This window comes from Punica granatum, chromosome 5 (assembly GCF_007655135.1).
Source record: "Punica granatum isolate Tunisia-2019 chromosome 5, ASM765513v2, whole genome shotgun sequence".
In the NCBI taxonomy this organism is placed as follows: Eukaryota; Viridiplantae; Streptophyta; class Magnoliopsida; order Myrtales; family Lythraceae; genus Punica; species Punica granatum.
In genome coordinates, this window is record NC_045131.1 from 21,399,249 (window position 1) to 21,471,337 (window position 72,089).

General features: G+C 37.7%; 4 protein-coding genes and 2 long non-coding RNA genes across 9 annotated transcripts in view; 3 read left to right on the forward strand and 3 right to left on the reverse strand.

The window, feature by feature from the left end:
- The window catches only part of LOC116207674, a 10,659-nt gene extending 84 nt beyond the window's left edge, over positions 1-10,575 (forward strand). Inside the window, exons 1-15 of one of the 3 annotated variants that reach the window (XM_031540728.1) lie at positions 1-310; positions 1,415-1,564; positions 1,707-1,823; positions 1,907-1,991; positions 3,215-3,323; positions 3,397-3,464; positions 3,542-3,667; positions 3,737-4,677; positions 4,889-5,092; positions 5,207-5,267; positions 6,339-6,452; positions 7,748-7,861; positions 7,967-8,053; positions 9,065-9,140; positions 10,058-10,575. The exon at positions 1-310 is cut by the window's left edge and continues 84 nt beyond it. In XM_031540728.1, the coding sequence (XP_031396588.1) occupies positions 198-310; positions 1,415-1,564; positions 1,707-1,823; positions 1,907-1,991; positions 3,215-3,323; positions 3,397-3,464; positions 3,542-3,667; positions 3,737-4,677; positions 4,889-5,092; positions 5,207-5,267; positions 6,339-6,452; positions 7,748-7,861; positions 7,967-8,053; positions 9,065-9,091 (2,316 nt within the window). In that variant the 5' untranslated portion in view covers positions 1-197 and the 3' untranslated portion in view covers positions 9,092-9,140; positions 10,058-10,575. The remainder of the gene's footprint in view (positions 311-1,414; positions 1,565-1,706; positions 1,824-1,906; positions 1,992-3,214; positions 3,324-3,396; positions 3,465-3,541; positions 3,668-3,736; positions 4,678-4,888; positions 5,093-5,206; positions 5,268-6,338; positions 6,453-7,747; positions 7,862-7,966; positions 8,054-9,064; positions 9,141-10,057) is intronic. The other 2 variants (XM_031540727.1, XM_031540729.1) reach the window with 2 other exon arrangements.
- Positions 10,576-13,097: 2,522 nt separating this feature from the next.
- LOC116207412 lies at positions 13,098-13,972 on the forward strand. Its single transcript, XR_004156916.1, has 2 exons — positions 13,098-13,238; positions 13,350-13,972. It is a non-coding gene; the product is annotated as an uncharacterized LOC116207412 (long non-coding RNA).
- A 2,761-nt stretch (positions 13,973-16,733) lies between these two features.
- On the forward strand, positions 16,734-18,991 carry LOC116208754. The gene is made up of 2 exons (XR_004157119.1): positions 16,734-17,830; positions 18,020-18,991. It is a non-coding gene; the product is annotated as an uncharacterized LOC116208754 (long non-coding RNA).
- Positions 18,992-21,945: 2,954 nt separating this feature from the next.
- On the reverse strand, positions 21,946-22,804 carry LOC116206693 (small acidic protein 1). The gene has a single exon (XM_031539492.1). It carries the CDS (start codon positions 22,613-22,615, stop codon positions 22,427-22,429), a length of 189 nt encoding a protein of 62 aa, XP_031395352.1. The 5' UTR covers positions 22,616-22,804; the 3' UTR covers positions 21,946-22,426.
- A 10,614-nt stretch (positions 22,805-33,418) lies between these two features.
- On the reverse strand, positions 33,419-43,127 carry LOC116207750 (cyclin-T1-5-like). Of its 2 annotated transcripts, XM_031540834.1 has the most exons (7): positions 42,895-43,127; positions 42,421-42,698; positions 41,777-41,858; positions 36,357-36,491; positions 35,610-35,785; positions 35,342-35,493; positions 33,419-34,983 (listed from the first exon to the last, which is right to left on the reverse strand). In XM_031540834.1, exons 2-7 carry the CDS (start codon positions 42,624-42,626, stop codon positions 33,959-33,961), a joined length of 1,776 nt encoding a protein of 591 aa, XP_031396694.1. In that variant the 5' UTR covers positions 42,627-42,698; positions 42,895-43,127; the 3' UTR covers positions 33,419-33,958. The 2 variants fall into 2 exon arrangements, with proteins under 2 accessions (XP_031396694.1, XP_031396695.1); XM_031540835.1 differs by lacking the exon at positions 42,421-42,698.
- A 24,753-nt stretch (positions 43,128-67,880) lies between these two features.
- LOC116208544 (cyclin-T1-3-like) overlaps positions 67,881-72,089 on the reverse strand; it is a 4,801-nt gene continuing 592 nt past the window's right edge. The window contains exons 1-6 of the mRNA XM_031542037.1: positions 71,864-72,089; positions 70,629-70,710; positions 69,504-69,638; positions 68,789-68,976; positions 68,516-68,667; positions 67,881-68,204 (exon numbers count right to left, since the gene is read on the reverse strand). The exon at positions 71,864-72,089 is cut by the window's right edge and continues 592 nt beyond it. Coding sequence (XP_031397897.1) covers positions 68,134-68,204; positions 68,516-68,667; positions 68,789-68,976; positions 69,504-69,638; positions 70,629-70,710; positions 71,864-72,066 — 831 coding nt within the window. The 5' untranslated portion in view covers positions 72,067-72,089 and the 3' untranslated portion in view covers positions 67,881-68,133. The remainder of the gene's footprint in view (positions 68,205-68,515; positions 68,668-68,788; positions 68,977-69,503; positions 69,639-70,628; positions 70,711-71,863) is intronic.

A 72,089-nucleotide genomic window follows, 5' to 3' on the forward strand; every position in this document is an offset into this window, starting at 1 on the left:
AATTGCAATCTCCAGAGATCGAATTGCTAATTGTTTCGCCCTAAATTATCAGTTTTTTAACCAGGAAGCTTCGCCGATCGGGTGTCAATGGCTGCCCATCTGTCCAATTGAGCTCTCTGTGGGAGTTTCCTATTTCATCTGAAGCTATGGAAATGACGCCGGCGAATTCTCTAGCATGAGGTTTGGTAGGGGAAAGGATGAGTGGCTCATTCTTGTCGGACTTGGCCAATGCTCCATCGAGCTCGGTTTCGCATCATCAGCAGATGCAAGCCTCTCAGGCTGTTCTTGGGCACTCCACCTTACGTCAGAGGTAAATATGGACCTCGATCGTTTTGTCTATTGGCTGGATTCGGTAGTTCAATCTAATTGTGGGACATGGGTGGACAAATTAGATCGAATTTGGGTTATGTCGTCTTAATCGTGGCTGATTCGTTCCAATTTTCTGCGGTATCCGGGTAGCTCATATCTTTATAGTCGTGATTAGGATTGGATTACTTTGGAAATCATTCAGTTTTCCAATATTAGCTCATTTGGGTTAGGGCAGTGTCGCTTTATCTGGACATTCCTGCATTATCTAGCTCATTTGGGTTTGTAAGATACAGAGTTTGTATTCTGAAAAGAAATTGCATGGTTGGGTTGATAGGAAGCTTGTTTTGTAATACACAGTCCCGTTCTTTTGAGTTTTTCCTGTATTCAAAATGATTAGCCTGAAATTTTCTGATGTCTTAATTAAGGAGATGTGTTGTCTGGTCTCGCAAGTGGAGATTGTGATTGCTCAATCTAAAATGCGGAACTGATTGTGGGGCTCAATTATATCCGAGCTTATATGAATCTGCGATATCCACGGTTTCGTTGAAATTTCTATTAATGGGTGTGCAGTATCGATTGGAAACGCTTGCACATAAAACTATTAGAATAGGAGCTCAGGATTCGGCCTCCCTTCTTACTGGGGTGAAAAAAAAACTACTAGATAGTACAGTTATCTTGCTTATAATATTTTCTGTATTTCAGATGCTACCTATATTGCAAAAGTTGTGTTTTGCTTGGATGCTCCATCAGTGCATGCTCATTATATCCAAATAATGCATGATCTCTTCCGCTTTGAATGGATTACAGTGATGTGCCTCCCTATGTTTTTTGTTCCCATTTCGAAATCTTTTATTTATCATGCTTTTCTAAGCTCTTGTATATATTAAAATTTCTCCCTGCCACTTAATACAGGTAAAATGGTCTTACTGGAAACATATTACCGTTTGATTTTGAAGTTAAGAACGGTCTATGTTCGTTGCTGCCGCCTCCTCTATAGCTGAATTATCATAGAAAAGGCACATTTAGCATTGCCAGTATCTATTACCTCAAAGAGCAATTATAGTGATCCTCTTATATACCTTCTACATTTTTTCTTCCCTGCCAGTGGTGCAAATGTCTTTAAAATTCTAGCGCAGAGAGAGTTGTCTCCTCGGACAAAGCATTCGCCGAAGAACTTGTGGGGAGAATCTTCGCTCTCTCATTTTCACCAGGGTAGTGAAGCACATAGAGATGCTAGACGTGCTCTAATTTCATGGTGATTCCTCATTCTTTAGGCTTTTCTTGTGGATTTTTGGTTTTTCCTTGTGTCAGATGGACGTTTTGAGGGTTGCAAAAGTCATAGAGCTTCTTTGCTAACATTTTTTGATGGTGTATTTGTTGACATGTTCTAATTTTAGGGTGGAAGCGGAGTCATTACAGAATTTATCTGCTAAATATTGCCCATTGTTACCCCCTCCAAGATCAACAATTGCAGCAGCTTTTAGCCCTGATGGAAAAACACTTGCTTCTACTCAGTAAGTTCTAAATGTTGTTTTGTAAGCAGTTTGATGGATGATCAACTAGTGGATCCGTCATTCTTATTTATTGTTTTTGGCAGTGGAGATCATACAGTAAAAATTATTGATTGTCAAACTGGGAGCTGCTTAAAGGTGTTGATTGGTCATCGGAGAACACCATGGGTGGTAAGTTTTGCTATGTTCACTTTTCTTATTGAATGTCCAATCTCTCGTAACATTTCATTTGACAAAGTGCAAGGATGATAATTGTCTGTATATTCTAATCTAGTTTTACGGTTGAACTGCTGGTCAGAATGAGTATTTCAATGATCCATTTGTCTACTCTTCAATTTATAGATGATGACGAAAAATAGAATTTGAATTTTTACTTCGAGCCTTGAATCGTTAAAAAATTACCACTTGTATTGCATAGAAATTCATGGTGGTATTCTGCTGAGGAGAAATTTCATAATCAAACGCATAGCTAAGTTGGGAAGCTTCTGTATTGTAGGATCAGTGGGAGCTTAACTATAAGATTGATATGCTCAAAGTGCTCAATTATGTCAATTTATAAGTGTGAATTTGAATTGGTAGCTTGAAAATGCAAAGATCTGTATGTATCTCATCTTCTTTTCCTTTGTGTGGATAGGTTGAGCTGGTGGTCTAGCTATACCAAGTTGAAGGTGTGAGGGATGGAATAGAGAATTTAAAAGCTTAGATATAGTTTTATGATGTGATATGAAACAAAGGAAAGAACTTACTTTTCTACAGATAAAATAATTTAATGAAACAGAATTTGTCCCCTAATTGATTCAACATTTGTTTGCCAGCTGTTTGATATAGTTTAATCCAAGAGGTTCATCTTGATTAGTTGTTTGGCTTGATCTGATGTTTCTTTCAATCAAAGGTACTTTGTGAGTAACATTTCTAGGAGACTATTTTCATACCATGCTATTTTATGAACAGAAGCATGTATATGCGTTTATGTGACAGTACACTTTTGATAGTAGAACTTCTGTGTGCTGAGGCTTGAGTCATTTATGTAAAAATGTTCTGCTTGAAATAAGAAGGTTGACATTAGATTTGCAGGATGATATTGAATGTTTTTTCTTCTTGGACCTTTTCTTTCTAATATCTTGGTCCGCAATCTGTAGACATGTTTTTGCATTGAATCTGCTCTTTTTCCGCTGCTGCATGCACGGGCTGTCATCCTTTTGCTCACCCTGACATTCGGTGGTACACCATTGTTTCTCATATCCAGTTGATACCTTCTTCACACAACTTCTTGAGAGTATTTAACAATTCTGTTCGCAGAAAGATCATTATAATTTGCAAAAACCCATTTATGCCATCAATCACACTTTTCTACATTGTTTGATTTTTATCTGAAGAGCTAGTGGAATTTTCAGGTGAGGTTCCATCCTTTGTACCCAGAGATCCTTGCAAGTGGCAGTTTGGATCACGAAGTTCGCCTTTGGGATGCAAATACTGCAGAGTGCATAGGATCACGTGACTTCTGTAAGTGCTGTAGGAACTCTTTTTTTGTTTCAACAATGTTGGCTAGTTCTCATTAATCTTCACCTATCTGCAGACCGCCCTATTTCTTCTATTGCTTTTCATGCCCGGGGAGAGCTTCTTGCTGTTGCCTCCGGTCATAAGGTTGAGGCTTTTCCAAATTCTTCGTCGATTACAATCTTTTACTTAATTTCGACTCGTTGACACCAATTTTTTTTCAGTTATACATATGGCACTACAACCGAAGAGGGGAGGCTTCATCACCTGCTATCGTTTTGAGAACACGACGTTCACTTAGAGCTGTCCATTTTCACCCACATGCAGCTCCATTTCTTTTAACTGCAGAGGTTTGTTTTAGTTTGATATCAAATCTCTTCATTTCCCCATACATGCCATTAATATTATTGTACTTGCAGGTCAATGATCTTGACTCTTCTGATTCATCAATGACACTTGCAACTTCTCCTGGTTATTTGCACTATCCCCCTGCCACGGTCTATTTCGCAGATGCTCACTCCAATGACCATTCTGGTTTGGCAGATGAACTGCCGCTTATGCCTTCTCCATCAATGATGTGGCCTTCCATTGGTAGAGATGATGGAAGAATATCTGTGCAGCGCATTGATGGGGATGTTGCCTTAGTCAATGGACAGCAGAGGGTAGATCTTTCTGCCTCAGTGCGCCTTCTCACATACTCAACTCCATCTGGGCAGTATGAACTTCTTTTGTCCCCTATTGAACCCAATAACCCTCCTTCCTTGCATGAAGAGACGGGACCGAACCCTATTCCTAGTGACATGGAAACTGAGATATCTCAAACTGCGGTAGAAAATGTAGAAGCTATGGATGTACAAACGGAGGGAAGAAGCAACCAGCATTTGCCTTTTGCTGATTCAAGATACTGGGAGCTGCCTTTCTTGCAAGGATGGTTGATTGGTCAAAACCAAGCTGGTCCACGTGTTGTTCAACAACAGACAGCTGGAGCACATGAAACTCCATCTGTGTTTGGTGATGTAGGGAGCCTTGGTCCCTCTTCAGCAACACCTAGTGGTATAAACCCATCTCGTCTTGCTGGAAGACCTTCTCCTAGATATCGTTCTTCACGATCTAGGGCAATTCCTTCAGCTGGAACTGGTGAAGGTCCTGTTTATGGCAGTAGTGCTCATGATGAAAGTGAAAATCAAGCTGTTGTCAATAGACTAAGATCTGAGCTGGCTGCATCGCTAGCTGCAGCAGCATCCACTGAGTTACCTTGCACAGTGAAGCTAAGAATATGGCCACATGATGTGAAAGATCCCTGTGCGCCACTTGATTCTGATAAATGTCGCTTGACTATTCCACATGCAGTCCTTTGTAGGTATGTTTATCAGCTCTCACACTTAATTTTCTTAACTATTCAGGGCAACTTTAAGCATCAACAATAACAAGTGATACTAACAGCTTCATTATTTTGACATCTTTGATTTGGACACGAGGTTTGATCTATCAATCTATGCTGAGTTGATGCTTTAAAAACTTGAACAGAATAAATTTGCTCAAATTCTTACTCATCAGAATTGTCTTTTCAGTGAAATGGGGGCTCATTTTTCTCCTTGTGGGAGATTTTTGGCAGCCTGTGTTGCATGCCTGCTACCTCAATTGGAATCAGATCCTGGACTGCATGGCCAGGTCAACCAAGACCCTGCTGGGGCAGCAACTTCACCAACAAGGCATCCTATATCAGCTCATCAAGTTGTCTATGAGCTTCGGATTTATTCTCTGGAGGAGGCAACGTACTGCTTTAACCGTAGCTTATCAGCGTCATTTGATCTTACCTTATTGACCTACTGGTACTTTTCTTAATACTTCCATTTGACTTAATACGCATAACTTTTTTTGTCGTTCAGATTCGGTTTGGTGCTTGCAGCACGGAGGATAAGGGCTGCCCATTGTTTAACTTCAATCCAGGTTGGTTAATAGTGCTCACTGTTAGGCAATCGACCTTGCTGTATACTTTCTGCCTCTTGAGTTTCTTCACTATCTTATGCCTTGAGTAGAAAAGTAGTAGTCACCTATTGCTTCTTTGAAAATTGAGAGGTTGGATCACACCTTTGGGAGATGTTGTATAGTAAAGCCTCTTTAAATTGTTACCCGATGCATACCTTATTTTCGTCCAGAACTGAAGAAACTACCTAAACCTTGGTGAAAGTGGTCCTGAACTTGCAACTGTTGACAGGTTCTATGAGTTAACCACAAATTTATTGAAATGAATTTTTCCTGATTTTTTTTCATTATGAAGACTGCATTTAGCTCCAGGAATTAGTTATTTTATTATTATTATTATTATTTTCCGTTTTACTATTTTTGAGAATCGGGTAGCCAACAGAACTTATTTTATCTAAATAATCATCCACAAACACCCCCATTAATGTGGCCATTGTTAGACTAATTCCGTCTACTTGCAGCAAGACCAGGTTGTCTAAGAACGTAGACCATGTTAGGATCTGGCATGGGTGGGAGGTGGTCGATCGGGCCTCCTCAATCCCTCTCTACACCATTTTATCATAGATCCAGTTTAGGTTAGAGAGGGGTCGAGGTGGCTCGCCATGACCTCATCCCACCCAAGACATGTCACCAGCATGCTGTGCCACCTCAGTTGAACTGCTCTTGGCAGGAGGTGGCTGCTATCAAGCCACTTTGATTCAGATATTTAGGTTGTAAACTCAGAGAGAAGAAGGGGAATCGAAGGATTTTGAACAAAAATGGGAGAGATGAATGGACCTGTACTGACAAAGCAAACATGGCCTGTCCCATTTTTTTCCTTATTCTTTTGATAGGCAATTAAAGCGGTGACTAGTGATAATAATTGTGGGTTGCACTTGTCTGGCAATCAGATTCTTAAAGGAGCTTGACATTGAATGGAAGAGAATTAAAATGCTAGTGATGAAAAAGCAGCCCAAACTACTATGGACGCGACGAATGATTGGTTTGATGCTCTTCGTGGGTTATTATTGAGCTCTTCATTCTTATCTTATGCAGTTCTCTCCGACTTCGGAACATCTATTACTTGCCTATGGTCGTCGTCATAGTACCCTTCTCAAGAGTGTTGTTGTTGATGGAGAGACTGCAGTGCCTATTTACACTATATTGGAGGTAATGTTTAATAGCTCTTCACAGCTATGTAATCTGTTGTTTGGATATAGTGCTATGTCGAGACATTTATTCATCAGATGAAAAGTGGAAATTAATTTTGTTTCCAGTAATTGAAAGAGGCATCAAGAGTAGAAACTTGAATTCAAAATTCGATTAAACTACTTTGACAACTTGAGCCATCTAATAGTTCAAATCTTGATTTAGGTCTGATCTAAACAAAATTGCTGAAATAATGACTTATTCTCTTGAGAAAATAAAGTTTTTTAGAAATATAATGAAATTGTTGCACTTGAACATGGACGGTTGATTGATGCTTGAAATGTAGTATAAATTGAAGCAGCGTCAAGAATCTCTCTAAGGTTACGTGTGGTTCGCTAGGATTTAGTTGGAATTGAATTGAAATTCCGGCGAAATTTTGGTTGTTTAGCTGGTGGGAATAGAATTATTAGGAATTGAGATTTCTTTATTGGGTGAATTGTAATAAAAGCAAATATCAGAATGCCAAAGTCCCCTATTATTAATACTGGCAAATATTAACATAAAAAGTATTTTAAAATTGGGAAAGAAGAAAAACAGAGCCCTGTGAGCAGAGCAGGGCTTGTTGGTGCACAAGCCCCGTCGGGTTTGCGAACCCAGCTACAATGCTTGCGAGCTGCCCAGAGGGCTGGAGATCCCCTGGGCCAGATCTGGGTTGGCGAGGTAAGTTCTAGCTACCATGAGGCTAGATCTGGCTTCACCAGCTCAAGAGCTGCCAAGAAGGGTAGGTCGTTTCGCCGGAGTTGAATGTTTTGTGGCAGCTAGGGTGGAGGGCTCGGGGAATGGGAGTGGCGGGGTTTTGAGAATTCAATGAATAGTTGAGGTTATATTTTTAAGCTGAGCTTCTGTTACACAATACAGGGTTAGTAATACTGCCAAAGAGAAATAACACTCATGGAGGTTGTAAGTTTCTGTCAGTTGGGATGGAATAATGGGAAGGTGCTTCAACTACTGGAAAGTTGTACGGTTACCACTGGGAAAACTTTAGGGGAGTATCACATCCTGATCAAAACTTATAGGAAGACTTTGGCATTGAAGGCCATCACTCGTTCCCTAGACTCTTGATGTGATGTGTTTCATCAGTCTTCCATGTGTTTCAGAGCATGACTGAGCTTTGTTATTGCTCCAGTTCACAATATCTTGTTTTCATTTGAACTGCATTAATAGTTTTTAACTTCGGATGATACTACTGAATGTTAGACAACATTGGTGGTTTGGCAGACCTGTATCTCTATCCTAAAACTTCACTGCATGCTCAGGTGTACAGGGTTTCTGATATGGCACTTGTCAGAGTTCTTCCCAGTGCAGAGGATGAAGTCAATGTTGCATGTTTTCATCCTTCAGTGGGAGGTGGCCTTGTCTATGGGACAAAGGTGAGTAATTGATTGATTGAATAATTGATACCTGGTAAGTGCTTCTGTAATAATTTTTCAATCTAACCTTTTGAAAAATTGGCATTTCTTGTATGTAAAATGCAGGAAGGGAAGCTAAGGATTCTCCAGTATGATAGCTCTCATAGCATGAATTCAATGTTACCTGGTTACCTTGATGAAAACTTTGCGGAGGTGAGAACAGGACATTCTCTATATGGTGTTTTCTGGCTTGCTTCTTTGATAATTTGAAGGTTGCTTCCTGTGCTTCCTTTAAAGTTGGTTTTCTTTTGCCTTTTTTTTAAACATTTTTTAAAATTTTAACGGAAGTTGATTTAATGATATTTAGCTTGCTGGGATGCATTGAGATTTGGATTTTTTTGGCTCATCTGTATTGACTCTAGAGAGTTGCAATTGTTTGATGAGGGATGGGGATGTACAATCTGAGTGACTCATCTATTCTTAGATGAGATAAACTTCTGTTCGGTGGCTCTTAAAAGGAGGATTTTACAGAGGCCAATTAGAGACTGCCATGTTGCAAGTTTTCGGACGACTATCGGCGACGAAATAATAAGAAACTTGTTAAATAGCAAGATACTTGTTATTTAATAAGAAACTTATTGTTTTTGAATATAATAAGATATTTGTAAAATAATAAGAAACTTGTTATTTTGCAAGAAACATATTATTTTGAAAACAACAAGACTCTTGTTACTTGTTAAATAGCAGGTTACGTTGCCAAATAGCTAGAAACTTATTTTTTTTGGAGCCTCTGTAAATGTGCCACTTCCTAGGCACTCCCATTCTTAGATATAGATGCTCAGTGTCAAGGAATGTAAATTCAGTCGTTGACTGATTTTTCATTTTGATGTAGAGTATAATCCTTCAAACCATTTTTCGTAAGTTGAAGTTCATTTTTTTAACTTAAAGTTATTTCTAATAATCATATCATTATGCCATGGCCTTTTTTTGTTATCTTTGTTCATTATCGTTTTTCCTCTTCACTACCATTTGTCTTTTCTAACTTGAATTCATAAGTTTATGTTGCTTGGAACAATTCACGGAACTCTGAGTTTGCATTATGACATTGTGAACTTATTTTTCATTGTTGGTTGGTTTTAGGGGGATTAAGTTGGATGTGTGTACTGAGTGCCTTCTCCATGCATCTTCCTTTGTTTGACTTGGTCTCATGTTTTGATTTTATAGGTACCCACTTATGCCTTAGAATGCTAGTAGCTGGTAGTTGCTGCATATTCATCAGATGTTCTACTCGGCATGGAAGGTCTGTTATCTTCTTGTTCTCATATATGTGAAAATGTGATATTAAGTCACGCTTGAGTACAAATAGATGATCTATATGAAGCTCTTAACTCCACATTAACATGTCACTTTAATCTCTGTCTTCTTTGGGTCTTTCAAAGGGAAAATTCTATCCAATCCTCTTACCACATGTTTGGGAGAAACACAATTTGAATGCAACTGCGTTCAGATATAATTTATATGAAAAATTAAGAAAAAGTAGATCCGATTTTCCGATAACCCCTAATCTCTCATGTACCCCCAACTCTCAAGTGGAATTTCTTCCTTCTTCGCCCTTCTAGGCCTGGAAAGGGCTAGTATTAGCATAGGTAGATGACTCAGAAAGGGTATATAATATGAAGCGAAATTTTTGGTGGCACTGATTCTTCAGAATGCCATCTGCAGTTGGTAGCTTTATTGGGTACTAATTAAGGTCATTGCCGATCAAGGTGGAATGGCTTTGCCAATGAGGGACATAAGTTAAGATGGTCTGATAATGCAGAAAACTACTTATGTACTTGGCTTTATGAAAGGGATTTGTCAGTTGGAAATGTGTACATATATATATATATATATATATATATTGGGATAAATGTGTACAGATATTAATGCAAACTATGATGCTTAAATAAATTTACGAAAGTCATTCTCATTGAACTTTTCTGAGATGGGCCAAAACCTAAATCACAGGCTTCAATTAGGAATATAGAGAGTTGACACCAATAGAGTACACAACCTAGAGATTTGTTTTCCCCCTTTACAAGTCGAAGAAAGATAGAAAGCAAATCCTGTGCTGAGGAGAATATGTTTGTCAGTTGGAGTAAAGTGGAAAATATCAGTCGTGTTTTTATACCATCTTATATTCTATTGAAGTGCATTGCGTATTGATAAAGTTGGTAGTTTTCATATCCTCAGGATGGGATGCAGTGTTCTCGTGCTTTTCACCGACTGCTTCTCACTCCGTTCCAGGGATGTTCATTATCTCGTGATGTTCATTTTCTCATGATGGTGAAACACATGGCAGATTTCGTGTTCCTGGCAAAATGCTCAACATGCCATTGAAAGACAGAGCCCGTACTTCCACTTCCCTTTTTCATTAAGGTACATGCTGTCTAGATCCTTAGGAAGACAAATCTAACTTGGGAGCAGTTGGGTTAGCGGGAATAGAAGGTACCTGAGGTCCTTTGTTGTTGTATAATGGTGTATTCTTCTTTCCTCCTCCTCTTTCTTCTTCTTCTTCTTCTTCTTCTTCTTCTTCTTTTAAATTTTTATATATATTTCATTGAGGATTGTTAACAAATACGCACTGCAGGTGTTTCAACTTTCTTGCGTTGGTATTTACCCGCCAGCCCCTGGTGGGGTCACAATGTAAACAATGTCAGTTTCAAATTCTAATGAAAGCGCTATTTTCCAGAATACCCTCTTTTGCCTGCAGATTAGAAGATGTTTTTGAGATTTGAGACGAAGAAGCCTGCGAGCATTGGGTTCACAGCCTTACTGTTTTCTTATTCAAAGTGTTTTCTGGATTTTTGAGTGAATTGGAAGGATCTCCTTGGTAGGCTACAAAGTCGGTCTTTAGGTTTTTTGGTTCTGGATTTCACATCATAAGTGCTTGATTTTTGTTGAACACGGACATGTAACCCGTGCAAAAGAGAGAGTTCAGTAGAACTCATGGTTAGTCAATGAGCTTAGGGAATAGTTGAATTGGTGCTAAGTCGTAATCACTTTAACCCCTTTGGATAGAGGGAAAGGGCAGAGAGTAAAATGGATAGGCAAAAATCCTATTCCTGGTTAATACAAAATTTAGTGTACCCGTCTCGCCAGATCTCCTTGCTTCTCTTATGATACAATCCTCTTTCTGCTGAGCCTCCTCTCTCCTCGGTCCGCAGCACAGAGACAAAATGTAGGACCAGTGTCGGAGGATTTTCAATGCGAGATCTAAAAACACATCTTTCCGTGGCACTGGTACTAAGTACTCCATGGTTCGGGGCTTTAGCAGGTCTATTCATGGAGATCAATCGATTATTTCTGGATGCGTTGACATTGCCTTTTTTTTCATTCTAGTTATTGACATGGAAAGGGGTGAGGAAGATTAGAGAGAGAATCAAAAGATCTGTGACTAATCCCTCCCCTCTTTTCTTTTAGATAAAATAGAATTAAATACAATTAAGTAAAATAAAGAAGGTAAGTATGGTAAAACAAGGCAAAGACAGAAAAGTTCTCGTTACAAAAGATCCAATCCTTTGATCATTAAGAAACACCGACAAAAGGAGAGATCTTTTACAAGATATGATCTATTTGTATCTAAAAATCTTTTTAAAACCGTCTTAAATTAAATCTTGAAGGTTATTGTCATTCATCCAGTAAATTTTTTTTTTCATTTCATCAGATTATAATTTTTTTGACATTCATTATATAAAAAAGTGAATTATATAAAAACATCACGAACATTCAATCATGTCTTAAATTTATTACGGATTATTTTCAATTATCTCTCAAATTTAACATAAAATCACAAAATATTATTTTAGCTTTTATACATCATACAATTCTTTTTTGTTGAACTTTCAATTGATTTGGAGATGTGGCTAGGGGCGAATCAAGACCTGAGAGCTAATGCGTGCAAACTGTAATATATTTTTGTGTTATGAAATATTATTTTGATAATTTATAATTTCATAGTATTATTAGTAATTATCGCAAATAAAAAGTTACAAAAATCAATCATAAAATTTCGAATATATTAAATTATATTCTAGCTAGTTTTTACTGTTTTGCATGGGTTTAATGCGCATATTGTTTTTACTCATTTTCTTATAATAAGATGTAAAATTAGATCAAGATGAATTTTATTATATAAAAAAATTTATTTATAAAATATTTTTCTTAAACCCTTAGAATATTCATATTCATATAATTATTATATTATTACATAAAGATTTTAAATTAAATTATAGTCACTGGAAATAATTTCAAGATCAGGAATGTAATTCACTATTTCCAGTCGATTATGGTAGATGTTAGCACAATACATTAATCGTAATATCTCTACACTACATCACATGAAAATCGAGCTAACTGGCACAAGATGCAAATTAATGAGAATCTGAAACTCCACTTCACACTGATCTTGCAAGGACGTTCAAACAGATATTTATGTACACAAAAAAAAAAGAAAAAAGAAAAAAGAAAAAAGAAAAAAGAAAAAAGAAAAAAGAAAAAAGAAAAAAGGAAAAAGAAAAAAGAAAAAAGAAAAAAGAAAAAAGAAAAAAGAAGACAAAAAAAAGAAAGAAAAAAGCAAGAATGAAGTAACACAGACGGTGCCGTGATAAACCCGGGACAATGGTCCTGTTTGGGTATAGTAATATGCCGGCCGAGTTGTAGATAAAATATTGGGTTATAGAGGATACTCCCATTGTTGTGGATCGAGAGAGCAGGCGTTTCAATTTTGGTTTCTTGTAATATCCATTGTATCGACGAGTGTGAATAATTTGTTTGATAATAAAGTAAGAGTTGATCTGTTTGAGTTGATAAATTTTAAGAAATTAATATGAAAATTTAGTCCTTTGCCTGTAATCGTGCTTTGGAGGAAATCTGTCCCTTTCTCGCGACCTGGCAGGTACAAACCTCTTCAAGTGGCCGTTATCGTGATCAAGCTTTCAATAGGTTCCTCGAGATCTATGCAGTCTTCGGTATGGTGTCCCATGGCATGGCATGGTGCTATTTACAATACTTGCTTTTATCTCCGCCCATCACTCGCCTGGAAGGATTATCTGGATCTTGATTGTTGGAAATTCGGGCCAACCCAAATTGGATTCGGCCATGTGGGACCCGACCCGATTCAGATATTTACAGGAATATTTGAGATCTAATCAAATCCTTTAGTGGTTATGTTATTCCCATGATATCATGTGGGACCCATTAACTGGATTTGTGTAAGTGGCTCCATTAGAGAGTGAGCGTCGTGAGGTTCTTGTGACAACGGTGCCGATCTTTGCTCGATCTTGTAGCAAAGATCCATTGTCGGGTTATTTCTGCTTGCTTCTCTTTTGTCTAACACGTAATGGGTAATTGATATACGGTAATTCAGATATGTTGCTCTTCTGTGAATTATGCTATTTCTTTCCTTCGTTATTGATTTAAGTATCAGATAGGAAAATCGGGATTCCCTCCCGATTCTCCCTTCATGCAGGTGATCATGGCCGATTAAGGTGTGCTCGACGACGGCTAGATCCAAGGAGATTGGCTCGTGACTCGAGGTTCGGAGCCCATAGCACATGATTGATTCATGTGTGCATCTTGGAGATCATTAACCCTATGAGGTTAGTGATTTAATTTCGCTTCCGCATTTAATTTCAATACCCGAATAAAGACCCGATTTTTATGTGATTTGAGTACATGTATGACTTAATTTTAAAGTAGACTATCAGTGTCACCATCTACTTATTCATTAATAACCGTTTTTTCCCATAACATATTTTTACCACCAATTAGCTCCAAACGTTGACATTCCGTCTACCATTTATACCCTTCCATAACAAAAAAGTGACGGAAAAGGTAACACCGTTCATGAATTTTCCGTCATGGAGGTTAACGAAAGGGTATAAATGGTAGACGGAATGCCAACGTTTGGAACTAATTGGTGGCAAAAATATGTTAGGGGCAAAAATAGTTGCTAATGAATAAGTGGATGGCGACGGTGGTATTCTTACTCTTTAATTTTACCACATTAGTATCAGATTCTGTATTGAAAAAACCTCGGTTTGGCTATTTATTTATCCAAATCTGAGTCAGTAAATTTAGGTTTGACTTCTGCGTTCTTGATGTGTGATTTTGATATGATCAGATTCCTCCTTCGACAAGCTTTCTAATGACAAATCATATGCGCGATTTCAATATCGCATTGCAAAGTTATGGTTGTTTAAAGTTTTGAATCGGATCAAAGTTCCTGGACTTGAGATAATATGAACACAAGATAAGTTTTTTTTTTTTTTAATCTGCCGGCCTAATCTCGGATGCGTGTGGGACGATCACGCCGACCTCTGTTCGAGCAGCCAAAGCTACCAATGGCCTCCACGCGCCCTGAGCAGGCTGCAGCTGCCAAGTACGCGCAGCTCGCAGTTGGCGAAGGTGGCGCGTGGTCAGAATGCGCGGCCGACTGCGGAAGAGACTGCTGGTGAATGGTGCACAAGAGACATACATGCGCGGCCGCGCGAGACGGGACGTGCGTTGTCTCAAAGACGATTTCGGCTACTTTGTTTGCCCCAGTGGAATCCTAAGTTGATTTCGAGTTTTCTGGCAATTTTTTTTGGTTTTCCGAATTCAAGGAAATTATATTTTAAAAATTTCAAAATCTATAACAGAAAATTGAAATCCTTGGATGTGGGGCGCATGCGAGGGCTTGTATGGTACAGTTAGAGGCCGAAACTTTTTCTGTAGATTCACAACATCATGAAAGGTATATGATATTTTTAGGTGATTTTTCCGGAATAATTATCTCGAATTATTTTAGCTTGATTGCTTTTAAATCCCGAACAAATAGCAGGAAATCTTGCAAAATGCTGAAACTATTTCTGTGGGTCCAGAATATCATGAGAACTATTTGGATATTTTTCAACTAGCAGAATAATTATCAGAACTTATACTAGCCTTTATGATTTAATATTCTGAATAAATAGAAGGAGAGCCTCCAAAAGTCAGAGAAAATTAGATTTGGAATTTTTCGAACTTATGAGATATTTATTTGGTTTTATTTACTTGAGCATGCTCAAAAAAATTCGTAATAACTACTGGAAATTCTGAATAAGGTCAGAATAATTTTTGAGGCAGTCAGTAAATAATATCTGCATATATTGCATGGAGTGATGCATGTTGATGTGCAACTTGATTTATGAATGATTGTTTTTGGATTGACAATTATTTTTGAGTTATGTGAAAAATGCATGAATGGAAATAAATACGCATGCCATTTGTTTAATTGATATTTTGCATGCTTGATTAAGTGGGAGAATTTTGTTGAGTGATTTCCTTCGCTACAAAATTAAGTTTTGCGTGAAAATTAAATTAATTTAATGATTGTGATCACTTGGGCGCGCGGGAGATGATTAGGAGCTCCGCAAGTTTTCGATCTTGCGACTTGTGCATTATTTTCATTAAATAATTTAGATTTTAGCTGCAGAATTTGTTTGTGTGCCGATTTATGTAGACGTTTGCGCATAGAAACTTATTAATAAAATGGTAACAATGACAATAGATGAGTTGATTGTTCCCTGACCTTAATTGAGAATTTGGATGGCAGCAAGTAGGTGCCAGGAAATCCAAAATCTCTTGGACAAGTGGGAGCTTAAGAGTCTCCCAACTAGATCTAGTAAAAACTATAATAGATGGATACATCTAAACGACGCTTTGATCCTGCTGCCTTTCAGCACTGTGGCAAGATAAATTCTCCTTTGCGCTATAGAAGGACAAGTGGCAAGGACAACGAATGATTTGACGCGTTAGAGAAGTATCAATGGTTAGTGAGACGTGGGAGGTCCTCGTATATTTGATGAAAGCTCTTTTAGTTGACTTAGTCGCAAGTTGAACATGACTCCTGACAGTTCAACAGCTTCGAGTGTCCTGTTAACTAGGAGTTGCAGACGTAAGTCACATGAAATGTCCTATAACAGTTGGTTCATGTGATGTGATCATGATTAATTCTAGGAGACAATCACATCGTGGAAAATCGAGAACAAGCGCTTCCAAGCAACTGATAGCATTCCCTAGTGTAAAGCTCCCCACCTCTATGTGGCTTGGCGGTCGCACGACTCAAAACTTGTATGAATGTATCTCCTCTAGTGGTTATGAGCACAAATGAGTTTAAGTTGGTCCCCCCAAGTACGAGTGGGAAATGTTGGAAATTCGTGCTCACCTGAATTGGATCACCCATGTGGGACCCGACCAGATTCATATATTTACAAGAATATTTGAGATCTAACCAAATCCTTAGTGGTTATTCCTATGATATCATGTGGGACCCATTAATTGGATCGGTAATCACGTTAGAGTGTGAGTGTTGTGATGTTCTTGTGCCGTGAACTAAGGGGGTAAGTGTTTAAATGAGTCTTGTCTAAATGAGTTCGTATCTGAAAATTCTAAATCCAAATACCACATATTTCATAAACGTGTCAAGATTTTCAAACACGAACACGACACGTTTAATTACGGTTTGACACGGACGAGATACGTCTAACCCATTTAACTAAGCGTGTCTAAATGTGTATGTATACTTACATATAAGATATGACACTATTATCTTTAAGTATATATTATACCTATATGATATGACACTATTAACTTTAATTACATATTACTACACGATTGACATGATAAAAACATTATAAACGAGTGAATTATATATTCAAATTTAGATTATTTTAGTTTATTTTCTTATATAAATTGATATAATGTGTGAAAATAACATATAATATAAACGGGTCTAACCGTGTTTAACTGGGTTACAAGGGTTGAACCCATTTAAACACGATAATTTATTGTGTCTAAACGGGTTTGACCTATTTAAGACACAAAAGGCATTTTAGTCTAACCCAAACCCGCTTTACTCCATATCGTATTCATGTTTTGTTATCGTGTCGTGTCAAATACTACTGGCCCTCTATCGTGAACTGTATTGGTCTTTGCTCGATCATGTAATAAAGATCCACTGCGGGGTTATTTTTTGCTTGCTTCTCTTTTGTTTAACAGGTAACGGGGTAATTTGATATGCGATAATTCATGTATGTTGTTCTTCCGTGAATTACATTATTCATGTCTTCCATTATTGAAATAAGCATCGGAGAGGAAAATCGGGATTCCCTCTCGATTCTCCCTTCGTGCAGGTGATCGTGGTCGATCAAGGAGTGCTCGACGATGGCTAGATCCAAGGAGATTGGTTCTTGACTCGAGGTTCGGAGCCCATAGCATGTGCTTCATTCACATGGGCATCTTGGAGATCATCAACCCCGTGAGGTTAGTGATCTAATTTCGCTTCTGCATTTAATTTCAATATCCGACTAAAGACCCGATCTTTATGTGACTCGAGTATGGGCATGAATTGATTTTACCGCATTGACCAAGTTGAGCCTTTCAATTTCCATCAAGACTATTGTACATGGCGCATTCAGAGGAGCGAGTTCATCCAGGTGGAAAGCTTTTCGCTCGTCACGTCTTCCTTCACCCTTCGCTCCCACTGTGGGATTATCCTTGTTTCTTCCTCGCAAAGATTCCTCTGTTTGTCATGAATCTACGAGCCTTGTTTGGCAGATCATTGAACCTAGTAGGCTGCGTCACCAACAGGCTTTTTACTAAATCTTCGTTCTTCAGTCCTCGTGGAAAAGCCACCATCTTCTTTCGCTCAACAGATCGTCGACTTCTACTATCATTTTGAAGAAACGATCGTAATAGTCTCGGAGAGTTTCCCTCTCCCCCTGCTCTCTGGTGAAGAGCTCAATGACATCTTTCTTGATTTTGCATATTCTGGCAAAAGCTCTCTACAAACCGATCTCTAAGCTGTTGAAAATTGGAGATTGATCCAGGGGGAGAAAGTGGAACCAGTCTGCTGCAATTACTGTCAAAAAGTCCTTCGGAAAAGTAGACACTGCAACTCCTCATTGGCTCCTCTCCCTAGCAGCGAGTGTAAGTGTCGCCTCACGTGGTCCCGCGGATCTAACTTTGCATCGTATTGTGTAATGTGCGGGAACATGAATATTGGTAGCAGCGTTGCTTGTAGAATTTAAGGCATAAAGGGCGATCCTTCGTTTTCCAAGGAGGTCAACACTAACTTCTTCCGCTCATTGTTTTGCATGGTTGTCGCCACTGAATCAGCCACCATCTTATGTACTACTTCTATGGAGATTGAAGCCGGCGCTGACGCCACATGCGGCATAACACGCCTAATCTACTGATACAGGCCTTGAGTTTGCAGCTTCGTATCCCTAGTTCAGAGCAGGGTTTACCTGTGACTGGCCTCCCCCGATTCCCTAACCAGGAAGGGAAGGCGCTTGTCGAAGAGTCATAACTTCCACCATAGCACATTCCTCGAGGCTAGGATTACATTTGGATCTCGCGGCCTCCATTCGCCTCAGGCCTTCCATCGTTGTGACGTCACTGCAGGGGTATCTTCTTGCTGCTGTTCCTACTTTGGCTGCTGCTACACTGATGATGCATTTCGGCTACGAGTTTTCCTACTTTGGGTGCCTCTGGTGCTAACCATGGCTTTTCGCTTGATTGGAAAAACCGAAATTTCCTACAGACTGCTTTCCATAATAGGGGCTACATATATTTGTGTAAAAATTCCCTTGGCTTTCATACAAATGTGGGCATGTTTCCTGCCCTATCCGTTAAGGGCAGTTATTTATTTTTTGAATAAAATAACCGTTCCCGCATTCTATCTCTGAGTAGGGCTTATCGTTTGAGTTTTTAGGCCACCCGAGCTGAGTTTTAGTGGCCAAATCCTCGAGCCCATCATTACTGAACAATTTTTATTATATTATTGAACGTGTTTAATCCATTTAAACATTTGCTAGGATGTGATAAGAGCAGGACACCGTGTGATTGCATTATTTGTCAATCTTAAATCTGTTCAGTTTATGTAGTGGTTTAGGGATAAAAAATCAAAAGTAGTATGATATAGTTTGTTCAACGTATTAATAGCCTTTTAAAAAATGTAATATAGTGGGGCACTCTTCACTTTCGTTTGAGGAGCAAGAGATCTTAAATTTGATATTCATTGTAGACTACCTGTACTTTTTTATTAGAATATTAGAATTTTTGAGGAGCAAGAGATCTTAGATTTGATATTCATTGTAGACTACCTGTACTTTTTTATTAGAATATTAGAATTTCTGTGTATTGTACTTAAATCTAAGATTCTCTCTTGTAATAATAAAAAAAACAAAGTCTTTTTGATCATATTGAATATTTTAATTAATTGTCTCTTATCATGAAGACAAATTACGCATACATCTAGACAGACTATATTAAAAGAAAGATTATATTAAGGAGCTGTTTGTTTTGTTATGATAATCTCGGGTTAATTACTCCGGGGTACAAAATGTCTTAAAATGTACGGCACTTTAGTAAAAAAGAAAATACTGTAACAATCGACTACATGACATTAAAAAAAATGTAACAATCAAATACAATCCGTTAATTTCAGATTGACACAATCAACAAAGATGACGTGGCAGAACAAAATAAAATAAAAACAAAATAATATGAATAATACATAAATAAATAAATATATTTTTATTTCTTTCACCTTTCTATCTCTTCCATATCTCTCACTCTAGTCGTATCACTCTCTCAATCTCCAGAATATTGCTTATTATCCTTCTTCTGCTTCTTTCTTCTTCCATAGACAACCTAAGGAAGCTTTTTCACTTCTCACTGTTGCAGAAAGCTGCCAGCTTGGCTTCATTGCTGCAGTATTTTTTTGTACCAAAGTGTTGCACCTTTAAACTTTTTGTACCCTTGGAGTAATTAACACGAAAATCTCCTAGAATCGGAAATGGAATCATTGATTTCCATTTGTAAAATGTTCATTAACTAAAAATCTGATTCCAATTGCCTCGTATGGAGCAATCCATCTCCCCGAAAAACGGAATTAAAAACTCCCCACATAGTCAGAGAATCAGAGGTAGGAATCAAATTTATAAAATTCAAAATAATTTTGTGAAGATCTCAACTATTGCTTCATCTCCCCCGAAACCGGAAATAAAAAACCTCCCACATAGTCAGGGAATCAAAAGTAGGAATCAAAATTTTAAAATTCAAAATAATTTTGTGAAAATCTCAACTTATCACCTTTGCAACTCATAACTACCACAAATATATTATTTTAACCGAGTAGTTATAGAAGGAATAGAATTCCGATTCCGAGCTAAACCAAACAGATATTAAAATTTATTATTCCATTTCCAATTCCATCCTATTCCATTTCCATTTCTATTTCCAATTCCAATGTGTCAACCAAACAGCCCCTAAATAGATTAGCCATATTGCGTCCATTTGAAAACTGCTACATATTAACAGTATTCATGTTTGGAAAACTGATAAGATTAAGAACTGTATCGTGAGTCAATTTTATTTTTTTTAATACAAGCCCATTTTACCTATGATCCAATTAGACACCACAAAACATTGCTAACCTATGATCCAATTAAACACCACAAAACATTGCTACAGCATGCGTGGCTGGAACATCTATGACATCACAGACCTATTATTACTTCAAACTTCCCTGACCTAAGCTGCCACAGAGGTTTTTGGTAAGGATTTTGATTTCTTGTTAAGTAAGAATAAGAATTGGTACAAGGACAAATATAATCATTAAAGCCTTGTTTGGATTCACAATAAAAAAAAAACTTTAACTCAACACACTACGCAACAAAAAAATACATTTTCCAAGTAAAAAATTTGAACTTTTAACTTTTCAACATACTACACAACAAAAATACACGTTCCCCAAGTCAAATTTATAATCCCATCTCATTTGTCATTTTCCAAAATCAAAATCAAAATCAAAATCAAAATTACTTTAGTTCTGAAACCAAACACACCTTAAGAAACTAATCCAATTCAAGAGGGGATTCAGAGGAATATTTTATGTAGAAGTGCCCCTCATCTAATATTGAATTTGCAAGTCTAGCCATTGCAGAATTTGAGGATGGAAAGGGGTAGTGATGGTTGGCGTTGAGAGCCCCTCGCCCTTCTCCTCATCTGTATATAGTTTTTTTTTAACCATATATTTTGTTTTTTATATTCTTTTCAAAATTCACTGTTAAAAAAATATATAATTTCAAGGAAATTTTGATCATTTCATCTTCATATTTTTTTATTCTAGATCTTAACATGCACCAAATAATGAATGGGGATATTTGGATACCCAGGGATTTCAAGTCTCATCCCCTCCACCTCTCATTTTGCCAAAGAAAGTTACTAAAGGAGGAACAGAAGCCCCCAAAGTCTTCTCGAAATCCAGGCATAGTCCTGGCTCAAAGGGGGTTGCCCATACCTCCTTGTGGTTTGCTTCAAAGTTTCCCAAAGAGTCTCAAGCTTATCGGGTTTCATGAGCTTCTGTGGCACTCACGGATCTGAGGGCCGAGGCAGCTCCAAGAGTGCCTGCCCCAATTATCAGCAAGAACATGCCGAGGATTGTGGATCGCCAAGCTACTGGGGAGAGTCTTCAGCTGCAAAGGAAGTTGGGGAAAGGAGAGGGACAGGTGAACTCACCACCCCTACGTCCGACCACCATTTGAGCAGGAAGGAGGAACAACTCAGGTAAGCTCACCCCCGAGAATTACAGATGGGGGACGTTAAGGGCAGGGCAGTTGTCTGAGAGGACTCTAATTTCCACTGGATGAGTTATGGCGAACCACAGGAAAACTGTTTGTAATGTAAAAGGCCAACTTAGTAGCAGCAGAGCACAAGAACAGCCTGTCGTAGTCTATGGAAGCAAGTAAAGAACAAATCCGAGAAATCTGTGCACTTTCAATGTGCTATCATCACCCAAAGTATCACCAGACGAACTGCAGCCACCCCTCACCCTAGATATTATAATCCCCAGACTGCAATCCACATGATCACGTTGTAAACCCCCCCCCCCCCCCCCCCCCCCCCCCCCCCCAAAATGCGGCTTACTGTACGGCCATAGAACCAAGCCAACGGAGATACACATACGAACAAGTAAGACACTTCAGAGAAGAATCTCTTTACCGACTTAAGAGGTACATAGATACACTCAGAATAGATCAGAACAACCACGGCGAAAATTTGCGAGACCCTGACAATACACCACCAGGTTAACATTACAAGGGAGGAGCCCTAAGAATTCAATACACTGACAAAATCCACATTGATCAGTGATCACTATCACTATCACGCTAACACACTTCATGCATCATCGACATAGCATATACCTCTGGTTCAATCTCATCGTGCCTAATTACGACTCTGCTTTGACTTAAAGAAAAGCAAATTAGCAGCAGCAAATCTCATGTGCAAGCAAAAGCTAGACGCAATCATATCACCACCAGTCAAATTGTACTAAACCTAGAGCTATCAGGCCGTCGTCTCACCACAGAATCGATTGAACAATACGGAGGCGCAAAAGCGAACAATATGATCAATCAGTTCAACTTTCATTAACAGGTAATCGTCATGAGATACCGGGCATAATACCACCAAAGGCTATGCGAAGGGAGGAGCAGAGAGAAACGAGACACTGCAGAATCAGTTGATGTCGGAGTCGTCGAAATCGTCCTCGAAGCTGTTGAAGAAGTCGGAGTCGGCGAGCCTGTTGTCGACAGGGAGGACGCCCTCGCCGAAGATCTCGAGCGGGTCCACGTCGTCGACGTCCATCGCCACCGTAGCTTCCTGCACCTCCAGCTCGGCGAAGTAGTCCATCGGCGTTGGTCGCATCCTCAAATCCGATGGTCTTCTGTCTTATAGTTTTCTCCCTCCCCTTGATCTGCTTTGCTTCGCTTCCTTCTCTCTTTCTTCGCTAGGGTTCTATCTCCGTCGCCTATTCTATTCCCCACAGGAACGGGTTAGGGGGATAACCAGCACCTTGAGTAAACCGGCCTCCTCGACCCTGGCCACGTTTAAATCTGTCTACACAATTACCCGCGCGATTTACATGACCCCAAGCCACTAATTGAGGAGGACGAAATTTGAGCTATATGGAATTCAAGAAGCCAAAGATCAAATAAGTTTACATGCTCAAATTTGGATGTATCAAAGTTAGATTCTCGTGGGATAGAAAGGAATGGTGAGATTTTTTCATGTTGTTTTAGAAACAATGTAGAGTCTTGTTCATAAGAAGTCCGAACGCTACGAGCTCAAGCCAAAGAGATCCAATCCGAAGCAGGGAGACACAAATAAGTTGCTGATTTTTTTTTGGGTAAGATAATGACGCAGCGTACACGCGAACAACCTGTCACAGATCCGTTGATTCCGTAGAATACCGGAACTATGACCTTTAATCCCCTATTAATTCCTCGAATTCCTAGGAAATCAGCATCCAACTCGAATCAAATCCGAGAATGGGCGAAAGAATACGGTAGCTCCAAACTTTATTGGATTATCCAAAAACAACTCTTTAGCCCTAGGGCACACTTCGCCAAACTAGGATTAAACGAAATTATATGAAAGAAATAAACTTTTTCCTAAAATTTGTAAAAACGCAAAAATAACATAAAATTGCTCGTTTGAGGCCTTAAATGATGAAATTCGGCCTAAATCATGTCTAGTCACGGCCAATGGCGTGAGTTGTGCTCCAGAGGCCGTTTCTCTCGAGACAGAATCGTCAGAACTTATTTTTCTCGAGGTACCGATTTGCCAGGTCTTTTGCCGCATCATTCTCCTCTAGGTGGAAAGAATTCGCCCTCAAATCGTCAACGTTTGAGCTATCGCTTGCGTAAGGAATCAGGTGCTTCACATTAAACACATCGGCAGTACAAATGTGGCTGGGAAGCTTAAGCCGATAGGTGTTCGGATTGATTTTCTCTACGACCTCCACATGACCAATCTTTCTAGCAGCGAGCTTATGGTAGTCACCAGTAGAAAAACGATCATTGGTAAGGATAACCCAGACAAAATCGATAACTTCAAACTCCAAGTGCCTTTTCCTTCGGTCAGCAGTGGTCTTGTATTTTTCAGCAGCCTTTTCCAAATTATTATGCATTGCTTCATGAATCTCTTGCAGCCCGTGAATGAAGTTAGCTGCCTTCCCATGGACCCTGGTCTTATCTGGCACGGGTAACAGATCAAGGGGACCCCTGGGAGTAACGACGTACACTACTTGGAAGGGATTGAAGTTGATGCTGCAATTAACAGCGTGATTGTGCGCAAACTTTGGCTGGCTCAACTTCTGGTCCCAGCTCTTCACGTGCTCCTCAACTAAACCCCTCAATAGATTGCCCAAGGACCTGTTAACCACCTCTGTTTGCCCATATGTTTACGGGTGATAAGCTGTACTGAAGTTCAGTTGGGTGTTCACCATCTCTTAGAGGCTCCGCCAGAAGTGGCTTAGGAAACAGGTGTTTCTATCAATCACAATAGAGACAGGCAGACCATGCAAACGATATACCTCCCGAAAATACAACTGAGCAACCCGCACGGCATCAATGGTCTTCTTGCACGGAATAAAGTGTGCCATCTTGGAAAACCTGTCAATGACCACATATATATAATCATTACCTCGCTGGGTATGGGGCAAGCCGAGGACGAAATCCATACTGATATCCACCCATGGCTGCAAGGGAATCGGCAGGGGGCATGTACAACCCCGCGTTAGTTGCAGTACCCTTGGACACTTGACAAACCTTACAGCGCTGCACGTACTCCTCCACTTCCTTACGAATCGTAGGCAAGAAATAGGATGTCTGGACCAAATGCAAGCTCCTGTCTCTCCCCACATGACCGGTATACAAAATGAACTCAGGGCCTCATGGTCGGTATACAAAATGAACTCCTTGTGGAAAAGATAATGCCGCCAGTGTTTCACCGCTTGCACTACATCATAAAACTCCACGTTGTAAGTGTTGTACCTCACCTTTGCCCCCGTTAGCTTCTCGTTGAAGAAGGCAATTGGCCTGTTGTTCTAGATCAAGACTGCTCCAATCCCCACCTTCGATGCATCAGAATGCAGCTCAAAGAGTTGCTGAAAATCGAGTAGGACAAGAATCGGGGCAATCGTTAAACGCTCTTTGATCTCCCGGAATGCAGCTTATGTACCCTTCAGTCCATTCGAATCTGTTGCCCTTCATGTAGTCAGTTAAGGGAGCCACAATACTGCTGAAGTGAGGAATAAACCGCCTGTAAAAGGAGTCTAAACCATGGAAGCTCCTGACTTCAGTAATATTTGCAGGTTTAGGCCATTATCTGACTACCTCGACCTTAGATGAGTCAACTCTCAAACCATCAGCAGAAACAATATAACTAAGGAAAAGAACTTCCGACCTCATAAAAACACACTTCTTCAATGCAGCATAAAGTTTCTCGTGTCGAAGGATAGATAGTACTTCGCGCAAGTAGGTCTGATGTTGCTCGGGGTCGGCGTTGTAGATCAAGATGTCAGTAAAATACACAACCATGCACCTGCCAATGAAAGGCCGTAGAATCTGATTCATCACTCTCATGAATGTACTCGGCGCATTTGACAGCCCAAACGATATTACCAGCTACTAATATAACCCTTCCCTGGTCTTGAACGCGGTCTTCCACTTATCACCAACCCAAAATTTGAATCTAGCGATAACTGCTTTTAAAGTCCAGCTTAGTAAAAATCCTGACATCACTCAGCTAGTCAAGTAGATCATCCAAACGAGGAATGAGAAAACGATACCTGACCGTTATCTTATTGATGGCTCGGCTGTCCACACATATACGCCAGGATCCATTCTTCTTGGGTACTAGAAGCGTTGGGATGGCACACAGGCTTATACTCTCCCGAATGAACCCCTACCAGCTCCTCTACCTGTCTTCTTAACTCCTCATGATTAGCCGAGTTCATCCTGTAGTGTGGCTTATTCGGAAGGGACAAGCTGAATGTCGATACGATGTTGGATGTCCCGCAAAGGTGGAGTCCATTTGGCAGCTCTTCAGGAAAGACATCTTGGAATTCTTTCAAAATCGGCAAGGACTCAATAGACGCAATGCCTTCCTCCACAACCTCTGTGCCGACGAGAGCAAGCCTAAACTCCGCATCATGCTACTCCTCTTGAAATCGGGCAAGGGACAATAAGTTGGTTACGGTAATCGGATTCGTAGGTCGGGGCTCGATGGCGTCTCTGTTCGGCACCAGTACAATCTTCAACCCCTTATACGTGGAGTTGTATTTGCTGGTCCTCCCGTAATGGCTCACGCTCCTATCAAACTGCTAGGGCCTCCCCAATAACAAGTGACATGCATCCATAATAACAACACCACACCAAACAGAATCCCTATATCGAGAGCCAATAGAGAAAGTAATTAGAGTACGCTTCAAAACACTTACTTCACCTCCTTTCTTTAGCCACGCCAGCTTATACGGTTTGGGATGTTGTGCAATACGCAGGCCCAACTTTTGCACGGCCTCAGCAAACACAATATTCTCGTAGTTGCCCGAATCTATCATGAAGCGACAGACCTTACTCTCGATGGTGCAAGTGGACTGGAAGATGTTGTTACTCAACCAGTCTTTGTTCGCAGCTCTCGAGGTCATACAAGACCTCTTCACCATCAGATTGGGCACCCCATCTCCTGTTACAATCTCCTCCTCCTCGTCGAACTCGGGCTCTTCATCGCCTCCCGCTACAAAAACTGCGTCATCAGACGGATCCTCTTCGGTAAACATCGCCCTCTTTTCCCCATTTCCGCACTCAGACTGCCGATGTCCGGGTTCTCCACACTTGAAGCACTTCACTCCGCTACTGCTCGGCCCAATGTTGGCAGGCTTCGACGGACGCCCAGGAATAGCACTGCCACCGCCAGCCCGGACGACCTCACCAGTTCCTGCAACGGCGACACCTCTACCGGTCATCTGTTGCCCATTCGCTCTGTTGCCTCTTGACAATCAAGGCCCTCTGATGGGCGGAAGACACGCTAATAGGGTCGAACAAATTGATCGTGTCTTGTAGCTACATTCTCAGTCCGCCAATATATCTCGCCACCAGCTGATCCTCGGTTTCTTGAAGCTTGTTATGAGCAACAAACTGGTAAAACTCGATGGTGTATTCATCCACCGACCTACTACCCTGCCTCAAGTTCTGCAGGCGTTGATATATGATCCGCTGAAAGTTATAAGGTAGACAGACAACCCTAAAATGTTTTTATATCTTCTCTCACGATGTGATCTTAGGTTTACCCATTCCGCGACGAGTAAGCTTCACTTGCTGCCACCAAGTCGTCGCCCTACCACACAGTCGAGTCGCTACGAGTTATACCCGCTTGTCATCAGAAACCCCCTTGAACTTCAGGACATCTTCCACCGTCGCTAGCCAATCTAGAAACTCCTCCTGCTACAAGCCCCCTTGGAATTCGGGAATATTGGTCCTAAGGCCCATCTCCCATCGCCTCTGGTTTGTTTTTGCGGTCGGCAACCGACCTCTCCTATGATCCCCTCAGCATACTTAGTCGCATCCCCTTTAGAATAGGAATCATACTTGACATCATCCAAGTCCGTAGTCGGATTTGGGACTCGACCGCGCTTCGGGTCGACCTCCTGCCGGGGCTCCATCAACGCTCCCATCCTCTCGACTGGTCGATCCACACTCACGTCCAGCCTACGCTCCAATGCCACTTCCAACCAGTTATCAATGATCTGCTCGATCCTCCGATCCAATTCGTCCTCCTCCGCATCACGACGTTGATTAGTTGTTCTTCGGGGCGGCATCACTGATCCAAAAGTGAATGTGGTTCTGATACCAACTGACGCAGTATACACGCGAACAACCTGTCACATATTCATTGAATCCGCGGAATACCGAAACTACAATCTTCAATCCCATATTGATTCTTTAAATTTCTAGGAAAACGACATCCAACTCGAATCGAATCCGAGAATGGGCGAAATAGCACGGTAGCTCCAAATGTTATCGGATATGGCTTACATCGCTTAAATATGATTAAATGAAATTACACGAAAGAAATAAACTTTTCCCCAAAATTTGCAAAAATGACATAAAATTACCTGTTTGAGGCCCTAAATAATGGAATTCGGCCTAAATCACATATAGTCGCGGCCAATGGCGTGAGTTGTGCTCCGGATGCCATTTCCCTCGAGACTGGGTTGTCAGAACCTATTTTTCTCAAGGTATCGATTTGCCACGTCTTCTGCTGCATTAATAATAAAGCCAAACAACCTTAGAAAACACAAAAGAAACTAACAAGAAGAACAAAAACAAGGTATGGAGGCCCCGACTACATCACCAAGAAGAAGAGCACCAATCCCAATTGGCTGAGAAGCAAAGAAGTGGCAGCCTGGCAGAAGGAGGAGAGCTCGATTTGCCAACCAACCTGCGCAGATATTCCCTTCACGAGAAGTATGTCGAACCTAAAGCGTCCATTCTCTCCGAAGCAGTTCTCTGATGGCTCTAAGTAGTTCTTTGCTAATTTAATGGGGAGGAGAAGTCAAATATTTAATCAATGAAGTAGGTGGAGTAATTGTTGACTTCTTATTTATGATATTGGAAGTGCAAATTCGAATTTCTAAAGGAGCCTTATTTTTAACTATTTTGAGTTTCGAAGAGTGAAGTTAGTGTTTTTCTTGTTTTCTAGTATGGTCGCAATTAATGTTGGGTTTCTTTGGTAATGTCTATATATATGATGTACTGTGAACTTGAAAATTCAAATTGAATACATGAATGCATATATGAAATCCTCTCTGCTTATTGGAGTCCTTCAAATACGATTTTGTATCGTATTTGTTATTTTTTCATTTAAACGAAGATTTAGGCATGTTATCGCGAAACCCGTTGCGTCAGTTGGTATCAGAGCGGAAATTACTTCAATTTGAACTTGCGAACAAAGCAGGTCTCAACCATCCTTTTGTCAAAGAACAAATGGTGTAGGCCGTTTGATCACTCGATCAAGAGGCGGTGCTTTTCATTCATGGAATGGAGAGTCGGGACACTTGATGCATTCGTAAATCGCACCAACTGGAGTGAAGAAAATGGAGGCTTGATACGATGAGTTGTTCCTTGTAAATCACTTTTCGTTCTACGCGTTCCTTATGGGCTCCATTTCGATGATGATGATGAAGATGGCAAATATAATTGGATTGGCAGTGCTTGTGGAAGAATAGGTTGTCTATGGGAGTTGAAGGATTATCGACAAAAAAGAATCCCGATTTTTAATAGAAGCATGAATGTTGAAGAGTTCTTGAAGTGGATTTCTGATGTGGAAGAATTCTTCAACTGTTATGACATCCCTGATGATGGAAGCTGAGTTGATCGAGTTGTTTATCGCTTAAGGGGCAAAGCTTCTATTTGATGGGAGAGATTGCTAAAAGATCACCTTCAAGATGGAAATGATATGATATTCACATGGAGGAGTATGAAGAGATTGCTAAGATTAGATTCCTACTTTTGGTGTATGAGCAACACATTCGAGTATCCAAATGGTTTTGTAGAGTTTAGCCATTCACTTGAAAGTGAAAATTCAAGATCAGGTGATATTATGATCGTCAATGTTGTGACTTGTGATGGAGGAAGAAAAAGTACAGCTCAATGACGAAAGTTCCACGAAGGAGAACAAATCAAAAAAGGAAGAAGAAGAGTCCAAGAAGGATGACAAGATAGAAGAGGAAGAAGAAATGGAAGCCCAAGATATTCACGTTTTAATCGTGGGGGATTTACCTTTTAAAGAGAAAGTCCCAAAGGTACGAGTATTAAACTTTCCACCAATAGAACTTGACGACATAATTGCTGCAGATTTATCAGAGGAGTCGCATTCAATACGAGCAAGTCAACCTCAAGCAGACTACAACACCCAAATTGTCACATCAGCTCGATGACAATCTTTTCGCAACTGTAGGAGAATGACGAAGACGAAATTTGGGCAATATAGAATTCAAAAAGCCCAAATCCAAATAAGTTTACATGCTCAGATTTGGATATATCAAGGTTGTAACATCCTAGGCTTTTCATATGCTTATACATGTACTTTTTTACAATTTTTGCAAATCAACACTAGATTTATTAATTAATTAGTTAATTAAATTGTTTTCAGGAGATAAACTTCCCAATTTACTCTCCATGTGTCAGCTTCCCTTCAATTCTTACTTTCCGAGTAGACCAACTTAAATTCATCAATCTCCATTGCCAAATTTTATCTTTCCTTATATTTCTTTGCTCTTAATTCTTTCACCCAATTTTATCTTCTCATCCATCACAGACACATTGAGTGATCGAGAGAGAAAAATTGAGGGAAAAATGTGAGAAAAATTCTAGAAAATGGAAAATGTTCTGTTTTCGATGTTTAAGGGTCGAGGGACTTGTCAAGGTGAGTAAACTATTCTTAAACTAGTACTCTTATTATCATTATGTTTTTATTTTGAGAACTGCATTATCATGGTCATGTCAATGTTTCGAATCATGCATGTATTTTTCTATGACTGATTACGATAGTTGTGAATGAATTAGTGAGATTTTGAGATGTGGACTAAGATTGATAGAAATTGGTGAGTTCTATGGCACCTTGAGTCAGTCATAAGCCAGACACTAGGAAATGGCTACCTAGAGCAGAGAGGCTGCCAGTGTGGAGTCACAATTGTGGTTGGGAGCTGGAAAGAGGCACAAGGATGATTTCAGTTTTGGAGGTTTGGATGATACTTTTATGATATTACTGCACATGTACTATGATCCAGATATTTTAGGTTGTGATTATTTACTGAGCGTCAAACTCAACTCTAAACATATTCTCGTAGTTATTTTATAGGTCAGAATGGCGTTGAATTCGGGGCATTTTATCGAGATTTTGATTCATTCAATCGAATTTCTGATTTTTTGAATATTCATGATATTTATGGAAATTGATCCATATTAATTAATTTTTATCGTATACATTTTTTAGGTTTTATCAATGGTATCAAAGCTTAGGTTTTTTGATCTCCTGAGCCTGTGGGATATAAACTTATTTTCGATTATGTGAATTTCGGGGACGAAATTCTTTAAAGGCGGAGAGTTTGACATGCTAGACTTTTCATATGCTTATGTACGTACATTTTTCAATTTTTGCAATTCAACACTAGATTTATTAAATAATTAGTTAGTTAAAATGTTTTCAGGAGATAAACTTCCCAATTTACTTTCCATGTGTCGGCTTCCTTTCACTTCTTACTTTCCACGCATACCAACTTAAATTCATCCATCCCCACCGCCAAACTTTATCTTTCCTTAATATTTCTTTGCTGTCAATTCTTTCACCCAATTTTATCTTCTCGTCCATCGCAAAGAGATTGAGAGAGTTTGAACGACCGAGAGAGAAAAATTGAGGGAAAATGTGAGAAAATTTCTAGAAAATGGAAAACATTTGGTTTTCGATGTTTGAGATTTGAGGGACTTGATAATGTGAGTAAGTTATTCTTAACCTAATACTTTTATTATTGTTATGTCTTTATTTTTAGAATTGTATTGTCATGGTCATGTTAATATTTCGGATCATGAATGTATTTTTTTACGGCCGATTACAATATTTGTGAATGAGTTAGTGAGATTTTGAGATGTTGACTGAGATTGATATAAATTGGTGTCTTGTGGCGCCCTAAGCTAATCGTAAGCCGAATAGCATGAAAGGGTTACCTGGAGCAGAGAAGCTATCAGTGAGGAGCCACTATACTATGATATTACTAAACCCGTGCTATGATTCGGTTAGTTTAAGTTGTGGTTATTCACTGAGCGTCAAGTTCATCTCCAAATATTTTTATCTTTGTTGTTTTGCAAGTCAGAATATGGTGGATTCGGGGCATTTTTACTTGTTCAGTCGAATTTGTAATTTTATGAATGTTCATTATATGTATGGAAATTGATCCATATGGATCAATTTTCATCGTATAAATTTTTGAATTTTATAAAGGTCGAGTTCTTGTGAGGTGAAACAGAATGATAAGGTGTCTCAATGTTGTCTTAGAAACGTTTTATGGAGAGTTTTGTTCATAAAAAGTCCAAACTCTACAAGCCCAAGTCGAAGAGGTCCGATCTGAAGCAGGGGAGGCCCAAACAAGTTGGTGATATTGATGGGGAGCAGAAGTTAAATATTCAATCAATGAAGTAGGTGAAATTGTTGTTGACTTTTTATTTATGATATTAGAAATGTAAATTCGAATTTATAGATGAGCCTTTAATATTTTCAACTCTTCTAAGTCTCCAAGAGTGAAGTTAGTGTTTTTCTTGTTTTCAAGTATGGTAGCAATTAATGTGGGGTTTCTTTGGTATTGACTATAAATATGACGTACTTTGGACTTGAACAATCAGATTGAATACATGAATGAATATATCTACTTATTGGAGTCTTTTGGATATAATCTTATGTAGTCATCTTTATCGTCTAAACGAATATTTAGACGTGTTATTGTGATTCCTGCCACGTCACTAATCAATAAATTCAAATTAATAATATAGGTTTAAGTAAAAAAATATTTTAGTGATATTATGTAGGTATCAAACAGTTCTAATATTTGCCAAATTAATTAATAATTAATTTTTAATATAAAAAGAACTGTACTGCCACTCCATAGGCTAGAGAGAGGGAAAGAGAATATAAGGAGAGTGAGTGTGAGAGAAAATAGTGGAGTGGTGAAATGAGTGGCTAAAGAATTAACAAAATTACAATATGTCCTTTTAAGTACTACAAAAGTTGGTAGTTACAATATATAGTTTTTATATTCTTATAATGGATATTTTTGGGATAAGGAAATTACTTCAGCCACTCCTTTCCTCTTTTGTTATATAGATAGATAATACTTTTTATTCTTCGTGCAATATATCTCTGTCTAATTATTTATTGTAATTATTTACATTTTGACTACCAATGTTATTATAAATAAATAACTATAATAATGATAATAATTTATTTTTTAAATTAGAGTAAGTTGATAATTATAACAATAACAATAATAACAAGAACAATAACAATGACAATAATAATAATAATAATAATAATAATAATAATAATAATAATTAACATTCTTTTATATCATGTTCATTAACCAAACAAAAATTCAGAATCTCTATTCTAATCTCCTGATATTAATTCTTTGTCAATCCTATATCTCTAAATTCCTATTCCGCAAAGCAAATGTCATGCAAGTAAGATCGAAACACAGAAAATTAGGAACGCCAAGACGAATATTTTTGTTATGGGGTGGTCCATCAAACAAAAACGGCGTATGAACTCTTAAGTCATGATTGCAATTTGCAGTTTCTATAATCAAATTAATCCCATAATGGGTATACCTACATAGATGAAACAACAAATCCTCGGGCCGTTATCATCACCATCTTGGCTCCCGCACACCTGACACCTTGTCGATGCTTCTCGATATGGGGTAGTGGTAGTAGCTCAATGCTGTTGGTTGCATGCGTTGATGCGTTGGGGCAATTCTATCGACAAATGAATAATTACTTACTGATAGAACAGAGCAAAATCACAGCTTCCCAACCCGAACACCAGATTCCACGGTCATATATAGTTAGTATCAGCAGAGAGTCCATCTTCTTAGTAAGTTCAATCATTTTGCAATCATTGCATAAAACATGAGCTCAATACCTTGGCATTCAAGTCACCTGTAGTCTATCTATCGTAAAAGAAAACATCCAAATTGAAACAGTCAATCTCTTACGAACAATTTCAATTGGGATATTGCCAAAATTCAGCTAACCTCCATCTCAAAGTAGTTCAAATCGCTGCTCATCTAGTAATAACAAAGTTTTAAAAATGCACAAAATTGTTGATTCTTACCCCAAGACCTGACTGCATATATTAACCATTGGCACTTGGGTTACATATATCACAACGGTTCAATCTCGAGACAGATGGGCTGTAATGCAGAGATAGGCTTCACTGCAGAACCCTGGTATGGTAGACTTAAATATGTAAACTTCGTGCGGCCGATCTCTTTTATCTGATCTTTAAGAAAACAAAGACAGGATAACAGGGTGGCTTCTAACCTGCACAATACTCTCCGCCACCACGAAGTTCGAGGACAGTCATGTGCCTCTTGAGGCTCTCTTTGAGTGAGATCCCAATTATGCCCAAAGCTTGATTACTTTCATTCAGGGATGGCTATTCATGCTCATGCCTTCTATGCTCCTTATCTGCATATCCGAATCGACCAGCCCTATGCCCGTCTTCCCCATTATGACTCGATGAGTAATCATGCCGCTTCTTTCCCTCCATCTGTCTCTCTGATGGGCTACCTTTCCTCTTGCGGCTGTTTGGCATGGGAGAAGTATCTTCAAACATTTCCCCTTCTTCCGGGTTATCTACTTCTGCTCTCCTTGGAAGCTGCCCTTTCACAGCTTTTCTGTCTCCTCCAATCTCGTCATGCTCCCTTCCATGGTCAGAAGAGCGCTCGGTCTTAGGCAAGCTCAGCCTCCTCTCCCGCCTCTTCTCGTCCTCGGGGGCTAACTCGATGCCATCTTCAAGCTCCCTCTCAATGAGATCATCCTCATCCATCACATCCTTCTTCTTGGTCATCTCGGCGCGGACCTTTCTCCTCTTCTCAAGCGCCGCCTTCACCTTGTCCTTGTCTATCTTAATCGGTTCCTTGGGAGACTGCCCCACTGATCCTTCCCGGAGCTCTAAATGCCGACCAACCACACTGCAGGGTTTACGCGAGGTGGCATCTTCCACCCATTCCCCTGCTTCAACGGGTTCATTTCTTCTTCCATTTCTTTCATGGTGATCTTCACCCTCTATACGTTCCTTAGATCTATTAATCACTTCGCTCGTGTCCTCCTTAATGGACAAGTGCTCGGGATGATAATGATGATGATGCAGGCCATCATCTTTAGGTTCAGCATCGACCTTGTGATCAGTAATATCACTACGCACACTTCCATGTCCGTTATTTTGGTTCTGTGTAGCTTTTGCTGGGGCCCCATGACTTTCGGCGACAAAATGGTCAGGTGGTGCCCGAGAAGATACTTGCTTCGAAGCGTGCTCCTCGTGAGAAGATGAAACTTTCGACGATGCCCGGTGTACTGATCCACCACCACCACCATCAGCAGTACTTCCTTCAACTTCACTTCCCTGTGACGGAGGGACCCTGTTTTGCTCATAAAGTTCCAACATTTGATTGCTAACCTCTGAAAACAGAACCAACCAATCAAGTAAATAATAGATCTTCAAGACACCACTCACCAGAAAAATAATAATAAAAGAGGAATCTCGAGCACAGAAATGACGCTGCAAAATTGGAGTATCTCTTAAAAAAGTATATTCCAATGGCCGCGGCACCACAACTATTAATTCCACCAAGATATAAGAAACAGTAAAACATCATATCTCTGAGCCATGCGATATTATTAATTCTGGAAAATGGACTGAAAGCAAGATTTTATTAGCAATTGCAATGAAGTGCCGCAGCACCACTGAAAAGTAGCCCACAAATTAACTATACATAACTTTCTGAAAAAAATGAAAAAGCATGAGGAAGAACTGCACCTTCCAATTGACGGGGGGTGACATCGAATTCTTGCCACCAGACCTTCTCACCATCCGAGGGGAGCTTCACTTTCAGGAACTTGGCGGCAAGGAAAATGGCACCTGCTGCAATGTGATGGGGCTTAAATTGCAGGCAGAGCGAGGTCCTCAGCCTGGGAAGCCACTTTTACATTGTATGAAGATGATCAAGTGGAGAGAAGACTGTTGAATGAAAATTTATCAAAAGAATCATAAGCAACAAAGAGGCAGTTCTCTGTTCTTATCGTACCCATCATTAACGAAATTCCAAGCAACTTGAGCAAGTGCGTTTTGTGCAACTTTAAACTTTTTTATTGCTTCGACCAGAGGCTTGTAGGGGTGGTGGACATTTAAGTCAAAACCCAGAGTTGCAAGCACAACCCTCTCCCCTAACAAAATTAGCTCCTTCTGCTGTTCATACACTTCCTGCGTAGCACGTTGGCCAAGTCATAAGTCAAAATCAAATTTAAGACCAAAACTTCAAGCAATTCTACCAATGCAACCTATGACAAAGAAAACTAGTCAACAAAAGAGAGTGAATTTTATCAGAAAGCACCGTGCAGAACCTTAATCTTGAAAAACAGCGTCACTCACTCCGTATTTTCCTAATCTGAAGTAGATGTTATAGTTGGCCAAATAAAGTATATCTTTTGGAAGTAGCATAGCAAGACATCTAGACACAATCATTTACAGCAACCAGCTAAGGACAAATAAGGAAACATTGCTTCCAAGATGGAAGCCCACAGATCATGTTTATCATCATAGGTTGCTGTGATTTTAAGAATATCTATAACATGTGATGGTTCAAACATTCTTCTACATGAAGATGGGAACCGACAGCAGGCTTAGGGTAAGTAATTTTTCAGGATCATGTGTGACTTTATAGTAAAAGAATCAAGAGTGAGGGAATGAAAGGCATGAAGGAGAAGAACTCGCACCAACTCAATAGGTAAGAATCAATGAGACTCTTCAAATAAACAGGCAAAATAGAGAACACCTTCTGTTTGATCCTCTGAGCTGCAGTTTGATCCTTCTTGTGGATTATTTCATAGGAAACAAGAATGACATCCTTTAGTGGACGGGGAGTCTCTTCAACCTTCCCAGCAAGGAACATGCACACAGTCGCGATAGTCTGCAGAGCAAATAAATTAACATTAGCAAAAAAAAAAAACTCTATTAAATCTCTAGGTGTTCAGAGAATGACATGGAACAAATTTCAGCAGGATTCATATTATGCAAAAGCACTTCCAATCGAATAAACCTAAACATGTAAGTATATCTGATTGAATTATGCTCCTTTTTCATGATAAAGATCAAGACCTAGTTTATACTGCTTAACAAACCAAGCAGAGGTATGATTACGTTTGACTGGCGCAACAAAACATTATTAATAGGATTTGAGCTAAACATCTATGCTTACCAGTAGCATAGCTCACTAGAGCCTACAGAAGGATAGATAACATAATCCTTCGTTCATGTCATTCTTAGCTAGCCAGTCATATATAATTTGAACCATTCTTTTAAAAACATGTAGCTATCGTCGTGAAAAATCATAAAAGAGCAAACACAATTTTAACAAACCTTGATTTCAAGAGCTTGCATCACCTTTCTCACATATACCAAATTATGAATAGCATCCATTTGTTTCACAGAACTCCAATTTTAAAAACTTTCTCTACTACGTATAGAATTTTCTGTATTATATATAACTAACAGTTCCACTCAGCGGAGTATACGTTCTATTCCAAAGACTTCAATTTGCAGTATCAAATAATGCAACCGTGAAACTTTTTCCAAGAGTAATACTTCTTGATGGTCAATGACCCCGAGAAAGGGGGAAAGATAGATGGTGTAATTCAGAACCTAAAGCATGAGAGGTGGTAAATCCACCATAAAAACGCACATCATCCGAAGACCCGTTTCATGCACAAAAAGACAAGATGTATTGATGTACGGCAAACACACACACACAGTATAAAGAAGATGCACAACGATTATTCTTTCTTGCACTATAAAATTTTTTTCTGCATCTTTCTTTGCACTTCAAGACTCTTTCTCAAAGCCTAGTGAATTTTCCAGATAGTGCCAATTTGCCCAAGACTTCAAAATAGTCAGAAAAGAATTTCAATCATGCATAAATTAGTACATTTCTATCACCTATAGACTACAGAACCGAAGACAGACTGAACCACAGATTAAACACCAGAAAATGGTGCCCACTATATCACTATTAACACTTGATGGACATCCAGTGGTTGATATTATCCCCCCAGGATCCGAACTTCTTGTTTCAAAGGGCAAATCTATCAAACTTGATCAGCCATTAACGAGGAATCCTAATGTGGGTGGATTTGGCCAAGGGGATGCACAAATAGTACTTCAAGATCCATTACGTGTCCAAGGCCTTTGTTCTTCTCGGCACCTGTTGTTTTGGCACAAATATTTTTGGTTCTTAAGAAGAAACAGTTTGAGAAGGTTCAATTGTCCGAAATGAATTTCTAGATTCGCAAATTTATCAGCATCGAGTTCATAAAAAGAATCGAATTCTTGTTGGCAATTATTTGTACCGCATTCCTAGTCATAGTATGTATATTGTGAAGAAGACTATTTGACTTTATTCATTCCTTGTTTTTTTAAGCCAAATTAAATTGGAGCAGTGTCACTATGTCATTATTGCATTATTGTTTAAAGAATAGAAAATAGAATGGATCAATATTTTTCTAGTCTAATAGACCAAAAAAATATAAAATTCCACTGGATACTAACAATAAGATAAGTAAGTGGAGAATAGAAAGCAAAGGATTCTTTGTCTTCTTAGTCTTCAACACAAGAAGGGAATTTTGCACATTCCTTTCTTGTATCGACATAGTAATGGTTTTTGATCTCGTTCGCCAAAGATTACTATTCTTTAAGATTACTGTTCTCTTCTTTGTTTTGATTTTTTACAGGTTTATCAGAACTCTTTTTTGAGATTTTTTTACGTATACATACCAAAAATAGTGAACACATAGAAAAATAGAGGGAAATCTTTTGAGAAAATAGAACTTATTCAGTGCCCTTTTTTTCATTCTAGTTATTGACATGGGAAGGGGTCAAGAAGATTAGAGAGAGAATCAAAAGATCTGTGACTAATCCCTCCCTCCTCTTTTCTTTTAGATAAAATAGAATTAAGTAAAATAAAGAAGGTAAGTAGAATAAAGAAAAAGAGAAATAAAAAAGTGGATTCAACCTCGTCAAAATTAGGGTTCTCCAATTCAATTGATAAATAATCTAGTGAAAACGGAAAGCGAAATGTGTCTAAGACAAGAATATCATACAAGATAGTAAAATGAAATACTATAATTCGACTTAGAATAGAATCTATTCTAAATCTAAATAGAGTTTGAAATCATTATTTTACTTAATATTTATTTACTATTACTTATTGGGTTGTGATCGCAACAAAATAATCTTTCATAATTTCGAGTTAGAAACTTTCTTTTTTTTTTCCCCGCCTTCCTTTTTTCCCTTTAAAATGGAAAATCGAGAGTTGGTTCAATCAAAAACTCAAAGAAAGAAAGACAGGGGGTTCATGGCCAAGGGCAAAGAAGTCTGCGTAACGGTTATTTTAGAAAATCGATTGTGTTCGAAAGGGAAAGGGCATTAATAAAGAATCAACGGATATATTAATCAAAAGAATTGACATAATACTCCTAGTCGATTAGAATTGACAAAATTCTGTCCCTATTGTTACAAACATACGATCCACAGGGAGATAAAGAAATAGATAGAATCAAATCAAGGTGTTTGTATGTCACTTTTACAAGGAACATGAAAGGGGACATATTCTATCTATATGCCATATTGTTATATAGAAATGCATTATTTACTTGAAATATCATATTATATTATATAGAATTATATAGTTATTTAACAAGATTTCTATAATATAGCTTAAATCTATCATCTACAATAGAATAGAACTTCAAAATAGAAATTTAATTAAAATATCAATATAAATATTTTAACATTAATATAAAAAAATATAAAAAAAAATGAAATCCTCTTTTTAATCCTAAATCATTTTTTGATCAGATTGAAATAGGATTTTCGTGGAAATGTAAAGGTGATTAACATACATAATTTTACTCTCTGCAAATTAAAAGAAATAAATAAGGTGAAATTCTCAATCTTAATTTCATACCGTCTAATTTTCTTCTAATACTCTCTTAATTGTTTAATTTGTTGCAAGGATTTTATACTATTTGACAACCTATATTTCCTCAGCCAAAAACAACAATCTCTTATATTATCTCCTAATCCGCAGTTATGCCTACTCCCACCACGCACTTCTCATACAGCCTTTCAAGAATAGAAATTCCACCATCTGGTTATGCAGGACCTCTCCACTAAGCACCTGAGCGCTTTATCAATGGAAGCAATAACACCAGAGGTAAAGTAGAATTTATGGAGCTATTTCAAGTTATCAAGCTCTTCAGTTCCCAGAAACAGATTTCAGTTGGTATGAAGGGAAACTCCTTTATACAGAATGGCATTACAAAATTTACTTATAGATAGCAACCTGGTATGAAACCAATTTCATATATAAAGAAAAGTTCCATCTTGTGATCCATTAAACAAAGATCTGATATTACCTAAAAAATTTGCTGTGCCGAAATATAAGAGTTAGACAAGAAAAAGAAGGCGAAGATTATCACTTCTCTTGACAATCTCTTAACTTAAACCACACTCCTTTCTCAAAAAATGTAAAGAACAAATAGATGGTAAAGACAGGCAAGAGGTGCAAAATTGATGCCAACGGCAACCATTAGGAAATATTAGCTGAAATAAAAAAGCTAAATCAGAATTGTAAGATCTCAGTATTTAGAAAATTAATATAAAATTGGCACTCATTGTAATAGTACAAACACGGATCAATCTTTCAATTAGGTAATGTTCGGTACACAGGAATGGAATGGCATGACTATTCCCTCCTTCCACTCCAATCTCTTATTTGGTGTTGCTCATGTAAATTAGAAAAGGCATAGGACGACCTTTTTTATTTAACTTGATGGAGTGGACATTCCTTCAAAAAAGTAACTAACTTTCGGTCCACCATTTCAACTAATATTTATATAAGAATAATATATTTTCTTCTAATTCCTCATAACATAATATATATATATATGTATAATATCAAATTTCAAAGGACATCGTAGTTATAAGTTCAAATTTTGTTCTTATAAGCTTATTATTTTCAAGTCCAACACAAAAACTCACCATTTTCCTATCAAAACCATTATAATATGTCATTCTATCAAACCCACTACAAACATGATCTAGAGATATGGGAATCTGAACAAATAAGTATTCCAAGGCCAAACTTGTTGCTAAAAATAAATTTAAAAAAAATGGATTTTCACGGTAATGGTCTAAGAGGGCCAAGGAAACATTTAAGAATTTCATTAATGCAGAAGTTTTTAAAGATGGTTTCCAAGCAGGGTTTCCAACACCTGGGAAAGGGTTCAAGAATGAGTAGAATGTCAATACAGCTGGTGTAACCCTTCAAAAAAGAAGCAAAATGGAGATATGAGATCTTATAAATAATGGTGTACGCAAATGTCAATTAGCTAAGTGACATATCTTCAACATTTACTACACCCATAATTCTAAAAATTAGCCATCCTTTCCTCATTTCTTGGAGTCTCCCTCCCTTTATAATGAGAATTTTTTTTTTCATTTTATAAGAAGAAAGTGATTCCGTGTTCATAAGGACTGTAGTTAAAGACGTGAAAATAAAAAGGGACTTAGCCTTCACCAATGTATCCCCAAATAGGCATTCTTTTATCACAAAGTGTGTATAGCTACAAACCAACCGGAGACAAACCCCCCAAACCACCCACCATCCCCACTGCCCAAAACAAACAGAACACAGAATCATGTACGCGGTCCTCCTCAATTTTGCTGAGTACAATCATCATGATATCTTATTTAGTGGAGTAAGAACTATTTTTACAGATATTCAGCAAAAAGGATGGCAGTAATGATCCTAAACTGGTCCTAATAAGATTGGTTAGAGAAAATTGAGAGTTTGAGAGTTCACAACTACAGTAGAACCTGACATAAGCAAATGAATAACAAAACTCTTAACTACACAGATAGAAAACCTGACTCAGGGGGCTGGGGTTTACACATAGCAAAGAACAAGAAAATATAGCATATAAAAGTTCAATATCAAAAGCTAAAGCACCCATTGGAGTATTGTGCAATCACATTATTTCTAAAAGGCCTCTTAAACCAAAATGTTAACCATAGAGAGAGACCTCCAAAGATAATCCCTTCTTGATCACTCAGAATATTAAAAAGTACTACGAATTGAAAAACATATACGACTTAAAAGAGTCTAATAGAACTGAAAATTTAAATTCAGTGACTCACCCTTCTGTCATTCCTTGCATGAGATTGTCGGAGGAAAAATCGATGACAAAAGATTATTGCTGTAGCTATTGTTACTTGCGGTCTGCAATAAAATTGTAGGCATTAGATATTCATCAATTTAATGTTCAAAGATCTGTCATCCAAACATAAAAAAAAAAACATACATTCCTACCATGTAGTTGCTTGCATTATAAAGCGAGGAGTCCTTTTACAAGTTTCATTCATTTTAAAGAGAAAGTTTAGATAAATGTTTAAAGCTAGCACTACTCTAACCTAGCAAACCAGGATAATATTTGAGCACACATCAGCAACTAAAGAAGGCTCCTCATCACTATTCAAAGGGAAAAATGAGAAGTTCAGGATTGTGAAAACCGTATAGGAGTATTTGATGAAGAAAATATATTTTCAAATGAATGCATTTTCACTGAATACTTCCTTTGATGAAGAAAGCTAGGAGTCTTTCCGCAAGTTCCATTTTTTCAGAGAAAGTGGAGATATAATAGGTAAAGACAAACTACTCAGCACTAATCTATCCTAGAAAACACAAACAAAATTTAAACACACACAACCACCAAAACAAACCTTCCCCATCACTATTCTCAAATGCAAAAGTGTAAGAAACAGATCGGTCGGGGCAAGCTTACACTTTAAGCCTCATCCCAAGATCCTGCAAGAAGGTGCAGTATGACTTGCGGAGATAAGTCTCCTTCTTGAGGTCAATCCCGTCCCTTCTCGACGGAGAGTTCTCTTCGATTTCCTTTCTAGACATGTACCACCGACCCCCAACCCCGACATCCTCTTGCTGCTGCTGCTGCGAAGAAGATGACTCCCCCCCAACGTACCCCGCCATCCCAGCAAAACCCTTAAGCCTCTCTGCCTATCAATCTGTCAGTTCTATTATCTATACACCAATAGCAACTAACTGCACGGGCAGAACAGACACAATCAGGGAACGAGAGAGAGCGTTTGGAACAATTGTGCGACAGCAGACACCCCACTGAGATTTGGGAGCTCGTTAGAAGTCGTGACTACAACAGAAGCAGTTGTCCCAAGCTAGATTGGAACAAATGGGATGCCTTGCCTACTAACTAGAAACCCTAGAACGAAAAATCGCCCACCTTTTTCACTTCAACTTGGAAAAAACACGCGGCTGCAGCTACTGAAGAACTTGGGCAGCTAACCAGAAATCGCCAACGGCTAGGACAGAGAGGAGAAGACGCGGAAGTAGTCGAGGGATCAGTGGCCACCGAGCGACAGCCGGGGGGGGTGCAGCAGAAGAAGGAACTGCGCAGATTGAGAGAGAGAGAGAGAGAGAGAGAGAGAATGAACGCCAGCGCCCGAAATTGGGCTGTGGATAGTTGAGAAAGGCCCATGTCGAAACGACAGTACATTATGGGCTTCGACAATTAATTTTAGGAGGACAAATCAAGTAAAATCAAGGGAAAAAAGTCATTTTCGGTCCTCAATCTTTAATTACCTTTTCACTTTCGTCTTCAACCTTTTTTCGTATAAATTCGTCCAAAACGTTACGCATTATGTTCCTTTTGGTCCTGCCGTCACTTATTCCATCCAAAAGTACTTTTTTAAAATAAAAAGATATTTGTGAAAATTTAAAAAAATCAAAAATTTACAACTTTTTTAAAAAATCAACAATCCATCGAAAAAGGATAGAGGGAGAGGGGATGGTAAGGGCTTGCCCGCAGCCCCAGCCCCAACTAGGTCGTCGGCTACCTTGCCTAGGTAGTGGCCACTATGGCCTCAATGAGGTCACCAACCACCACTAAGGTAATTGAGGACGTCATATGAGAGGGGCACGACCAAAGTTGTCAGAATCGCGATTTTACCTAGAATCGATCGAGGGTCGTAGAATCGTATCGTGAATCGTAAGATTATACCTGTAATTAAAAAAAACATATATATATGTATTATACTTTCCTGAGGAAAAAAAATCAATCGTTATATTCAAAAAAAGACCACAAGTTTCATGCATATATATATGTATCAAAAAAGCAAAAATAAAAATTAAAGAAAAAAAGAATTAATTTTTACAAAATCAAGAACAAGAAAGCTAATACAGGGAAACACTCCAAGAAACATGAAGACGGCATTCATTCAATAATTCATTCATGGTTTGTCGCATTTTCTTGCTCTTTGCTTATGACTTTAGTCATTCATTTGCAAAGTCTGTCTCTTCCCCTCCCCAACAAGGCAGAGCTCAGAGCCCCTCCCCCTCCCCCACCACCACCTCTTCTTCTCTCCTCATTAGCAGACGAAAACCAACCCCAAAAAGAAATCATGTCCCCTTCACCCAAAGACCCAATTATGTCTTCTTCTTTCTTTATTCAATTTATTCAATCTCTCTCACTCTCATTCTTGCCTTTCTTGTTTCGATCGGATATGGGGGAAGGATTGAAGAGGGACAGGGCAGCAGGAAGAAAGGGAGGAGAGGAGAGAGCTTCCTATCCTGATCACAGAGAAAAGCCATTGTCCTTCTGGCCCTCTTCTACCTCATCACACAAAGCTGTTCGGCTTTCTCCTTTGTCATCTGAGGTTTCTTTTTTACTCTGGGTCTCTCATTTATTCCTCCAACCTTTTCACAGAGAGACATTACTTCGAGAGTTCGTGCTTTGTATTCCTCCTTTGTCATGCATATATATATGTATCATACTTTCCTCGGACGGTCGAAGCTCGGGCAAAGCAAGACTCTACCTGGTCAAACGGAGAAGGTACTTGGTTGGAGGATTAGGGCAAAGTCGCCGATCGATGAAGAAGAAATGGGGGATTGGAGTCTGGAGAAGGGGGAAATGCTTGAGAAGAAGAAAGGGAGAAGAGGAAAAAAAAAAGGCGTTGGGCTCAAGACCAATGGGCTGGGCTTCGGCCCGACTCTGACTTGGCCTTCGCCCCGAGGGCTCGACTCTAAGTTGAATCCGGAATCGCGAATCGACCCGATTCCGCGATTCCGCGATTCATGGCCTGATTCACCAGCGATTTTACGTTCTCGACTCAACCCATTGAATCGGAGTCGTATACCCCCTCCGAATCGTAGAATCGTACGATTCTACGATTCGAATCACGATTCTGACAATCATGGGCATGACGACTACCCTCCGAATCAAGATCCAACTGTGCATCTATCCTCTTTTATTGATAATTTTGATGATAGTGCCAAATGGACGGATGATTATTACTTGCAATTGATTAATCGAGTGTTTCCTAGTGAAAGATCTGAACAACCCCAATTCGTGGAAAGCTTTGATCGATGGCAGGGCGGAGTAAAGCTCTGTACCTTCTCCGACAGAGAAGTTCAATAAAGTTAAGAACTTGTATTCGAAGCTCCAATTCATTGAAGAGGCTTGGCTGCTTAGACTCTTTAATCCCTCTCATGTCCATCTGCAGATCCACAAGTCTTAATCTTGATCATTAAAACAGCTCCCATCATCAAATTTTCCATAATAGAAAACACCTCATTTAAGTAATATGATGTTATCACTTCTACAATAGAAGAAAGACAAAGTAAAACCAATATACGAGAGGGAGTTGCAGTCAATGCTAGAGGGGTTGGATGAGGAAGGGCGCGAGGAAGATGTGGCAGTTGGGGGGCCATCGGAGAAGTTCGGGGGATGCCGGCAAGAACCCTACCAATCCTCTTTGTTGTAGAATTTTTTTTCTTTTTCATTTTTATTATTTTTTCTTTCTGAAAATAATATTTTATTAAGAAAAGTTACTTTGATTGGAAAAAGTCACGGTAGGACCAAGTGAAACAAAACGTGTAACTTTTAGGACGAATTTGAACCGAAAAATAGTTTAGGACGAAAACAAAAAAGCGATAAAAATTGAGGACCAAAAATGAATTTTTTACTTAAAATAAAAGGCAAAAAATGATAAACTTTTTTGTCATAATCTAAAGTTTTTCCATTTTCGTTTTTTTCATTCATTTCCTCAACATTTCAAATTTTTACCATTGTAATCGGAACATTAATATTTTTTCGTTAGTGGTGCTGACATAGATTTTTTTATTTTAATATTTTATTTAATTAAGAACTACTTTTCAAAAATTAATATAAAAATATATATTTATTATCTTTAAAAAGATAGATGGCTACAGGATCAACGAAAGAGCTGGAGAAGGAGAGGGTTGGGGCGCCAATCGACACCCAACACCAGCCCTCCAAGGACGTTGTCAATCTCAGAGGGCTGGGGGTTGCTAGTGAACTTCCCCACCCCTTGAATCGATTAAGATCTCAACTTCGAGATCTCAGACAATTCGATGACTAGGAGTATTATCTAGTGGCCACCATCTCCCCCTTTGAGGTCACTCCCCCTCTAAGAACGTCGCGAGGCTTCGAAAAGAGGCTGCCGGCTGACACTCCTAACCCCCTTCCTCTATGGCTATTCCTTTTCTTGTCTTCCAATTTTTGAAATCTAAAATGCCAAAAGATTGACATAAAGTGACGGTACATAGTTCTTTTTTCCTTTAAAATCCTTGCCAATTGTTGTTAATGAAAAAATAGTCGAATTAAAGTGGCAAGAACGCAGAGGTTGAGGACAGGAGTATCAAAAGATATCTAATTCTTATTTAAAGAAAATGCCAAAAAATTGACATAAAAATGATACATGGCTCGTTTTATACTTCAAAATCCACGTCAATCACTGTTAATAGAAAATTTAATGCTTAAGCTAAAGTGACAAGAACACAGAAGGTTGAGGGCAAGAGTGATAAAGACTATACGTTAATGATAAAATGCTAAAAAATCCAAAGAATTGAGGACCAAAAGTGTCTTTTCACAAAAAAAAACACGTGATTTGCCTTTTTCCAAATCTATCCAGATTTAATCTTGACATAAAAACCACATGTTTTCATTTTTATTTTATCAAATTTATCTATCGTTCAAAAGTTCTTTTACTTCTTCATTATATCTAATGTGGCACATTTTATGTGACATGTTGGTATATGTGCCTTAATTTCATTGGGCTTTCTATGATAAAGATGTGTTAATTTTTAAGTATGAAAAATAAAGTGTTAAAATTTTAAACACTTATTGGAATGAGCGTTTAAGAAAATAATATCTTGATGATATGTTTTTAGTTTGGGTAAATTGCACTGGTGGTCCAAAATGTTTTACAAATGTTTCATTATGGTCCAAAAAGTTTTTTTCGCTACATGATGGTACAAAATGTTTCAAAGTTGTTTCATGATGGTACAAACCGTCAACTCTAGCTTAACGCTGTCAAGCCGACGCTGAAGTGGCTACTACGTGTCACCTCCTCGCTGACGTGGCCGAAAAATTTTAAATAATTCTAAAAATTTTAAAATTTTAAAACTTTTAAAAATAATTTTAAATTTTAAAAACTTTTAAAAATACTTTTAAGATTAAATTTAAAATAATTTTAATATTAAATATTAATTTTTTAAAATTATTTAAAATTATTTTTAAAAAAAAAAAAAATTATTTAAAAAATTTAAAATTTTCAAAATAATTTTAAAATTTTCAAAATTTTAAAATAATTTTTTTTATTTTTTTCTAAATTTTTACTCTTTTTTGTATTTTTTATTATTTTTTATATTTAAAAAAAATTAAAAATTTTTAAATTTTTTAAATTTTTTAAAATTTTCAAAATTTTAAAATATTTTTTTATTTTTTTCAAAATTTTTACTCTTTCTTTGTATTTTTTAAATTATTTTTTGTATTTTTTTGGACTTTTTAAAATTTTATTTTCTCTTAAATGACGTGGCGCACTATGATTGGTTCCACGAAACAAAAGTGACACACAGAACGCGCCACGTCAGCAAAATGTTAATGGCGTCAGGACCAATTGACGGTTTGTACCATCATGAAACAACTTTGAAATATTTTGTACCATCATATAACGAAAAAAACTTTTTGAACCATAATAAAACATTTGTAAAACATTCTGGACCATCAGTGCAATTTACCCTTTTAGTTTTGCTGCAAAAATTTTCATTTTCATACTTTTTCCCTTTCTATATTAATAGTATTTTCATTTTAAAACTTTTTTATATTAAAATTAAAAATTAAATAAATTAAAAAGCGAATTGCTAGAGTTTGTCGTAGAGAAAGGGAGTGGGAGTGGGCTCGAGCTTCGAGCAACCAGGCTTCCTCCCATTAGGTTGTTGGTAGTCCCAGAAGATGCTGATAACATTTGGGTGGTAGCGGCTGGGATTAGAGCCACCACGACCCCAGAAGCTCCTCTTTTCTCTTCAAGAGAGAGAGAGAGAGAAAAGACAGAGGGGGAAATTTAAGTAATGACGACTCCATCATTATCCTCCATTGCGCCTAATGAGATTGTTGGCAACCGTAGATACTGCAAGCAACCTCTTAGGGCGGTGGGGACCTAAGATAAAGCTCCTCCGATTCCATCTCCTCCTCTCTCTCTAAAGAGGGAGATTTTGGGCAATGGTAGCTTTGGTCTCAACCATCATCATTCAAACGAGATCTTCGGTAACCTCATCTTGAACAGCGGTGGCCAGGATCGAAGCTACCACCCCCTCTCATCAAATGCCATTCCTTTATATGTTTCTTTATTTCTCTTCGCCTGTGACCAAATGGGACTATTTTGCGATTAGAAAAAATTATGAGGACATTGCTGTAAATTATAAAAGATTGGTGGATTATAGATACACAATGAAGTCAAAGAATGGTTTGTTTTACATAATAAAAGGCTCTTCTTAATCTAATTTTTTATGTTAAATCAATTTTACTTTAGGTAACAAAAAAGTTAAGCCAAATTAAGTGCTAAAAATTTAACCCAACACTGAAATTATATGTTGATTTCTTTAAACTGCTCATATAGTGTTTGTCATGTTTTTGTTAGATCTGCTGAAACTGAAAGTAGAACATATGATTAAATGTTTGTCAACTACTTTTTACTATATTGAAAAATAGTAAAATGATTAATATGCACTCATAAATTAAATTGCTAATTATTAACAATTATTTATATCTTAAACACATACCAATGACGCCAGCAGTAGAACCATGCTATGCATGGGTTCAATTTTTCAATGTAATGCGTGAGATGCGAAAATAAATGATTTATAAAATTAAGGGAGACAAAGTGTCCATTGTTTTATCTAAATAAGGTAAGCTAATAATAAATAGGGAAAGTTACCGTTAGCAATTACGCTATAAATTGTGTTTTCATTATGGTCTCACAGAACGACAATTACTTAAATTCGTTCATATCACCGGAAATGCCAAAGGGTCGATGGGTGAGGTTTTACTACAATTACTTGAAATGCGTCTGGACAACATCCTTTTTTGATTGGGTATGGCTTCGATTATTTCTTAAGCCTGCCAATTAGTTAATCATAGACATATTTTAGTTAGGTCAACCTACACAGTGATAATATTAATTAGGATTAGTGATTATTGTTGGACTTAGCCAGAAAAAGCATGAATTGCATAAAAAGTTTAAGTAGAAAATTAAAAGTGTCTTATGAGGAAGTACAATCTATATCTATCTCTATATATAATTAATATATAATTGTTGGGGAGATTATGGTTGCATGCAATTTGTTCAAAAATTTCAAATAGAAGCTCCTCATTCATCGACTCTTCGTGTGCCAAAAAACTTCCATAACTCATACGAAAAAGAATATTATTTTCTTTTAAAATTATTATCATCATCATCTTTATTATTACTCCCACAAAAAAGAATATTATTTCTTTTTAAATTATTATTCTTATTGTTATTATTATTATTATTATTAATTTAGTTGTTGTAGTGTTGTTTAGGACAATTTGTATATAATATATAATTGCTGGGGAGATTATGCTTGCATGCCATTTGTCTAAAAACTCTAAATGAGATCTTTTCATTCACCGACTCTTCGTAAGCCCAAAAGCTTCCATGACTCCCATAAAAAAGAATATTATTTCTAAACTATTATTATTATTATTATTATTATTATTATTATTGTTATCATCATCATCATTATTATTATTGTTGTTGTTATTAATTTTGTTGTAGTTGTTATTTGGGATAAAAATAGCGATAATATTAATGGAATAATAATAATGAGGACAAATAATAATAATAATTTCACTAAATTTACTAATTTACCAATCTATTAGATGTATTTAATTTTGACTCTTCGGACTTGTACGATGAGAGGCAAACATTTGTTCAATGAGTGATTGTCACTGTCAGCACCCCATTTTGGTTCACTTGCTCCAGGACAGGACATCAGCAAGGCTCCCGACTAGGATTCCAGAACTCTAACAAAAATGGCGAGGGCAATATATGGAGTTTTGCGGCACACACAGTTGGTTTCGAAGAATAAGACACGACTTATCAAAATTCCAACCGAAGGCAGTGGACAAAGAGGAACTCACATCTCTGTATCATTTCTTCGGTGAGTACGACTATCTTCATGGATCCCAGAACCAAGTTCGGTATTTTTAAATCAACGTTTTTAAATCAACACAAAAATCACATCGAGAGCCCATTCGAGCAAAGAGATAAAATTTGTGGGAACTGGGGTGCCCAAACAGTGAATACAGCAGCTTGAGCATGGGATTCAACGCATCATATCACGATCAATATTGAACCTAAAAAGGGTAAATCTACATGCTTGACCTAGGAAATCGAGTTAGGTTCGATTTGACGGGTCACTCATCTCGAGATTCAATATGGAGAGGGAGTTATGAATTTTTTAGCACACTATGTGCAAAACAGTGAAACCTGGACAAATTCTGCTAGTCGAGAGAGAAAATCCATATAAAATTCAATTCTTCGTATTTTCAAGAATAACCAATGTCAATGGATTCCCGATTCACTGAAGATTCAGAAATCTTTTTAAAAAAAGATATGTTTTCGGCTAGATTAGTACAGAATTGAAGAACTCCTCACAAATCAGGACGAAATCCCCCGGTTTTGGACAGCTGTTGAAGAAAAATTGTTTCGGGTATTTTCTGAGGTCAAACGATCTTCAAATTTTACGAGGATGTGCCTAACTCGTGTAGGGATCAAGAAAAAATATCAGAGAGACCAAAAGGCTCATGAGAAGTTCAGAAAAATTTCAGATATTCAGGTCATCCCTAGGGACCACTGGTCACAGCTCTGCTTCTTCTATTTTGGCTGAGCAAGGTGGAGTGTACTGCACCCCTTCCCCTTTTCCCCACGCCATCTTCTCCCTTTGCAACCCTTTTCTTCACATTTCCAACCGCTCACGCCATCCCGCTGCTGGTTCTGCTGCTATGGATTTTTTTTTCTTCCAATGATCTTCAGGACGGGATCAACAGGATCAGTTTTCTTTTTCTTTTTTTCTCTCTTTTTTTTCTCTCCGCCTTTCCCTCATCTAGACGGCACCATCCTATCACCCCTAGCTTCTCTAGAGATCAGGGGTCTTGTTGCATGTCCGAGCTCCAGAGGACGAACCTCCGGCTCCCTTCGAACTCCCCGCTGCTGTCTGAGTTGCTTCCTCGAGCTTCCTGAGCTGGTCATTACTAAAATGTCCTCCTCGACTCCTCGTTGTCTCTGTGCTGCTGCTGGGCCTCTCCCCTCGCCGCTGTGCTCCCATTGAACTTCCCTGAGCTACTGTCCATGTCCCATGGAGCTCCCCAAGTTACCTTGGCTGCTGTTTAGCTCTTTGTCGAGCTCCCCTTAGCTGTCAAATGCATCCGAGCTAAGTCTCATACTTTGTTTCCCTTCCCCGTGCTTACTCTTGTTGTTTTCCTTTTCAGTTGGTTCCATTCTTATTCTGCCTTTGTTTGTCTCCCCTTTCGCAGTCACATCAACACCCACAAAGCCACTACATTGCTTTGCTATCCCCCCTTTGAGATTCCCAAGTTGCTTTGCCGATGTATTAAGGGATATCCAAAGGTTCACGTGGTTCCTCCCTACATTGGCTCAGGAGAGTTACGGAATCTCGGACTTAGTAGCATGCATAGGGTCTCATTTGGACGGTAATAATGTGAAATGAACGTTTGTGGACCGTGTCGATGAGCGAGATTATTCCAAACCCGGTTTTAAAAAGTTTTCAATCTGTTTCAGTTCAGTCCATGCGATCCTTTTCCACGTTTTCCAAATCAGCCCTAAACTTTCTGATCCGTTTCAATCAAATCCTAAGCCATTTTCAGTAGTTTCTCCCAGCCACTGAACTTTCCAGATGATTTAGATCAGTTCAGAAAACTTTTCAATCTGTTTTAGTTCAGTCCCTGCTACACTTTTCACTTTTTTCATATCAGCCCTAAACTTTCAAATATGTTTCAATCAAATCCTGGGCCATTCTCAATATTTTCCGCTCAGACACAGAACTTTCCAGACGATTCAGATCAGTCCATAAAACTTTTCAATCTGTTTTCAGTTCAGTCCTGCAACTCTTTCCATTTTTTCAAATCAGCCCTAAACTTTCAAATCTGTTTCAATCAAATCCTGGGCCATTCTCAATATTTTCCGCTCAGCCATAGAACTTTCAAGACGATTTAGATCAGTCAATAAAACTTTTCAATCTGTTTCAGTTCAGTCCCCACGACTCTTTTCATTTTTCCAGATTAGCCCTAAACTTTCAAATCTGTTTCAATCAAATCCTGGGCCATTTTCAATATTTTTCGCTAGCCATAGAACTTTTTAGATGATTCATGTTAGTCCAGAAAACTTTTCAATTTGTTTCAGTTCAGTCCCTGCGACTCTTTGCACTTTTCCAAAGCAACCCCCGACTTCTGAGCTGTTCCAAATCAGTCCATGGGATTTTGGCCAAATTTTCAAATCAGCCCCAGCTCTTTTGAAATTATCCAATCTAATAATAAGGACTTTCAACCTATCTAGATTGAGTCCCCGACCGACGGATATGTACGTCCTTTTAATACGTTCTTATCTCGTTTATTACGCGTACGTGACGTGGCGATACGAGTTTTTTTTTTAATGTTTCTCCGCTTCTATGAGTCAGCGCCGTTTTATCGATTCCGTTAATATTATGTTTGTGTATGCTTGCATGTTTGCATGCGTTTCTCATGATCATGGTGGCGCCGACTTTGTAAAATATGTGTTATAATCGCGATTGATATGTGATTGCATGCAATCGTATTTTTCGTTTGGCATTGATCGGATGATAAATCATAAATTAGACACGTTAGTTTAGATACTCGCATGGATTTGGGGCACCGGTGACTATCTTGGGCCCACGGGAGCCCAAGAGCGTATTGGCCTCCATAGACCGAGTATTCTTGACTCCTGAGGACCCGTCGTGGTTTTCGTATCGCAAAGCGTTCCATTAACCCCTTTGCATTCGAGACTTAGAGCCACAATTATTAACAATTCCACAAAAGGGAAGATGGGACGCGTAACTTGACTAAGTAAATCACTCGGCTTAAATAAATCGCACGAACTAGTTATTAATTTGTAATCGCGTCGACGAATCACGAAACGTCGGAAACGCCCATTTTAAAACCCACAATTTCGAAAGCATCGAGACATTTAACTCGCGTAGCATGGGCATCTAGGGAATGCTCGTGCGCCTTGACTCAAGTCCGGGCCCAATTTGAGGCGGCTCGGGTCGGGGTGTATGAACGTTCCTCAAACCACTCCCAAGTAGAACGATCGTTTTCTCAGCTCTCTCGGGGTCAGCATGACCTTGACGGACCCAAGGGATCGATCGTCACCGGCTACCGATTTTCAATAGTCCGCGTCACGTGATCTCAAATTTTGCATGAACACTTCACATACCTTACAGTTCAAGGGCATAATCGTCTTTTCGTGAATTGCCGACTCCTTAGGCATTAGGGTGATCCCAAACACTTCGATCCATGGTCGGAGACGGGCAGCCCGTTCGGGTGCAAGTGTCATTTGCATAGCCCACTTCATCCAGTTTCAGTGTTTCCGTCATCCTACCGTGCTAGTGATGGATATGGGCTACTGTTGAGAGGTGATAAAAGAGAGGGAAGGTGTTGGCAATAGTGATGGGCAAAGGATGTTTGAGAGTGAGGGAGTGATCTGGGTGGTGATGGTAGTCGGTGAGAAGGAGAGGAGATGGTTGTAGGTGACGGTGTTGGAGATGGATGGTGTGGTTTAGGGACGGTAATGAAAAGAGTTGTGTTTATGCTGAAGCCGCGAGTGAGAGTGACCGAGAGAACGAGATAGCAACCAAGAGAGAGAGAGAGAGAGAGAGAGAGAGATACATATATATATATATATATATATATATATATATATATATATATATATATATATAGATAGATAGGATGATGGTGAGCTGCTGCCTTTGATGTGGTTAAGAAGATCACAGAGAAAGGAAGATGAGATATGGCGATGAGGAAGACAGAGAGAGGAGGAAAAGAGAGCTGGTGTGTTATGTGTATGTTTGCTCGAGAAAGAGAGAGAGTAGGAGAGAGAGATGAAGAGGTTGGAGTTGAGGTAGTGGAGAAGGATTGTTCCACATGTCAAGGAAGCCTACACAAATGTCCACTTCAGCACTTAACAGCGCCACATCTGCAATTTCCGTCGAAAATGGATGGTGGTGTCACGGTCTGATAGATTTGAAACTAAACCAGTAACGTTAGGATACCTCAGAAAAAAAAAACTAAGATAAAACTAAGAAAAAGTGTAAGTGTTGGGAGACAGAGCACTATTTTCCCTTTTAAAAGAAAAAAATATTATTGCAAGCAAACTAATTTAATGATACCAATGTCATTCGAAAATGAAATTATTAATTTCATGAAATTTTTTATTCATAAATTTAATGTATACAACTAACATTTGGAATTTAGAATCCCACATCTAAAATATACATCTGACATTTGGAAATTAGAAGCTCGCAAAACAATATTTTTAAAGTAAAAATAAAATTAAAAATTAGTAAATGCGTGAATAGATCCATGATAAATCGTTGTAATATATTATGATTAAATAGATATATAATTCGTATTGGATAAGACAATTAGTTACAACATTATTATCGAATTATTTATATTTAGTCTAATGTTTTTGAAAATTATTGTTTTAAATTCAAATTAATCAATGTTCTTATTAATAAATAAGAATATTTTGTTAAAAATGTGAGTAATTCCCATAAAAATGATATGAGATATGTAATAATAAACTCGTGCAACACACGGGATAGAAGACGAGTGTATAGTTATGTCGAAAGAAAGACATGAAAATAATCAATTAAAAATCAACAAAATTTGATAAGATAATGATGCTCAACTTTCGCAAGCAATGATGAAAAGAGTGGAAAAATTTAACCCCTAAAAAAAAGGCATCGTGAGCAATGGAGAATCTTATAAAAGAAATGCAATATATTTAGAAAATGAAATTACGATTGGATAAACAAAAATAAAAAATAAGATATTAGTTCTTCACAGTGTGTCTCCATCGCAAAAATAGAAACAAATGCTTGCAAGGAAAGAGAAACCAAACCCAGTTGATTTGAAAAGTGAGGTACAAAAAGCAGAATTACTCGGTTTCACTGCAATATTAAATGGACCCTTAATTGGATAATCAAATATCACCAAAGTATATAAAAAATGGTGTCATATGGTAGCGCATACATTCTCCTCATAATAGGTAGAACTTGTTCTCTACACCATTTTGAACCTCCTAGATTGGCTTGTGTGACAGATTGAAAGGTATAAAGTCGTCCACAATCTCACCGTATTCCACAAAGAAAGTCATAAGGGATTTTATAGTAATGTTTGGAGGCAGTCCCCCAATAAATATTTTCTTAGTATTCGTTATAGTCTGATGCACTGGTGGACCAACTAGGACTACGTTCACCTATATATCAATGAAAATAATAATCAACAAATAATAATTAATTGATTTTTCAATCATCAATAAAAAATAAATATATGTTTCAAAAACATAAAAGCAATGGTGTAAATGACAAAATAATAACCAAATCGATGAACGTTGAACATGGCCTTGGCCAAGAGAGAAAAACCATTACATAAAGTCTCGAGACAAAAAATAGAAAAAAGAAAACAAAATGAGAATTCATTGAGCAACTTATATACCAACCTCTTGATCAAGAATCACATGGTTTTTTTTTTTCTCTTAAGGCTTCCTTAGATTGAGATGAGTCATGGAATTGTAGGAATACGTATGGAAGTTTTTTGTGCTCCAGGTGGTTGACGATTAACCCGGTATTTTTACCCATTTATAATCTATTGTTTTATAAATAAATATAAATATGGTTCCTGATGTTAGTTGTATGCCCTAGAGTCAATATATATAATTGGATAATTTCTATTTATGTTTATGATATTTATTCTGTTTTCATAAATCGTTTATGTTTAATAGAGTAAGTCCCTTAAATACTTGGAAATGCTTCGTTCTCAAAAAGTTAAGAATATGAGAGACGAAGTATTTTGATACAGGTTTCTTTAAATTATTCGCGATCAAATGATCCTATGCCCAGAAAAATCTGAAATTTTGTACAAGACCTCATAATTGGCTAATCATGTAAACACGGCCTTTGAAATATGACTTGTCTGTATTCACTTGTTTTTTTATCTGTTTTTATCTGCTTATATTTGTTTTTATCTGTTTATGTCTGTTTTATCGCGGTTCAAGCCCGAACCCATATGATACGTCGTGCACAGGGTCCAATGCCCCCAAAATCCGTTGATCATGGGTCCAACGCCCATTCGCACTGAGCGTGTGCAACGTGAGTGTGAAATCGGGTCTTGCCTCGACTTACTACTTCGCTCCTAGTAGTGTCTATGTGGAAGACGACTCGGATCAGGTAGGTAAGGCGTGGTTGGACATGACCCGGGAGCTCGACCGATCCCACGGCTATCAAGAGAGCCAAATGACTCTCCTGTTATCCGACGGTTCGGTTGGACCCGACCCCCAGCTTTCTGAGCCCGCGTTGCCTTAATTTTGGTTTCGGCCATTTAAAACCACGCGATGAGCCCATGTGGAATATTAGGCCTAATATAAACTAACCGGGTCCATGTACTGTATCGCATCTGTATTTTGTATTTGTTCAAGAGTCAATTGTAAGGACGTTTTTCTGTATTTTCATTGTAAGGATCCCGGTCGGTGATCATACGGTCTGAGCGCTTCATCAAAGTTACGGTGTCAAAACGGATGAGGAGTGTGCAACCTAATTCACGCAGTAAATGAAGTAAAACGGCAAACCCTAAACAAATAGAGTACCAAAAGGGTGTGCGGGATATATGCGCGCACGTAATAGAACCCCCGAATCTGGAATTTTCGGTTCCGCAAGACCAATACCTTAGCAACTAGGTATACCCCATACCCCTAGGCCCGGGTAGCTTGACGATCCTCGACCTTCGGGTCGTAAAATAGCAAGTGGCAACTCCTTCTCACGCGTGTCCGTCACGTGTCCCCACGGGAAGGTGGACACTCCCAAGCTATGCGATAGAGCATGCATGCGGGCCCCGACGAGACGAAATTCGGATCCGTACGATGGCAATACCGACTTTTGTTAAAATCGTGTTATTTATCATGTTTGTTGTTTGAGCATGCGAGAAATGATTCGAAACGAGACGGGGAAATCTCGTGGAACTCGATTCCTCGGCTCTCTCCAAGGGGAAGTGGCCGAGAGTTTCATGGACTTATTTGGGTCCCATGAGACTTCCTCTTCCCGATTTAAGTTTGTTCTCAGATTCCGTGTAATTTGCAATTTCAATAACATCGCAAACCTCGCATAAAAAATTATCTTTTCCAAGCAATACGCATGGATTTGTAATTCGATGACTCTTTCGGGCATATTAGGACCCGAGGGTGTTTTTGGTCATGTCGACCAAATCATCCTCGGTCTTTCTTGACCCGTCTTGGTCGTCGAATCATGAATCTTTTTCAATATTAATGCATTCGGCAATAACCTTAAGCATTAATTTCACGAACGGGTTAATCGCGACGTTCACACGATTAATTCATTCAATTTTAACAACTTTGCACGAACTGGACATTAATTTGTAATTCGCGTCGACGAATTACAAAACGGTGTTAATGCCATTTTCAAAACTCGCATACTTTCAAACCCGAGACATGCAATACGAAGTACATAAACATTTAGGAGAAACTTGTGTGTTTTGACTTGAGTTTTACCTGATTTCAGGTAATTTAGGTTGGAATACGGAAGTTCCTTTTAGACCACTTTCGGATAGATCGACTAAATCTTTGGCTTTTATAGGGTTTTCGCATAACCCTGAAAGATCCAAGGAATTGGTTGACGCCGGTTACAGGCCGAGGTGGCCCGTATTGCGTTGTTTCCCTTTTCTGAAAACAAATTTTCAAGTCAAGGGCAAGAATGTCATTTTGTGATTTGGCGACATCCTAGGGTTAGTTTGACAGAAACACGACGGTATCGGAATGGGAACGGGCTACCTGTTCAGGTGCAGGTTCATCTGCATAGTCCTTTTTATTCCCATTGATGAGTTTCTATCATCTTAGCATAGTTTAAGGTGTTAGTCAAGTATCCTGCATCAAAACACAAGTACCTGACTAATCATTTCACTCGACTTAACCAAACGCTAGAAAATGGTTAGGTGAAACTCTAGGTTCCAAATCTAGAGTGAAAACACAAGTTTTGGATGAATTCAGTGTAACTTCAATGTCACACTACCGAATCACTGTAAAAGCAATTCACGCACATGAGACTTGACTACGGACATCCGATATGTCAGGTTCTCAAACCAAAGCCGAATGCTAAAATGTTAGCACGCGTTTGTTTATCTAGAGTAGGACTTGCATGCCAAAATACCCTGAATCAACAACTTGTTAAAACACGTACACTTGACCATAACAAACACTTTGTCTATTATTAACATGTTGCGTGTTATCTTCTGTACTTGTTTGTTATGCGGGTCGAGCCTGATTCCTAGGACGAACATCACAGGGTTCAACGCCCTAATTATCACTCACAGGGTCCAACGCCCTATTCAGTGAGAGCGCATATCGAGTTTGAGTTCTTAGATTTTTTCCTAAATTCACGATGAGTTGGAGCGGAATAATAACCGAACGCGAGTCGATTGGAATTCGACCATTTGTAATTTGTATTTATTGTTTTCGAGAACATTGTAATGATTTTACTTTGCACATTCATTCTGTAAGAATTCCAGTCGGTGAGCGAATGGTCCGAGAGTCGAATTAATCAAATCGGTCTAGTGCTTGCCCAAAGGAAAGTAAATCCAAGATCTCGCGGGTCTAGTTCACGCAGGGATTCAACCTTAGTGGTTCGATGAACTGTAACGCAAGATTGTGAACCAATTCCCCAACACACGGGTTTACTTCTCTCTCGGCTTCCTGACCAACATCGTTTAATTCGTCAAATTTCTGGTATTAAAATGTGCGAGCCGAGTGCAACTTAATTCACGCGGTAAATAATTAAAATGCAAGCCTAACAAACCAGAGTACTCAAAGGGCATGCGGGATATAGGCCCGCACGTAACGTGAACCCCCAAACTCGGACTTTTCGGTCCTGCACGGACCAATGCCTTAGCAAAAACTAGGTGTTTCATACCCTAGACTCGGGTAATTTATCGGCCCTCGACCTTCGGGTCGTAAAATTATAAGTGGCAACTCATTCTCACACGTGTCCGTCACGCATCCCCGGGAAGGTGGACACTTCGAAGCCGCGCGATCCAAAAGCGCGCATGCGGGCCCCGACGAGAGTCCAAATTCGGGTCCATACAACAATCAAAGGAAAAAAATACTAAGCGGCAAGGGTAATTTTGGAAGAAAATTTGGAGAAACAATGTAAAGGTTGTGCTTTTGAATTCAAAATTTAAATTTCTTAGCATCGGATTATTGAAAATTTTAAAAAAAGATTCTTGGCATCATTGTAATTAGAAATTTTTGTAGAACTATTTTTGCATTTTCATATTCATTACTTTTTTTTCCCTACCAACTATGTAAAGAAATTATCGTCAAAATTCCAATTAGGTTTATTTGTAATTCATATTGGCATGTATTGGATTTCCTATCTATATTACATTATAGTGAACTAGGCATAGTGAGAAGACAAAGAAGATTGAATATGTTGGTGCGACGAAAGTTGAAAATGATTATACGATGCAGTGATGTTTTGAAACTATAAGTCGGCATGAAAAAATAGGATAAACAAACCTTTGATGAAGGGCTAACTCAGTTGAAATGAAATAGTAAAAGGTCTCTGGCCATAATTTGAAAGGGTACTTATTGAAAAGTCATGAGTCACCAATCTATAGGACAATTAAAGGAAAAAAAAGTAATAATCCATGGGGGTATTTTAGGAAAAAAGAGTTGGAGAAATAGTGTAAGAAGGTTATGCATTTATATTTAGTATATAAAGTTCTTAGCATCATATTAATGAAAAAATAATTTCTTAGCATCATTTTAATGAGTAACTTTTGCAGGACCATTTTTGTATTTTCATATTCATCACTCTCTTTTTTCACTCCAACAATGTAAAGAAAATCTCATCAAAATTCCGATTAGTTTATTTGTAATTCATGTCAGCATGTATGAGATTTCCTATCTATTACATCATAGTGACCCACACATAATGATAAGATAAATAAGATTGATGTGTTAAGGCAATGAAAGTTGAAAACGAACATATGACTTAGTGGAGTTTTGAAACTATAAGTCGATATGAAAAAATTGGACAAATATACTTTTGATGAAAAGCTATCTTAGTTAAGACAGATGAAAGGCAATGAAATATCAAATATGAGAGATGAATAGGAGCTAATAATTTATATATATATATATATATAGTGAAAGTGTGCGAGCAAAAGTCACGAGCCGAAGAGGTGTAAGAAAAAGTTATGAGGGTACATGGGTATTTTTGAAATAATGAAAATCGGTGAAACACCTAGGAGGGTCAAGAAAAAGTCATGAGGATACATGGGTATTTTTGAAATAATAAAAATTGGTGAAACACCAAGGAGAGTCGTATTTTTATATATAATATAGATATAGATATAGATGTAGATATTACATATAGATATAGATATATACTTAGATATATCACATATGTGTTTGTAGATTCTACGTTAAAATATGGAATATCAGAATTTATCTTATATATGGACTTATTTTAGGAAGTGAACAACATAAAATATTGAGGGAACTTGATAATCATGTGCACAAAAGCAGTAATTGCGGTGCAGTTACGTGTGCATTCTCCAAACACCACGGTACGGAGGACTACTCGATAACCCGTGCATGCAAGGGATTTTTGAAATATTATAGAAGCAAATTGAATAAAATTATGTTGACATTAGAGAAAATGACACAATTAGTACAAAATCTTTTATTAAAGTAATATTTTTGTATTTGGTAAACAAATAACACTGGTAGAAAAATTAAAATTGTAATAATTTTTAGGGGTTTTTACTTAAAATGACCCATGGTTTGTCCGTTTTGTCAAATTTTTCATATACTTTTTTTTTGTCAAATCTATTTCATGGTTTACTTTTTGCATCAAATCTATCACGGCGTTATCTTTTCCGTTGACATCTAACGGTTGTGCTGACGTGGTACGTGGAGAGATAGTGGGCCACACTTGCCACGTGGGCACCATGTCAGCATGGCCGTTAGAAGTCGATGGAAAAGATAATGCTGTGATAGATTTGATGAAAAAAGTAAACTATGAGATAGATTTGACAAAAAAAAAACATATGATAGATTTGACAAAACGAACAAACCATTGACCATTTTAGATAAATACCCCTAATTTTTATACATAACTTTTCAATTTCTTAAAATGTTAGACGAACTATAAATTTCAAGTTAACACTATCAAGTTCTGCAAATGTGGCTCTTGCACAGCTATTGATGTGTCAAATTTTGAAAACGTGGCTTCTATTAGATGGTGGTTGATGAGGGCGTCCCTACCCCCTTCTTTGATCACCTTTGTTCTCAGGCCAGCTCGGTCAGAGGGTGGGGTCGGCCTTGAGGGCGCCCCCTCCAAGAAAATGCTAATGCCGTCAATAGGAAATTGACAGAATGCACTTGATTTATCATTTTGGAAATTCTTTTTACCAAATTGTTGAAAAAAAGTTTTTGCTAGGTTTTGTATCAGTCAGTTGTGCTTTTTACCCTAGTTTTTATTGCCATCTTACTTACTGAAATTTGAATTACGTCGCATTTGCTCACTCATGATTTTAAAGTCGTTGTAACTAGTCGATAATCCAAACATGTGAGGGGAGTTTTGAAATATTATAGAAGCAAATTGAACAAAATTATGCTACCATTAGGAAAACGAAATAGTTCGTACAAAATCTTTTATTAAAGTAATATTTTGGTATTCGGTAAAAACACACTTTACCAAAACTAAAATTATAAGCATGGTTATACATAACTTTCCTATTTAGAAAATATTAGACATTAATAATTAATTTTGTGTTAACACCATCAAATTTTACTAACGTGACTCTTTCACAGCTATTGATGTGTCAAGTTTTGAGAACGTGGCTCTTATGGGGATGGTTGTTGACATGGGCATCCCCACCCCCTTCTCCGATCACCAATGTACTCTCTTTAATTTCATTTTTATTTATTTCTATTATTTAAAACAATTTGTAATTTTAGTTCTAATATTTTCGTTTTGATTTATTTTATTTTTAGTATTTATTTATTTATATTTTTAAAATAATTTTTTATTTATATTTATATTTTATTTCTGTTATTTTAAATTTATAATATTTATTTTTCTATTATTTTTAATATTATTTTATTTATTTGTATCATTTGGGATTTATATGTAGAGAACTTCCTATTTAGTATTATTCCACTGCTTGAATTACTTAGAATACAATTTTCACCGCCTCATTAATCTTAGAAGTGTACAACCCAAAAAAAATTCTAGAAGCCAAAATAGACTCTTTTTGTTATTTCTTCGTAGCTAAGCAAAACTTACTTCGTAGTTAGGTACACCTTACTTTATGGTTAAGTAAATCGTATATATTATTATTTTATATGTCAAAGTTTTTCCTAAGAAAAAAATCAAATTGATTTGCGAGAAAACAAAAATCAGTCGTACTCCCCACCAAGGCTTTCGAAATGTTTTTGCTTTGCATAATAATAATGATAATAATATAACATAATATAATATAATAGATTTGTGAACATGCACCAGAACGGTGATCAATGAAGTGCTTGTTTTTGTTAAGGAGAGACCTGCAAAAGACCAAACTGTTTTAATCCAACTAATCCGGTTTCAGCTTTCGGGGTTTCTATTCAGAAAAAAGGAATCGATTATGAAAATATCTCGTAAAAGTAATAAAGAAACGTAGTCCCCAAATCTAAATTTATGCCCACTTTTATAAAACATTTCGAGTAAGGATAAGGACAAAACTCAATGGACAAAATTTCATTTAACAGATCCAACAGTATGATACTTAAAAACATGTTACTAGAGTAACTTTTTACCGTAATATTGAAGATCTTGTAACAATAAAAGTAACTTTTTGTGGTATAATTATTGGCATGAAGAAAATCTACCTCCAACATATTCGAAACAAAAGGTTATACTTCTACTCTTACTTGCCAGGGCCAGCCCACGCGAAATTGTGGCCTAAAGCGAAATCAGAAAATGATGCCTTTCTTTATTCAATGAAATAATATCAAATTTTATTTAAATTTTATTTTCTAACTTTTTGAGATGCAAAATTACTTATTAGATCTTTATAATGAATTTCGTCTAACATTTCTTTTTCAATTGATAATAAAGCTAATCATTTTAATCTTTCTTGAGACATTGTAGATCATAATAAGATTTTGTTAATTTCAATTTTGAAAAACTCCTTTGAGCCGAAGCTACTGTTACAAGAATCGTTAACATTATTCTATATGCAATATATGCATCTGTCTTTTAATGTGATTGAGTATATCTATCAGAGTATTATCTTCTACTTGTATGACTTCTCTTAACACTGTCAATTCCGAAAATAAATTTAAACCGTTCATGTCAGAATTATCATTATATTTTAATAAATATTCAAGATTAAGGCATTGTTTTTTCAAATTTTCATGGTCTAAGGACCTCAAATATTTTACTACTAAATAGAAAACCAAAATTATTTTCAGACATTTGGAATTGTCAAATCTAATTTGAAGTGAGGAAATAGATTGGTCTACTATGTATAAGAAATAATCAATTCTCAAAGATTCTTCAAGAGATCTTTGTGTATCATTATAACACGAAATTCAGGTGCTATATTTATTTCGCATGCAATTTCTTTAGCAGAAGCCATAGCATTTGCAAATCCTTCGTCTCTATACTTTTGAAAAAAAGGAAAGAAGACCTTTTAGTTGATCTATAGCAACATCAATACGCATATCTTTTGATTGAAATTTTTTACTAATTGAATCAATAGCAAATAATAATCATACCAAATAATAATCTCCAATAAAAATTCAAAATTTTCAAACTCATACAATGCTAAGCAATTAGCTTCTGTTTTAGTTTTCGAATCTTTCACTAACATCTACCAATTTCACTAAAGCATCTCTTATTTGAGGAGCTTGAAATCTTATTACTTTAAAACTTTCAATCCGACTTTCCCAATGTGTTTGTGACAATGATTTAAGAGTTAGATTGGGTACAAAATCTTTTAAAATTGTCAAGCGTTTAGTAGAAGAAGAAAAATAATGAATACACACGTTGTACCACCTCGAAAAATGATATATCCTTAGTACAAGAATTAGCCACGTCACAAAGTACCAAGTTTAAAATATGACAACCACATGGTGCATAAAATGCTATAGGATTCATATCTAAAAGTCTTTTCTGTACTCATTGGTGTTTTCCCTTCATATTTGATCCATTATTATTTCCTTGTCCTCTTAAATTATCAATATCAACGCCTATATTTTTTTATTTCATCCATAATAGCTTCAAAAAGGCCCTTCCCACTTGTGCCATGTACTTCTAAAAACTCTACAAAATATTCTGTGATTTTTATTAGATTTGAAAAAATATCCACACTTCGCAATATGAAAGACATTTGTTCCTGATGACTTGTATCCGGAGTGCAATCAAGTATGATTGAAAAATATTTTGTGCCTATAATTTTTTTAATAATTTTATTGTTCATCACTTGCTAACATAACTATCAATTCATTTTGTATTTTATGTCCAAGGTAGCTGTTATGAATTTCATCATGTGCAATGCGTCGAATATGTTCTTTCATCACTGGATCAAATTCTACAATCATTTCAGTTAAACTTAAAAAGTGTCCATTACTTTCTCGGTGAATTTTTTCATCGCCCCCACGAAAAGTTTTTATGACAGCGATAATTCTTAACAATGCTTTTCTTGCAGTGTTCTCTTTCTTTATTAATTCGTTCTCGAACATTCTTATCATTTGTTATATTTTTAACAATCTCATTTCTAAATCAACCCATAAAACTCATATTATTAGTATGTTATGTGCCTGTTTCATGACTTTTAAGCTTAGTACTAATATTTATCCAATCATTGTTACCTTCATTAGCTGGTTTACTAGTATTGGAAACAGAATTAAATAACTTGCAAGAAAAACAAAACACCCTATCCAAATCTTTAGAATAAACTAACCACCATCTATCATGCTTCTCACCAGCTGCTATTTTTTTAATATAAAGTGTAGTAGAAAAATATCTTGAGAACTTACCCTTTGGAAAGTCTATATCCATAATTCTAATTGGCCATTTTTCAACCAATAAATCTTTCAAATTTGTATCAATATTATTCCATTGACTAGGATCGTAGATATTTCTTAAGGAGTCATTCGGTTCATTTACAAGTTCGTCTTTATAATAATCACTAGAAAATTTGGAAGATTGCATTAAAATTTCAATTCTTCTCCTTTTTTGGCATTTTGAATAACCAGGTTCAAATATTCTGCTTAATATACTTAATATCTTATGAATTACCCCACAAAAAAAATTAATGTGTACCTAATAAGTATAAATAAAATGCATATAAATTAAAATAAAGAAGTTAGAACAATGGAACCTAGCCCTCGGGTATTGAAGTTGATTCAGGAAAGTGCTTTAGGGTAGACTAGTGTTATTTCTTCAACTCTTTGCAACAATACACCGAATAAATTTTCGTTCTCTTTGCTGCCCGTATAATTCAGATTAGAATGAAAAGATTAAAGGAGCAACTTGGCTTTTATAAGGATGCAAAAGTAACCGTTGTAGGTTTTTTTTTTTTAAATTGAATATCATTTGGACCTCGGAGCAATCTGGATTAGTAGAAATTAGTTGAATGAATTTATTGTTATGACGTTAGAATGATTATGTATGGCAATTAATAAAATTAGCAAGTATTTGTAAGGCAATTAATAAAGTGGACAAAAGGTTGGGTAAATACCGATATATTTTAAAATGTCAACTACTATAGACGTTAGAAATAGAACGGATTTTTAGAAACATTAATGAAATAATTTAATGAGAAGTTTTGGAGGTAGAAATGTAATTAAGGAAATAATAAAATATTATGGAAAAGTATTGATTTAATACATTATGATTTAGGTTGTGTTTGATAACTCAAATTAAGTACTAAACTTAATTATTTAGCACTTAATTGAGTTTAACTTGTTTGTTAATACCAAAATTTTTTTGACTTAACTTAATAATTCAGACAAAAAAGTGTTGAATGATTAAGGAAGTGGGAGCCTACTTAATCATTCAGTCATTTTGAGCTAATTCGCTCAGCTGTGGGTTTGTTCATAATGGCGGTGCCCCTAAACTTTTTTGTTTTTGCAAATCAGTCCACCCCCTTAGCACCAAACCCGATAGAGAGAGAAAGGGAAGAGGCGACTCAACCCTCCCCCCTCTGCTGTCCTTGATTTTCGACAGTGGTTGCCGGCAATTGGGCCATCACTGCTGGGAATTTTGCGATCTCGTTCCTTGTCTCACTCTTCGAAGAGAGAGAAGGATCGAACGGCCACCGCAGCACCCGCGACGACTCCGACACCATCAGTGGTCACTTTCGACGTTGCTTGGCCTGTAGTGGCTTCCCTCTCTTTTCGAAGAGAGATAGGGAGTAAGGTTTTGGTTTCATGGTTGGCCAGTCACCACAATCCAAGTGACGTTGCCGGCGACCACTGATGGCGTATGCGACTTCGTCTGTAAAGGTGGTCGCTGGTGTGGTGGCCACCATTGTCACCACATCTCATGATTGGTTATTTTTTTTTCCATATTTTCATTTTTAATTAGGGTCAAATGTTGAAATACAAAAGTTTTGGGGCATTAATGACAAATAATATAAAGGCAAAAGTACAAAAATCCCCTATGGTTTCCGGTTGGGACAAATTGCACAATGTGTTTTTGTTATGGATAACTAGCCCTCTTGTTGTGTACTCCGTTAGCCGTAAGAGGTTACAATGTTAGTTTTTTTTTTTTCCATTTTTAGTCATTAATTTTTAGCTTTTTAATCATTTTGGTTCTAAATCTTTTTTTCTTTATCATTCATATCCTCAATTTTTCATTTTTTCATTTTAGTCCTCGAAATAGAAGGAGGGGTCAGGATCGCCTCCACCGAGGTTGCCGGTACCCTCAAAGTCCCTGGTTGATTCGCAGGATGGGGCTGCCAATCGACGATCTCGACCCCTCCACTGAGGTCGCCGGTACTCATGGAGGACGCCGAGTGACCTCGGTGGAGGGGTCGAGATTGCCGATTGGCGGCCTCGACCCCTTTTTCCCTTTCGATTTTCTTTCGATGACTAAAATGATAAAAAATGAAAAGTTTAGGATAGGAATAATAAAAGAAAAAAGATTTAGAATCAAAATAATTAAAATGCTAAAGATTGAGGACTAAAAATGAAAAAAAAAACTAATGTCGTAATCCCCTATGGCTAACGAAGTACATCACATGAGAGCTAATTATCCCTAACAAAAACACATGGTACAATTTATCCCGACTCCAAACCTCAATGAGGATTTTTGTATTTTTTCCTAATATAAAATATGCTAAAAGTAATTCACCATTTTATAATCAAACAAGATTGACTTATTTTATTAAGCACTTATTTCATTAAGTACTTGAAATTTAGTACTTAAAATTCAGCACTTCATTTTAAATTCAAATAAACATAACCTTACTCTGGTCGGGCCGAATAAAAGGCTTAGGTGGGCCTATAATGAGGCCCCCTAAACAACTTGGTCCCACTTTAGAGTAAAGGCCTTGGTGGATCTTCAATTTGGAGGTGCCAAGCAAGGGCATTTCTTGGCCATATGATGGGCCGGCCCTGTTACCGGCCTCCAATATTTTATTTTAGGAGAAAAAGGAAAATGCAATTGCCTTTAAATCTAATATCTAAAACATCGAATTAGTACAATATAATCTCATTTACTGCTAATATAATAGTCATCTACAATATCGAATCAGTAAGTTTATCTACATAATCTTCAACAATGACTGGTGTCCTGACTCACCACCAGTACTTCAACTTTTAGTTCCCTGTGATGGGGGAACCCCGTTTTGCTCATAAAGTTCCAGCATTTGATTGCTGACCTCTGAAAAAACAGCCAGACAATCAAAGAATAATTCATCAGAAAAAGAAGAAAGAGAAAAAAAGGATTTCGCACAAAGAAATGAAGTTTAGCAGGACATGTCTTAGAAAACAGATGTTCCAATCAAACATAAACGAAGACATAAACCAAGAAAGTCCCTTTAATCCATTTTATCTTTAAGACGTGATACCAAGTTAATCAGGAAAATGTTGCCAGTGCAATAAGTGCACAATTGAAAGGTTGCGCACCACAAATTGGTTTGGCACTATCTGTTGAAATTAATGAAAATTAAATATAATGGGGAAGAAGTGAACCTTCCAATTGACGGGGAGTTATGTCTAACTCATGCCACCAGATCATCTCACCGTCCGAGGGGAGCTTAACTTTCAGGAACTTGGCAGCGAGGAAAATCGCACCTGCTGCAATGTGATGGGGCTTAAATTGCAGGCAGAGCGAGGTCCTCAGCCTGAGAAGCCACTTTTACATTGTGTGAAGAAGATCAAGTGGAGGGAAGACTGTTGAATGAAAATTTTATCAAAAGAACCATAAAAAGCCAACAGAGAGGCAGTTCTTTTTTCTTATCGTACCCATCATTAACAAAATTCCAAGCAACTTGAGCAAGTGCCTTTTCTGTATCTTCGTCTGCGACCTTAAACTTCCTCATTGCTTTGACCAGGGGCTTGTAGGGGTGGTGGACGTTTAAGTCAAAACCCAGAGTTGCAAGCACAAGCCTCTCCGCTAACAAAATAAGCTCTTTCTGCTGTTCGTACACTTCCTGCACAGCATGTTGGGCAAGTCAAGCAATACTATTCTTGCAAGCTATGACAAAGGAATCTGGCCAACATAAGATTATGAAATTTGTAAAAAAGCACCATCCCGAGGCTAAATCTTAATAAACAATTTCACTAACTCCATATTTTCCTAACTTGTAGCAGACATTATAGAACTAGCACAGAATTACGTGACAAACATTTATAGCAGGACTATAAGGACACAAAAACATTAGCTCAGCCTACTATAATGAGGTCATTTTCCAAGATGGAAGCCCAAAGATCATGTCTATCATCAGAGATTGCTGTGATTTTAAGAATATTGATAACATGTGACCGTTCAAATATTCTTCTAAATGGAGAAGATGAAAATTGACAGCACAGGTGACTGTAGGGTAAGTAACTTATGCACATCATTGTAAAACAGAAGCAAGAGTGAGGGAGTGAAGGGCATGGAGAGAGAAGAACTCGCACCAACTCAATAGGTAAGATCAATCAGACTCTTCAAATAAACAGGCAAATTAGAGAACACCTTCTGTTTGATCCTTTGAGCAGCAGTTGCATCCTTTTTATGGATCATCTCATAGGAAACAGGAATGACCTCTTTTAGTGAACGGGGAGGCTCTTCAACCTTCCCAGCAAGGAACATGCATGCAGTCGCAATAGTCTGTGGAGCAAATAAATTAGCATTAACATAAACCTCCTGTATTAAATCTCAAGGTCTCAGAGAATGACATATGGAACAGCTTTCAGCAGGACTGGTGTTCTGCAACATCAATTACAATTGGATAAACCTAAATCATAAGTGTCTCTACTTAAATTATGATCCTTTGTAGGATAAAGAATCAAAATCCAGTTTATAGTACTTGACAAACCAAGTGTAGATAAAGTCACGTTCTACTGGATGAGTAACAGCAATTTTACGCAGATTTGAGCTAAACGTCTAACCCTTCCAGCAGCATAGCTCAATAAAGCCTAATCCTCTGGTCGTATCTATCTCATTCTTAGCAACCCAGCCATATATATTAAACATCCATAAAAGAGCAAACTAGATATCAGGAAATACTGGCATTTTTACCATGATTTAAAGGATTGATTTCAGGAAGGAGGTTGCATCACCTTTCCCACAGACATAACACTATAAAATGGATATATGACTCAATTTATTGGTTAAAAGTTGTCTTCACACTATAACACAGTATCACTCCTAATAGTTTGCACGACTTGCTTTCTATATAAAGGGTTAATTTCCCCCCAAAAAAAAAAATCAAACTTTTTACATTTTATCAAATCTAGCACCAACTTTTTTTTCTTAACATAAAAATAAAAATACAGATACTATCAATGTTAGCAAGCCTCAACTATTCTGTTAATGCTGACCACACCCCCCAAATAAGGGTAGCCAGCGACCCTACAGTGTGGTGGTGGCCTCCGGTTAGGCCCTCTCAGCCAAATTTGAAAAAAAAATTAAAAAAAATAAGTTAGAGTAAGAAAGGAAGAGGGGGTCGGCGGTGCGAACCTCATCGGAGGCCACCACCCCCCCGCTGGGGGTCGCCAACGACCCTCAGATTATTAAAAAGCACTAAAAATTATTTAAAAGAAAAAGATAAAATTGAAAAGAGTCACATATGACTGAATATTAGATTCAGTGACTCACCCTCCTGTCGTTCGTTGCATGAGACTGTTGCAGGAAAAATCGATGACAAAAAATTATTGCTGTAGCGATCGTTACTTGTGGTCTGCAAATAAAAAGGTAGGCATTAGATATACATCAATTTAATGTAAAAAGATCTATCTAAAAGAATATAGATTCCTACCAAGTACTTGCTTACATTAGAAAAGCTAAAAGCCCTTTTACAAGTTTCAATTTTTAAAAAAAAGTAGATGTATGTTTGAAACCTAGAACTACTCTATCCTAGAAAACCCAGAGAAAATTTGAGAACACACCAGAACCAAAAAGAGGCTTTCTCATCACTGTTCAAAACTTAAAAGGAAGCCATTAGAATTTCAGAATTGAGAAAACCGTATAGCTGCCATGAGAATACCACCAGAAAATATATTCCCATTGAATATTTCCTTGGATGAGGAAAGCTAGGAGTCTTTCTAGTTCTAAAAGTTTCATTTTTTTAAGAGAAAGTGGAGACATAAAAAGATAAAGACCAACTACTTAATACTAATCTATCCTAGCAAACCCAAACAAAATTTCAAAACACACCACCACCAATATGAAGCTTCCCCATCACTTCACTATTTTCAAATGGCAAAATTTATATAAATATCTATATATATATACACATAAATTCAGAACTAAGAAAAGTGTACACGAGAGCCTGATTCACTTATCCCATAGCACATTATTTATCCATACAACATTGCATTGAATAGAACATATCCCATATCTAATCAACAAGAATTTGCCATTTCAGGTGCACCAACTCTGATAAAAAAGAAGTTCTTTGAGGTAAGAATTTCAACCATAGAGGAACCTCATTACTATTTATTTGGCTAAATCATAGCCTTTTTAACTGACAAGAAGCCCAAATCCTCTCGCTCCAGGCTGGGGCATAACCGTTCAAGTAGGAAAAATATCCACATTCTGCCAACAACGTATAAGAATGGATAATGGAAGGAAACCCAACTAATATATGCTTTTTTCTTACTCATACAATTACTCTCTTCCTTCTTGAATCCCTAGCCTCTGTGTCTAGTCCATGCCATACACTGACAACAACATACCCCTAATCAATTCCTAGATTAATTAGGATTAGCTGTTACATGATTTGGTGTTTCTAAGACGGAAAAGGAATTGCACACGCTATGTAACGACCAATGCGGTAGCTAATGCAAGCATGAAACCGGGAGAAAGAAACAGAGGGGTCGAGGCAAGCTTACACTTTGAGCCTCATCCCAAGATCCTGCAAGAAGGTGCAGTATGACTTGCGGAGATAAGTCTCCTTCTTGAGCTCAATCCCGTCCCTTCTCGACGGAGAGTTCTCTTCGATTTCCTTTCTAGACATGTACCAACGACCCCCAACCCCGACATCCTCTTGCTGCCGCAGATGCTGCGACGACAGCCCCCCAACATTCCCCGCCATCCCAGCAATACGCCCAAGCCTCT

Excerpts from the sequence above, each read along its gene's own strand:
- LOC116206693 (XM_031539492.1), bottom strand. The coding sequence starts at position 22,615 with ATGCGACCAACGCCGATGGACTACTTCGCCGAGCTGGAGGTGCAGGAA.
- LOC116207750 (XM_031540834.1), bottom strand. The coding sequence starts at position 42,626 with ATGGCGGGGTACGTTGGGGGGGAGTCATCTTCTTCGCAGCAGCAGCAG. Across the intron at positions 35,786-36,356 it reads CTCAGAGGATCAAACAGAAG|GAAGTGTATGAACAGCAGAA; the intron begins GTGTTCTCTATT and ends CGTGCTACGCAG. Across the intron at positions 35,494-35,609 it reads TGGAATTTCGTTAATGATGG|GCTGAGGACCTCGCTCTGCC; the intron begins GTACGATAAGAA and ends GTGGCTTCCCAG.